The sequence below is a fragment of the Mus caroli genome, unplaced genomic scaffold (assembly GCF_978045245.1).
Source record: "Mus caroli unplaced genomic scaffold, Mus_caroli_1 scaffold_8, whole genome shotgun sequence".
Taxonomy (NCBI): Eukaryota; Metazoa; Chordata; class Mammalia; order Rodentia; family Muridae; genus Mus; species Mus caroli.
In genome coordinates this window covers 118,430,015-118,492,538 of record NW_028227263.1, presented here as the reverse complement: position 1 = coordinate 118,492,538, position 62,524 = coordinate 118,430,015, and the positions used below count along the sequence as shown (strand labels likewise).

At 43.3% G+C, this 62,524-nt stretch overlaps 2 protein-coding genes, 1 long non-coding RNA gene and 1 pseudogene across 5 annotated transcripts; 3 read left to right on the top strand and 1 right to left on the bottom strand.

The window, feature by feature from the left end:
* Positions 1-18,726: 18,726 nt before the first annotated feature.
* On the bottom strand, positions 18,727-43,756 carry LOC115031513 (uncharacterized). Of its 2 annotated transcripts, none has more exons than XR_003837154.2 (4): positions 43,140-43,756; positions 41,352-41,487; positions 21,376-21,613; positions 18,727-19,232 (listed from the first exon to the last, which is right to left on the bottom strand). It is a non-coding gene; the product is annotated as an uncharacterized LOC115031513 (long non-coding RNA). The 2 variants fall into 2 exon arrangements; XR_003837153.2 differs by having other exon boundaries at positions 18,727-19,175.
* Positions 18,842-30,516, top strand: LOC110298990 (cytochrome P450 2G1). Of its 2 annotated transcripts, none has more exons than XM_021168547.3 (9): positions 18,842-19,049; positions 19,677-19,839; positions 21,386-21,535; positions 24,172-24,332; positions 24,687-24,863; positions 27,028-27,169; positions 28,622-28,809; positions 28,929-29,070; positions 30,232-30,516. In XM_021168547.3, exons 1-9 carry the CDS (start codon positions 18,870-18,872, stop codon positions 30,411-30,413), a joined length of 1,485 nt encoding a protein of 494 aa, XP_021024206.1. In that variant the 5' UTR covers positions 18,842-18,869; the 3' UTR covers positions 30,414-30,516. The 2 variants fall into 2 exon arrangements, with proteins under 2 accessions (XP_021024206.1, XP_085698134.1); XM_085842008.1 differs by having other exon boundaries at positions 18,936-19,049; positions 19,724-19,839.
* A 2-nt stretch (positions 43,757-43,758) lies between the features above and the next one.
* On the top strand, positions 43,759-51,717 carry LOC110297420 (cytochrome P450 2A5). Its single transcript, XM_029479394.2, has 9 exons — positions 43,759-44,023; positions 44,252-44,414; positions 45,123-45,272; positions 45,531-45,691; positions 47,318-47,494; positions 48,813-48,954; positions 49,393-49,580; positions 50,183-50,324; positions 51,328-51,717. Exons 1-9 carry the CDS (start codon positions 43,787-43,789, stop codon positions 51,507-51,509), a joined length of 1,542 nt encoding a protein of 513 aa, XP_029335254.2. The 5' UTR covers positions 43,759-43,786; the 3' UTR covers positions 51,510-51,717.
* Positions 51,718-60,655: 8,938 nt separating this feature from the next.
* The window catches only part of LOC110293575 (lymphokine-activated killer T-cell-originated protein kinase pseudogene), a 20,566-nt pseudogene continuing 18,697 nt past the window's right edge, over positions 60,656-62,524 (top strand).

Below are 62,524 nucleotides of genomic sequence, written 5' to 3'. Positions count from 1 at the left end.
GTGTCACACCTACTACAACAAGTCCACACCTACTCCAATAGGGCTATACCATCTAATAGTGCCACTACCTGGGCCTAGTATATACAAACCTTATAAAATTGCAAAGCTTCTGTAAGACAAAGAATGTTGTCAATAGGACAAAACAGCAACCAACAGATTGGGAAAAGATCTTTACCAACCCTACATCCAATAGAGAGCTAATATCCAATATATACAGAGAACTCAAGAAGTTAGACTCCAGAGAATCAAATAACTATTTAAAAATGGGTTACAGAGCTAAACAAAGAATTCTAAACTGAGGAATATCAAATGGCAGAGAAGCACCTAAAGAAATATTCAACATCCTTAGTCATCAGGAAATACAAATCAAAACAACCCTGAGATTCCACCTCATACCAGTTAGATGGCTAAGATAAAAAACTCAGGTGACAGCAGATGCTGGAGAGGATGTGGAGGAAGAGGAACACTCCTCCATTGCTAGTAGGATTGCAAGCTGGTACAAACACTCTGGAAATCAGTTTGGCAGTTCCTCAGAAAATTGACATAGAGAACCCAGCTATACCACTCTTGGGCATATACCCAGAAAATGCTCCAACATGTAATAAGGACACATGCTCCACTATGTTCATAGCTGCCTTATTTATAATAATAGCCAGAAGCTGGAAGGAACCCAGATGTCCCTCAACAAAGGAATGGATACAGAAAATGAGATACATTTACACAATGGAGTACATCTCAGCTATTAAAAACAATGAATTATGAAATTCTTAGGCAAATGGATGGAACTAGAAAATATCCTGAGTTTAGGTAACCCAGTCACAAAAGAACACACATGGTATGCACTCACTGATAAGTGGATATAAGCCTAGAAGCTGGGAATACCTAAGATAACATTTATAGACCACATGAAGCTCAAGAGGAAGGAAGACCAAAGTGTGGATACTTCAGTCCTTCTTAGAAGGGGGAACAAAATACTCATGGGAGGAGATACAGAGACAAAGTATGGAGCAGAGACTGAAGGAAAGGCCATCCAGAGACTGCCCTACCTGGGGATCCATCCCATGTACAGTCACCAAACCTAGACACTATTGTGGATGCCAACAAGTGCTTGCTAACAGGAGCCTGATGTAGCTGTCTCCTGAGAGGCTCTGCCAGTGCCTGACAAATACAGAGGTGGATGCTCTCAGTCAACCATTGGAATGAGCATAGGGTCCCCAATGGAGGAGCTAGAGAAAGGACCCAAGGAGCTGAAGGGGTTGCAGCCCCATAGGAGGAACAACAATATGAACCAACCAGTACCCCCAGAGCTCCCAAGGGCTAAACTATCAGCCAAAGAGTACACATGGAGGTTTCCATGGCTCCAACTGCATATGTAGCAGAGGATGGCCTTGTTGATCATCAATGGAAAGAGAGGCCCTTGGTTCTGTGAAGGCTCAATGTCCCAGTGTATGGGAATGCCAGGACCAGGAAGTGGGAGTGGGTGGGTTGGTGAACAGGGAGAGTGGGCAGGAGATAAGGGGGTTTCGGAGGGGAAGCCAGGAAAGGGGGCATTTGAAATGTAAATAAAGAGAATATCTAATTTAAAAAAATAAGCACATGTCCACAGTGACACACCTATTCCAACAAGGCCACACCTACTCCAATAGGGCTACCCTGTCTAATAGTGCCACTCCCTGGGTCGAGCACAGACAAAACATCACAGTTCTTAAATGCTTTACCATCCTTTGGAGCCTACTACCCACCAGAGGTAGTGAAAAGAAAGGATGGTTGGGGAGGAAGGTTTGAAGGAAGGGTGGGAAGTGGACCTGTATAGAAAAGTTCTTTAGAGTAACTCCTGGAAATTGGCAGTTCAGCTCACAGGTTGACAGGTGGCAGCTCAATCCACTTGTAAACACTTCAGGGATTCACTAGCAATCTCGTTCAGTGGAGTCAGGTTAGCAACATCAGTGTTAGGACCTAACAGAGACAGCCAGGCCTCAGCCTCAGTTCAAGTCAGCAGGAAGGGTCAACAGGAACACCAGAAGTTCTTGGCTGTGCTTCTCTCAGGGAAGTAAAGATCAGTAAAGACAAGAGACCCATGAGGGTTGCACAGATAGCTGTACCAGCAAGCCAAGCTCCCTCCATCACTCCCTTAAGTCCTATTTATACCCTCCAAATATCATGTGTCTTCCATCTGCCTTGCCTTAGCACTGGTCTTAACTCAGCATGTACATCCCATCAGCCAAAATTCACTGAATCCCAACAAATGAAGTTCAACTATGCAATGTAAGGAGCACCAATACATGGGTGTTGTTAGCAAAGAACCCTTCATCATGTGTCCTTTTCACGTGTTTGCTTTAGCAGAACAACCTCTCTCCTGTGTCTGCTTCATTGAAATAAGCCTGCTTTTTAGCCTTTCACCTATAACCGCTTCAGGAAAACACTCCTTTACATGTTTGCCCCAGAAAAACACTATCCAACACAACTGACTTTCCAAAGAACCTTTAAGTTTCCACTTCACTGCCAATTGGCCTGAGTCCACAGAAGCAACAAGAAACTGCCAAAACCCCACCAGCAGTTCTTTAGTGGCATTTCTCTCTATGAAGTCATGACAAATAATGACCAGCAAAGAGTGATAAGGCAAAACAATACCACAAAGCATCATCAGCAAAGACCATCATCAGCAAGGCCTAACAATGACTAACAAAGAGTGGCAAGGTGAACCAATACCACAGAGTGTCATCCACTGTCTGTTGAATTATATTTATAGCCTTTCCAAACATTATATGTTCTCTCAAGTATCTGCTCTATCAAAGTATCACATGCCCTTTCCCAGGATGCTTCTCAGCAAAACATTCCCCCACCTGTCTGCTTCAGCATAAAAATCCTCTCATAAGACAGTTTCCAGTAAAACATCACATGACATTACTGAAACCAGAAATTTCTACTTCAGTAAGATAAGCCTATCACAAAAGCAGAAATACCACCCACCAGGTATGGTAGGCAGGAGTATAACAAGTTCAAGCCCCTCCTGAGTTATATGGTGAGTATGAGGTTGATCAGATCACCATAATCAGACTCTGAACTCAAACAGGACAGGAACCTGGAGACAAGAACTGATGCAGAGGCCATGGAGGGGTGTTGTTTACTGGGTTGTTTATCATGATTTACTCAGCCTGCTTCCTTTTTTTCGTTTACTTTTTTCTTTTTTTCCCCAAGGATTCTTTTTTGTTTGACTTGGGGAGAGGAGTTATTTGTTTGTGTAGGCTTATGTGTTTCAAAACCTACTTTAGTAAGAGTTTGCCCACTAACCAAAAGTAAGGGAGGAAGACGGCCACTAAGACAATGGGATGTGGACCTGTTTAAAAGTAGTTTTGGGGGGTGATTCAAATCTATGTTGTCAGCTGTCCAGTCCACCACAAAAACACCAAACAAGAATCAGCAGCAGTAGCTCGATCCAGAAGAAACTAAGAGGCTCCACCAATCAATGCAAGAGCATAGTCAACGAAGACCAGCATCAACAAAAATCATCAAAGACCAGCAGGGTAAACCATTGACAGTGTCATCCACTGCCTGTTGGCTTATACTTATACTCTTTCCAAACATCATGTGTCCTCCCAAGTGTCCACTCCAGCAAAACATCATATACTCTTTCACCAGACAGGTGAAAGGACATGGGTGAAAGGACATCATGTCTGTTCTTAGCAAAATATCTTCTCATAAGACAGCTTCCAGAAAAACATCACATGACACAACTGAGACTCCAAAGAAACCAGAAATTCCCATTTTGGCTTATTTGGTTGGTTTGGGGTTTTATTAATTAATGTATTTACTTTATATCATGGTCATAGTTTCCTCTCCCTCTTCTCCTCCCAGTCCCTCCCTCTCACCTCACCTCCTCACCATCCTCCTGTTCTCCCCTTTTCTTCAGAAAAGGCTCAGAAAAGCAGAAGGCCTCCCATGGATATCACCCTGTCTTGGCATATGTAGCTGCAGTATGACTAAGTGTATCTTCTCCTATTATGGCTAGGCAAGGCAGCCCAGTTAGGGAAAAGGGATCCAAAGGCAGGCAATAGAGTCAGAGACAGCCCCAGCTCCTGCTATTAGGAGTCCTAGAAGTCTGAGCTACACAACTGTTACATATGAGCTGAGGGCCTAGGGCCATGCATGCTTTCTGTTTCTGTGGGCCCCTATGGACCCAGGTTAGTTGATTTTGTAGGTTTTCTTGTGGTGTCCTTGACCCCTCTGGATTCTTCAATTCTTCATCCCCCTCCTCCATAGAACTCCCTAAACTATGCCTAATGTTTAACTGTGTGATTCTGCATCTGTTTCTACCACTTTTCTGGGTGAAGCCTCTCAGATGACAGTTATACTAGGTGCCTTTATGGAAGTATAGCATAATATCAATAGTGTCAGGAGTCTCTCTCTCTCTCTCTCTCTCTCTCTCTCTCTCTCTCTCTCTCTCTCTCTCTCTCCTTTCTTATAGCATGCAGAACCACTAGTCCAGGAATGGCCCCACCCACAATGGTCGGGCCCCTCCATCTTCAATCACTAATTAACACAGACTTTTCTATAGCCCTGTCTTATAGAGGCATTTTCTTAATTAAGGTTCCCTCTTCTCAGATGACTTAGTTTGTATCAAGCTGACATAAAACTGTCCATCACAGTTGGGGAGGACACAGCTCCTAAGGTAGAAGCTGTTACTCTTATTTTCCTAAATGGTCATGTTGTCACATTGCCTTCTAACTTTTTATGTTTGTGTCTATAAACCTGAGCTGCTCCCAGTGTTGATCAGAGAAGCTTCTTTGTGCAGTAAGTAGCAATCAGTGTAGAGACTCATAACTGATCAAAGGGCTGAGAATAAGAGACTGCGTGCTCAGACCTAAATGAGTCATCTTTATCAACCACCCCACCAAGGATCATGGAAGAGGAGTGTAGTAGTCTGAAAATGCTTGGCCTCTGGGAAGTAACACAGGGTGTATGGCCTTGTTGGAGTAGGAGTTGTTGGAGGAATGTGTCTCTGTGGGAAGCCGCAAACACCATTACAAGATGACGCCGGTTTCAATAAGCTGACGCTCATGAATATGGGTAAACAACCAATGTGCGCATGTGCCATAGAGTTTTTTGCCAAGTCACTGCCTGGCACGAGGCATGTAAATGAGGTACTGAAAGCATAACCAATCAGGTATAGACACGCCTCTCCTAGGCCTATATAAGCAGCACCAGTTCTGGGTCTGGGGTCTTTCGCCTACGCAGTCAATGCTCTTCCAATAAACGTGTTGCAGAAGGATCCTGCTGTGGCATCGTTCTTGCTGGCGAGTCAGGCGTCTCACATGTCTCTGTGCAAATGGGCTTTGAGATCCTATGCTTTATTCTGTGTCTTAGATATCCTCCTGCACCTCTGATACAGAATCATAGGAGGACTCATGAGAATGTCTCTAACATGTATAGACAGTCTTCATATACTCTGTTTGTAGCAAGAAGGCCCGAGGGACCAGAAACCTTTCTCTTCTTGTGTTTTCATGGATAAACTTGTGAGAGAACATCAAAGTACTGAGTTCAGTGGTCACTGCAAAAGACCTATGGACAGATATGTGAGCATATCAGAAGCTGTTTCCTAAGAAGTACCTGAGAAGGATGTGGCTGTAATTCCAGGAGGATGGATGAAACTCCCCCCCACCCCCAACAGCTACATCATTGCAGAGCTCCATCAATCATGGATGGTAACCTCATTGTTGTGTAACACTTTTCCTATGGAGATATCAAAAACTGTCTACTTATCTAGCTAGAGAATTGATGAAAAGCAAAAGTAGTGAGACCATCAAAGCCAAACTTGGTGAACCATTGAGTTTATTAGAGTCACATATAGGAGTACAGGTGAGAGGCAAAGGATATGACTCAAATGAAGCTACATCATTGAAAGCCCATCCTGGCATGGGTGATGACTTGTATAAACTAGAACCCTGGAGCTCTCTGCATGATCTGCAGGCATCTCCACAGATTGAAGATTCTTCTCTAGACATCTCAGTTGGTCTCTGTCTCCTCAACAGTCCTCAGTGTTTTTATAAACTTAGAGACAAAATGGCCTTGTACACCTGTTTAGTTTAAGGAACTTCCTGTGACTTTTGAGTTATTTACTTCCTGAGTCTTAATGACTTTCCTTTTAGAACTTTTGGAGTCCTAAGGAGTTTCTTTCCAGGCTATAACACTTTAATTCAGAGGAAATTGCTGTATTTCCTGGAAGATCTACTGTGAAGTTCATCCTTTAGTTCACCTCTCATTGGTGCTTTGCATTATTTTTCCTTTTGAGTTCATTAATTTCTAACCTGGTCTTAATTTCTTCCCATTTACTACGTTGAGGTTTGTTTGTTTGATTGATTGATTGATTGATTGACTGACTGGCTATTTTTACAGAGCTTTAAAGTACATTATTAAGTTGTTTATATGAGTTCTTGTTAGTTTTTATTATTTGAGTATTCTTTGATTTTTTTTAAAATGTAGAACTTAGATCTGTAAACTCTACTGTTGAGGCTACTTTCCTGATGTCCATAGATTTTCATAAGTTGTGTTACATTTTGATTCAATTCTAGAATTGTTTTAAATTCCTTTCATGATTTTGTCAGTGACTTTCATAGTTTCCTTTACAGTTAATTCTAACTTTAATCCATTATGGTTAGATAGAATACTGACAATAGTTACTTCACTTTTCCTATGTTTATCAAGAGATGCTTTGTTCCTCAATATGTAGTGCGTTTTAGAGGAAGCTCTATGGCTCCTAAAAAGAATGTTTCTTCTATTGGAAGTGTGTGGTTGGAATATTGTATAAAAGTCAACTAGATTCATTTGATCTATGAGGCTATCTAACCCCTCTCCCCTACTGGTTGAGCCCTTGACTATGTGCAAGGTCTGAGCTGAGAGATCGTGATCTGTCTCACTGTGTCTTTTTTTTTTTTTTCTTCCCCAATTCTACCTCTACTCTCTGTTTCTTTGGATTTTCTATTGGCTTCTTGTCCTGTTTGACATTCACTCCTGACTCCAGGAAAATCTCAGCTCAGAATTGTCACTCTGGTTTTGTTTCTTGTGCTTCTATCCTCTTGGTTTCTTTGGGTCTTCTTCTCTTTCTGTTAGGAACCAGTTAGTCATTTCATTTTCAGACTCCATTTAATCATAGGAAGAAACCAAATTCAAGGTCCTAGGCCCTGGGGAAGCTGGGGACTTCCCTATAGCTGAACAGTTTCTGTTGTAAATAGTTATCTAAGGGGCAACTTGTGTGGAAACAATTGTCTGAGTCCAGTCTTCTCAAGAACAACTTCTCCATCTTGCTGGTAGAGTTAAACAAGTTCATGTTCTTAGGCCTAGGAATGAACACCAATCTCACTTCTCCAAATATTTTCTTAATTGTCTGTTAATCAGTAAAGAATATAGCAAAAAATATAGAAATCGCTGTCACCTAAGCCGAGGTGCATACGTTACAAAAAAATATATAACCAATTGCCAGTTATACCCTAATGTGCACTTGACCTGCTCCCTTGTCCCCTTATCACTCTGAGCTCTGGACCTAATGTTTACAAGAATGAATTAAGGACCTTGAAGCCAGGTGCTCTGGATACAGCCCAGTCTCCCTTGCTTAACTCATAATGTCAAAATACAATTGGATAACACTGCAGTTCACCCAAGTTGATCCCTGTACAATCTCCCTTTGTGGAGGAGGTTCAGATTCCAAACTGGCAGCCTTCCTGAGTGCTCAGGAAATGCAACTTTCATTTTTAAGCCTCTGTATCTGAAGTGAGTTTCTCAGCTTCCACACAAACCCAACATTTCCTTATACAACCCAAGACCACCTGCTTAGGAATGGCATCACTCACGGTAGACTGGTCCCTGCAGTGTCAATTAACAATGAAAAAACAGACATGGCCCAGCTATACCACCCTTGGGAATATACCCAAAAGATGCCCCACCATGCCACAGGGGCACGTGTTACACTATGTTCATAGTGATCTTACTAGTGATAGCCAGAGCTAGAAACAACCCAGATGTCCCCCAACAGAAGAATGGATACAGAAAATGTGGTTCATTCACACAATGGAATTGTACTCAGCTATTAAGAACGAGGATATCATGAGTTTTACAGGCAAATGGATGGAACTAGAAAATATCATCCTGACTGAAGTAAATCAGCCCCAAAAGGACATGCATGATATGTACTCACTAATAAGTAGATATTAGCCAAAAAGGTACAGAATACCCAAGATACAATTCACAGAACTCAAGAAGATTAACAAGCTGAAGGGCCCAAGTGAGGATGCCTCAATCTCACTTGGGAGTGGGGAGAAGAAAGCAATCACAGTAGGGTAGGGAGGGAAGGAGAGACCTGAGTGGGAAAGGGGAGGGTGTTGGGGGGAGAGAGGAACATGATCAGGTATTTGGGTGTGTGTGTGGGGAACAGGACTGAAGCCCTGAGAACCAGCAGAAAGAGTAGGAACAGGCAACCTCTGGGAAATAGGAGGTAGGGAGATCCTCTAGAATGTATAAGATCTGGGAAGTGAGAGACTCTCAGGACTCAAAGGGGGGGACCTTAGATGAAATGTCCTACAGTGGGAAGAGGGAACTTGTAGAGTCTACCTCTAGTAGAAAGACAGGGCATCAAGTGAGGGATGGGGCTGCCATCCCACAGTAAAAAACTGTGACCCTGAACTGTTCCTGTCTGAAAGAACTGCAGGGACAAAAATGCAGAAGAGCCTGAGGAAAAGGAGGTCCAGTGACAGGCTCAAATTGGGATCCAGCTTAAGGGGAGGTCCCAAGGCCTGACATTATTACTGATGCTATGGTGTGCTGACAAAAAGGAGACTATCATTACTGCCCTCTGAAAGATCCAACAAGCAGCTGAAAGAGTCAGATGCAGATATTTACACCCAACCAATGGACAGAAGCTGGTGACCTTCGTGTTTGAATTAGTATCCCGAGCTTTTGCCCCTGCCGGCAAGAACACACTCAGGACAACCGGAATCTTCTGACAACCGGACTCTTCTGCGGCAAAGCTTTATTGCTTACTTCTCAGGAAGACCCGTCCCCAGAAAATGGAGTCGCTTATATAGCCCTCAGCCATGACGTTTCAGCACCTGATGTGGCATGACAGCTCCTGATTTGTTGCTCGCCCATCACCCCACTATTACGCCCCGAGAATGGGCAGTGACTAGGAGTGAGTTCACTCTCACACTTGCGCACAAGGCTTGTTTACTAGTTAGGCACAGCAGAGGCCAGCACCATCTTATAATGGCGATTGCTTGCCGCATGCACGGCTCTCCACAAATTAGGAAAAAGCTGGAAGAAGCTGAGGAGGGCTACCCTATAGGAGGACCAGCCCTCTCAACTAACCTGGACCCCCCAAGATCTCTCAGACACTGAGCCACCAACCAGGCAGCATACACCAGCTGATATGAGACCCCCAACATACATATACGGCAGAGGACTGCCAGGTCTGGACTCAGTCAGAGAAGATGCAAATAACCCTCTAGAGTGGGGAGGTCTGATGAGATAGGGGTGGAGGTGGGGACATCCTTTTGAAGACAAGGGTTGGGGAGAGGATATATGAGATGTGGAACAGTCAGAGTGGACTGGGAGGTGGATAAAGTCTGAACTGTGTAAAAAGATTAAAGAATAAATAGAAAAAGAAAAGGAAACAGACATGCCTCCAGATCCATGTAACCAAGGCAGTCCCCCAAACTCCCAGACTTCTACAGAAAACTCTGGACTGTTTCAAGTTGATAGTTGAAGCTAACTAGGGAACAGGGGTGCTAAAGTCATCATCACTTCTCTTTAATTTTCTTCTAGTTGTGAGTTCAATTCTGCCTTCTACTCCTGTATATCAATCAAGAGGAGAGCTATATGAAGGATGACTTCTCTAGGTCCATTCTTGTCTATTTGGGTAGACTAGACACAGCTAGCACCATGCACATCCACTCACACTTCATCACCACAACCATAGTAGAATTAAGAGACTATACCTGTGGTGGTGGGGGGGGGGTCGCATGTGCATGTGTGTATGTTGGGGATGATCATTAAAAAGAGGCAAAACAAAAGTAAGAATCAAGAAAGAGAAACTAGAGCTGGGTGTCTACCTTATGAAAAACATCTTAGGGCCTGAAATGAGAGTTCTGTTTTATTTTTCTTTCTGAGATTATACAACCTTAATTAATATTATGTATTCGAAATCCATTCATTTTCCTGTGATTTTGTGATTTCATTTTTCTTTCAGAGCAGAACAGGATTTGATTTCAGGTAAATAGTGGATTGTCATTATCCATTCACGTGTTGATAAACTTGTACATTGGTTTCATTTCCTTACTACAGTGTATAATAGGACTTTGTGTATCTGTGAGCTATATAAATAATGACATATCGGCTTGTTAATGTTTTAAAGCTTAGACCTTAGCTGAGCTGCCTCTCAGCCACTCTTACCAGAGTAACCCTGGCTCTACATCCTGCTACATGACCAGGTTTATCTCTCTGCTCCACTCTGGCTTGTCTACCTCTGTGCCCTCTGGCAAATCTCCTCCTCTGATTTCTTCTCCCACAGACCCTCTCTCTGCCCAAAAGATCTTCCTGCCAAGCTATTGGCCATCAGCTTTATATTGTAGTCATATGGGCCAGCTATTTCACCCCGGGGCATCTGCCCAGCAAACAGATACAATCAGATACAATTCTAGATTACCTTAGACAGGTGAGGAAGAATGAAGATTTACAAAATATGAGACGGGTGATGGGCCAGAGAAATAACAATACCAAAATCCAGCTAGCATTTATTTTAGCTCTCTGCCAATGGCTATACAGAGACATGTCTTCACACAAGGTACCCCAACAATAGTGACTAGAGCAGCAATGAGCATGGAAGTGTAAGTATCTTTATGGTAAGCTTTGGGGTTCACTGAGCAGATACCCAGGGGTAAAATAGCTGGGCCATATGGCAGTTTGTAGGTTTTGTTGTTGTTGTTTATTTTGTTTCGTTTGGTTTTTGAGAAACCTCCAAAAGGATTTCTATGATGCATTCATGTATATATGTAAACGAATGTACACACATGTGTGTAGTATAGAGTGAAGAAGGGAGATGAAGAAAGGGTAATATTAGGAGATGAAGAAGGACAGAATACAGCTAAAGGACATTTGAGTCCTTAAAGAGGATGTAAAGCTGATTGCTTTTCTGATTTCTTTAGAAAGAAAGATCTCCTACAGCAGATCCAAGACAAAGAAATGACATATTCAGTGTGCCTAGAATTCCCACCCCTTCTCCTGGACACAGGACACCTCAGCTTAGCCAGCTAAACCTTCCTCATTCTCTCTGCTGAGTTCTCTTTATGTAGCCCTAGGCCAGCCCTAAATCCTGCTTTAGCTGATGAGATTACCAGTATGGGAGCCATGTCTGACTCCAGCTCCATTCTCAGAACTTGCAGATAAATAAAGGAGACTCCATTTCCAAATGTGAGAACCCAGACATCTGAGAAGAGTGTCAGATCCATGTGACAGTGCCAATTAAACAAAGAAAGAGAACAATAGCCTGCAACTTTAGGGACAGGTGTGGGACGCCTGACTCGCCAGCAAGTAAGACGCCACAGCAGGATCCTTCTGCACACGTTTATTGGGCTGTGCATTGACTGTGTAGGCGAAAGACCCCGAGCCCTGGGCCTCTCACTCTTATATACTATCAGTTCCCATCCACTCACAGCAGGCCACATCACCTCACCAGGTACGCAGCTTCAGCTAATCAGGGCAGCAGGGGCATATCTCCACCAAAATGGCTTCATCAGTAACCTGGTACACCTGCGCAGCTCTCACGATGTTTGTGGCTTATATTCAGATGTATGAGGAAGTCAGGTGCAAGTCATAAGACTTAGCTACAGTCCCTGGCGCCTTTGGGACTGCCACCACACCCGCTCCCCACATCTACCCCTTTTTTCTTTTTTGGCAGAGAGAATGTCTGTCTTAGATTGCCCCCTGCAGCAATGTCCCTTACCCGTCCTTGGGAGACAAACAGCATTGGTTTGATCCCTGTCTTAGGTTGGTGACATGCCCAGGGAGTCTTATCACTGACTACCTCTCTATCATGCCAAGCCACACCTGGGGAGATTGTGTTTTGCTTGCAGCCGGTGCATCAAAAGGCCAGGATGTTGATTAATATATGGCCAGATCTTGATTGCTGCAAGCAAGCCTCATGGGTGAAGGTAGAGGTCTGATCCCCAGTGTGCAAGCATAGGGGCCCTACACAAAACCATCCCTTGGGCTCATCACCCAGAGAGGTCTTGGCCAGCTCCCGTGTCGTTTTTCCTGGGGGAAGGGAACTAGGACACTGAACCTTCATGCAATCAGACATGCCTTCCACAGGATGCCAACAGCAAGCTATCCTCTGTGCAGTGCTTAGCCTCACACCCCACGGCACAATGCAGCATAATTTCTTTTAGAGTGGCAAACCGAATCTGAGGAGATTGTCCCGCCTCCACTGCAGCAAAAGCCTACGCTACCATGGCAAAAGTGCGGGCCTGCACACACTGCACCTGACACATGTGCCAAACACACAACACACACACTATTATTACAAGCATACATCCCAGGGCTCCCATCCCCGCTCATCAGCCCTGAAGCAAGGGATAGACAGTTTGTAAACAAAGTGACTTGAAAAGGCAAAGGTACAAAGCAAGGCATCCTAGTCACAACAACCAAATGATATAACGAATATCACTACTACAATTAACATTCTTCTTCTAAACAATAAACACAAAAGGAGATCACATACAAACAGGCATAGCCAGAAAAGAAACATTCCTTCCTCCAGCAAATTGAAATACAGAAGTTTCAAACACATTAGAACCATTCCAATAAAATTTGCATTACCCCAGGCCCCTCCCGCCACCTGGCTTAAGGGGGAAAGATCAGTGCAACTACCATTCACCCCACATAACAACCATACATATAAGGGGCACTGCCCAAGGTGGAAGGGAATCAGGAACACTCCTACAAAAAGGAAAGGGGGGCCCATCTAGGTTGGGAGGGTATCGTGCCCTTGCCCTTGGATATACTGGCAGGCCACACCCCTCGAATCCAGGTAGCATTAGTTTTAGTAGATACAGCTGAACACAATCACTCATCTGTGAAATATTTTGAATCATCTGAAAACACAACAATCCCTTTAGCTGAAGCAACATAGAAAAAAGGCAATTGTAGCGAAGCATTAGATGTAAAGAATTGAGCAAACACTTGAATGTGTCAATGACATGGGTTTTAGGAACACAGCCCCAACGTAGCTCTTCAGTTCTCACTAGCAGGAGCATTCCCAGCCACAGGAACATCCACGTCCTCATAGCTCTGCTTGCCCTGAATTACTCTGGTCAGCCACTCTGGGACCTGCAGCTGTTGTCGATGATCCTAAGGAAACACAAACAGACACTCTCTCCCAAACCAATTGAGAGCGCTCCTCTCTCACCTGATTCAGCGCCTCATTACCTCTCTGGAGTTCTGTGCCACATCTTTCTCTATCTTCTATGCAATTTCTCACTAACTTCCAGACTAGCAAAACCCCTTTTGGTAAAACCCTCTGTTCCTCTGCAAACCTCAATTCCCCATGGTGCTTGGTGCAACTTGTCCCAAAACCGTGAACCTTAACTTGTTCCAAAACCAAGAACCTTATCATTACTTTGTGCCTGCTTCCTGGCAACTTTATATTTGCCTCTAAAACAACAAAACAAAAACAAACACGAATTGACAGACATATGGACAATTTGGTGCACCAAAAACAGATAATAGACAGGCAGGGAATAGAACTTGGTGTCTCAAAGGGACCCAGGTATCCTAACCAGAGCTAAGAATATCTCCATAGGAGCCAGAGAGGAAACAGGATGTCTCCCGTTTTCCTTCTGTCCCTAGGAGAGCTCTGAAATGGCTTATTTTCATTTTTCTCTTCTTATATTTCTTATTTTACTTATATTTCTGCGCATGACTTCTTTTTCATTTCTCTCTGTTTCTGATATGCTTCCCTGGTGCTCCTGCAAAAGTTGCTACCCTTATCAAGGCAAGCGACAATTACCGGACCTACTGCGTAAGAAAGCATACCTCTCAGAGACTCACATTAATTTCTTTTTACTTACCGGTACCACTGTTCCCCAGCTGAAGAGTTCTGAATCCACGCAGTTGAATCCTTCTCAACACTCTGTGTTGCGGGAACACTTCATTAACCACTCCTTCCCCGTGATGCAGTTCTGAATCCTCCCTGTAACAGGGGGTCTTCGCTCATGCCTGAAGATGTTACTTCCCAGGTTTCAGCACCATTTGTGGGACGCCTGACTCGCCAGCAAGTAAGACGCCACAGCAGGATCCTTCTGCACACGTTTATTGGGCTGCACATTGACTGTGTAGGCGAAAGACCCCGAGCCCTGGGCCTCTCACTCTTATATACTATCAGTTCCCATCCACTCACAGCAGGCCACATCACTTCACCAGGTACGTAGCTTCAGCTAATCAGGGCAGCAGGGGCATATCTCCACCAAAATGGCTTCACCAGTAACCTGGTACACCTGCGCAGCTCTCACGATGTTTGTGGCTTATATTCAGATGTATGAGGAAGTCAGGTGCAAGTCATAAGACTTAGCTACAGTCCCTGGCGCCTTTGGGACTGCTGCCACACCCGCTCCCCACAGACAGGAAAGAAAATTTTGCAGATATTTGGCACAAAAAGAACTGGAAACTGTTTATTTATATTCTTAAGGACAGTGACTGCTAGGCAGTATCTCTAATGGTGACTCTTATCCATAAGGCAGTTCAGAGGGGCTCTCTGCAATTTAGACATTATATCATGAAGTTAGGATAAATCAACCTAATCTAATCTTACATCATTATTTGTATCTAGAATAGATGAGAATTTGTATGAAATCCTATAAAAATTAGTTTACTTCTTTTATAGTACTTTATTGAATACTTACACATGAATATGTGTTTCTAACAAATCTATGCCCATTGCCCACCCTCCAATTCCTCTCCTATACCCCTGCCACTTTTCCTTCCAGTTTCTCTCTCTTTCTCTATCTCTCACTCTCACTCTCGCTCTTGCACATGCACATGCACACACACACACACACACACACACACACTCACACTAAGTCTATTTGGTATTGCCCAAATGTACATGGGTGTGGGACCATTACTGGAGCTAGGGCAGCCTCTCAGGGTCTGCACCTCTGCAGAAAACTGACTCTCTTCCAGTAGCCATCAATTACCAATAGCTCTTCAGGTAAGGATGTGGGACACCACACACATACACACACACACACACACACACACGCATACACACACACGCATACACACATCCATGCTGGCATTAGGGCTGGCTTGATTTTGTACAAGCTTTCTGCCTGAAGTCCTAGCCATTGTGAGTTTATGAGAACAACTATGTCATGTCTAGAAAACACTCTTTCACTCCACACATCTACTCTGCTTGGCTCTTCCCCCTCTTCTGTGGTGATTCCTGAGTCTTGAGTATATATATATATATATATATATATATATATATATATATATATATGTGTGTGTGTGTGTGTGTGTGTGATATAGTTGTCCCATTTAAATCTGAGCATTCCACAGTCTCTTATTAACTTCATATTGATTGGTTGTGGACCTCTGTATTAACTATCTACTACAAAAAAAAAAAAAAAAAGTTTATTTGATGAGGGTCAAGAGAGGCACTAGTCTATGAGTATAAAGGTAAAAACTTAATGGATCACTTATTACAATTACTATGTCCATTTAGCAGAAAGACAGCATCAGGTTCTCTTCTATGACCTATATCTTAGCTAATAATAGGGGTTTGACCCAGTTAATGGTGCCACGCACAAGTTTCATCCTGTGAAGCAGGCTTTAAATCTTATCAAAAGTGGTTGGTTACTCCCTTAACATTTGCCCCACTATTGTACCAGTGAACATATCTTGCCAGGAGTTTACAGTTGGAGAAAACTATTAATTACCTTTCTCCCTAATAGCATGCATAGAACCTTCCAAATCTATGAAAAATAATCAATAGGACTGAAACTTCTAGGCAGTACCAACTTAGTACCTGTATGTCCTGTAACTCATAGATACAGTGCTGTAGGGAGTAGAAGAAGCCCTGAGTAAATTTGTATTGTTGATGTGAGCACATGACATACACCAAAGCCTCAGATGCATGGAAAATTGGCAAAGCCTTTCTCTATATGGCACAGGCCTGAAATTGGTTAAAATTTTCTTCCCTTGGTCAAAGTATGAGTATTTATGGAAAACTGATCAGTATGTACAAAAGCTGGTAACAACAGCTTCCTACTCCTGGTCGCTTATAGCTGAGACAGCTCATTCACACAGAGACCTTCCACAGAGACTAGCTAAACCCTCCCCTGTGCTGTACATAAGAAACACACTAAGGTTCTGAGTTGCAGCCATAGTAGGTGCAGCTCCATCATAGCATGCACACCCCACCTGACTCCAGCTTTCTGTGTGTTTGTATGTATGCCTGTCCTTTCTTCATTGCCTTGCCTCCCCTAATCAGGATTCAAGACCTGAGACATATGGCTCAAGATACAATGTCTTCAGTTACAGGGTCTTACAGTTACTCTTAGGAGGGAAACTCATGCAATGGCAATGAACTGTAATGTTTGTGAGAGTCTATAACACCATTGGCAAGAACTCCAAAGAGGTAATTCACACCTGGCATTCTTTATGCTTTGTCTTGATAGCCTATGGTGTCTGGGGAGGTACTGCCCCTCTAATATAGGGTACTCCATTTAGATCTCCTTCTGTCCATGTATATGTGTATATCTTAGGAAGTGTCTAGACTAGTAGATTTCAGCATGTTTTCAACCATCTGTAACTTACTTTCAACGCAATCCTAAATTTTCAACCTTTTGATTTCTTTAGTTTCTCCCTCTCTTCCTCTTTCCTTCCTTTCTTCCTTTCCTTCTTTCTTTCTTCACCACAAAGTAAAAGATGAACAGAATAATTCACTCCAGTAGTTTGAGACAGGAAAAATAACTGTATTCCTATTTGACAGAGGGTGAAATTGAAGCTTCCGAATAGATGGCTTCCCAGTGAATAAAAATAGCTAAAACTCAAACCCAGATAGTCCCTAAATGTTTGAACTCAATAACTTCCACAGACTGGACTCAGTCAGTCCCTCAATCAGCGAGAGAATCAGGGTTTCAGTAATCAGGCAAGCAAGGAGTCGGCGCAGATGACAGACAGACACAGAGAGAGTGCTGTATCTGAATGTAATTTCTCAAAGCGAGCATCAGATTTTTAATACAGAAGAAAATAGGGAAGTTAGGTGACACATCAGCCAAGGTACAATGAGGTTGCTGGATGCTTAATGAGTCTTACACAAAACAGAGGAACGCATACATAAAGACTGGCAGGAACTAGGCAATAAACTGAGACAAAGTCAGCTCTATCTAAGGTCAGCTATAGTCTTAGAGGCCAGGTGTGAGGTCTTTACAGTCCCAGGGCATGGCTTTCATGCCCAAGCCATAGTTCTAATTAGGGAGTTCCACTCTAGCTAACCTTCTCATGAATAATGCAAAACTCTAGTTCCTCCTCAAACCACAGCTCGATCTACTTTGATCGAGCTGTGGTTTTTTACTTTACTTACCATTGTAAATTCCTGTATATGGGAGTGACTCAGCTTTTAATCTAAGTGATTGTGTGAGGGACTTTCTACTAATAAGTAATGTAGTCTACCATACATAACTATAATAAGAATTCTAAACTTACTTTGCTAAGCTTGCCCTAAGATTTCTAACTCTATTTAGTAGATAGTAATGCCTGATTTCTTTCACTATCTCTCTTACAATACTAGAGGTAATTCTAAATGTTACTGAATAGGTAACATTCTTACTGAATTCCAAGCCCAGGGTCAGTTCAAGGACTACCTAGGACATTGGTGAAGGCCAGGAAGCAAAGTTCAATTTTGCTTAGGTATTTGGCAAGTCATTGCTTGGAAGCACCTATAATAAAACAATACTGAAAGAAAGCACACAGATCCATTCACTGACTAACGAAAGGACAAGTTTGGAGCATTCGTTTTACAGGATGCCAAGGGTCCAGGAGACTAAGTTTCCATGAAACTTTTCGCCTCGGGACTGCATCCAAGCTTTCGGGCCTGTCACAAAGTTACTACTGGAGTGGGTGTGACAAATCACCAATGTTTGGTGGTTTCTCAATGATCTAATGAGCAGTACCAAGGAATTGAAGTTGAAATCGAAATTCAACAGAACCAGGGGACTTCAGGCAATTACCAGTCCAGAGTCCACCTGGGTTCTCTGATGCTTTATTCCAAGAGAGCTAAGGGTTCAAAGCTGGAACAGAGTAAAAATGATAAATACACAAAGTAATCCTCATCACTTTTATCAAAGATGTTCAGAAAGAGAAGTCTCAGGGCTGAGTGGGTGCATAATGTCCTTGGACTTGCTAAACTCAAGAATGAAACATCTTGCCCCTGGCATTCTTTGGGCAGGTGGAGGCATTCCTCCTAAGGCAAAAAACAAAAGTCTAAGAGAGGAAAGTTCACACAGCAGGATAATATCGGAAAGTCTATACTTTATGAAGATAACCTATAAACAGATGCCACAAAGACTATGAAGCTGAGGGACAGGTGGGAAAGTTGAACTTATGAAGAAAGAAGATAGGATTTTCCTGCATGAAATCAATATACCTCTGTGCAGGTGAGATATTACATAACTCCACACCTACCAAGCAATTTGTTTATTGATGGCATAATACTGGTGGGATAATTTGACTCCCACAGGATTCACATTTCAATATAAGCTGATCTCCTAGAAGCTATTTAGGCGAGCTCTGGATCCCAAGGCACAAGCCCTCAACTTAGCACAATGATGCTGGGAGGAGCCTTCAGCATCTTTATGGCACTTTGCTTGTCTTGCCTGCTCATCCTGATTGCTTGGAAGCGGACCAGTAAGGGAGGAAAGCTGCCCCCCGGCCCCACACCAATACCATTTTTGGGAAACTTCTTACAAGTCCGCATTGATGCCACATTTCAGTCCTTCCAGAAGGTTAGTGTGCCCATTTCTTCTTATAGTGATGAAGGTCACAGATGGCACAGCTGAGGTCACCATTTCTTCTTATAGTGATGAAGGTCACAGATGGCACAGCTGAGGTCACACAGAAACTCATCACTTCTAAACGCAGATTCAGAAACAAACTTTAGGAAACACAGGATTCTGAAATTACAGGATCTTAAAAGCAAGGGGGGAAAAAAATCTTAGAAACCCTGAGTACTCTAGGCAGAATCCCCTTTTTCTCAGGGCTTTAGCTCATGATCTAAGGATTAGGGGAACCTCATCTCTTTAAACACAACTTTCATATTCAAATTGTCTTAGAATTTTAAGATGCCAGAAACCTAGCATTTCCAAGAGTGTGGTTGTAGATCTCAGAGTTCAGCTAGTCCAACCCCATTATTTTATAAACAAAACTAAGATGTACAAAATTAGGAATATTTGCTGTCTGAGGTCACAGGAATCATCCTGTGGTTTTTTTTCCCCCAGTAGCCCTTTCAAGCTCAAAACCTTCCTCTAGTCTACCTTTTCATTCTCCTAGAATCTCTGCCCTCTACAATGCCCTGACACAGCTTTGCCATGCTCCAATTTACTCCTTCCTTCAGTATCTTTCTTCACTCTCAGCTCCAGAAAAAATATGGCTCTGTGTTCACTGTGTACTTCGGTTCAAGGCCAGTGGTTGTCCTATGTGGACATGAGGCAGTGAAGGAGGCCCTGGTGGACCAGGCAGATGACTTCAGTGGCCGTGGTGAAATGCCTACACTAGAGAAGAACTTCCAAGGTTATGGTAAGTAGCATCAATAACAACAGAAATGATTGCCATGGACTCAGTGTGTTCAAGGGTCTCTGATAAATGACTCAGGAGACTCTCCTACACTGACTCCCTTGAGAAGGCTGTGACTGCTCTGCTAATTTTGGAAGAACTGATGATGAGAAAGGTTAGATAATGTCACACAGTATGTTTGAGGGCACCTTTGTTTTTAAACTCCAGAAATTGGGCTCTATACTGCCTGTTGTACTATTTTTATCCTTACTTTTAATGAATTGCTATGTGATATCATTTGTGTACCCTCCTAAAACCTTCATAACCAAGCTTAGTTCTTATCTTCCTAGATGTATATGCATATCTGCCACAAGAATATGTTCCTATCTGCCCATATCCATATGCATATGCGTATATAACACAAATAATTCTTATCTAGTGTTATCCATGAATTCACTCATACTTGCCTTCAAATGAAGGAAGACTGACTCACCTCCCTCTTTTCATCTATCTATCATCTATCTATCTATCTATCTATCTATCTATCTATCTATCGGTCTGTCTGTCTGTCTGTCTTTATATCAATACACACTTTCTCAATTCTACTCATTTGTCCATAAATCCACCAAAATATATTCATTTTCCTTTATATGCAAACATCCTATTATTCATATCTTCAATGTTCTATTTATCCATGAATTCACCCATTGTTCCATTCATACAATGAACTTTATATCATTCACACACCTATTAATCTTTCTATCCAGTCACTCTTCTATCCACCCATCTATTTATTAATCCACCTTTTCGTCTGGCCACTATCTGTTCATCTTAATCCTTCTATCCACTAACACTTTACTCAGACATTGACTCTTTCAACCTCATAGACAGACAGACAGACAGACAGACAGACATTTACCCACCCATTCACCACACTATACATCATTCCAGTCTAGAGCACTGGTTGCTCATCTTGGTGACCTAAGTCTAATTGCCTGCACTCAGGCTCACGACCATCTATAGCTCCAGTTTCTGGGAATCTGATGCCCTCCTCTAGCCTCCACCATTCCACTCTTCATTTCACTTATCAATATATTCTAAAGTGATCTTATTAAATTTCCAAGCAGTTCCTCAACCCATCTATCAGATGATTTCTATTATAGTCTTCATGCAAGGTTACTCTTTTTTGTATAAGTGCATTGATGTGAGCTTCTGTGTCCACACATATACGTGTTTGTTTTTTCTTTTTTAAAAATCCATCCAATACCCAGAAAATAGTTAATATTTCCATTGAAGGGATAGTCTATATGGCATTCATCCTTACGTCATACACTCTAGGCATTAAACATGAAAGTAAGCCAATTACAGCTTGCTATCCTGTAAGAAAACTTTCTTGCTGTCCCTGACTTTTCCTAGCCTTATTCCCTATTTCTTCAGTCTTGAATATTTTGGAAAGAATCTTGATTTCCCATTGAATATTGAAGGTTGAGCTTTCATAATCTTGTCTACCACAGACTTGAGCACAGAAAGGGGAGCGGGGACAGGAGCCTGATCACTGACCTCCTGGCAGGTTTAGCTCTGTCCAATGGAGAACGATGGAAGATTCTTCGGCGTTTTTCCCTGACTGTCCTTCGAAACTTTGGGATGGGGAAGCGGAGCATTGAGGAGCGGATCCAGGAGGAGGCTGGCTACCTACTGGAGGAGCTCCATAAGGTCAAGGGTATGGAGATTACATTGGGTGACTGGGTGTTTACAGAGAGCTCATTTATGGGGAGGCTTGTCTTGGTGGGAGAAAGACCTGGAATAGGAAAGAATGAGAGCCATTAAGAGTTTGTAGAGATTTCCAGTAAGATTCCATGTTAAAAATAAACTGAAAGATTCTGAGAGATAGCTTGGCCAGAAATGTTCATCAGCAGATCTCAGAAACCATACATAATTCTAGTGTGGTGGGTGAGTTTGTGTCTTTTCCTATATGAAGGATAAAATTTTGCTATGTTATACATGCTTTATTACAATGAAGAAAACAACACAGAACTCCCCGTCTTTACCATTTTTAAGAGTAGGTAGGGGGCTGGTGAGATGGCTCAGTGGGTAAGAGCACCCGACTGCTCTTCCGAAGGTCCAGAGTTCAAATCCCAGCAACCACATGGTGGCTCACAACCATCCATAACGACGAGATCTGACGCCCTCTTCTGGAGTGTCTGAAGACAGCTACAGTGTACTTCCATATAATAAATAAATAAATCTTTAAAAAAAAAAAAAGAGTAGGTAGGATTTGTTGGGCTGGAGAGGTGGCTCAGCAATTAAGAGCACTGGCTATTCATCCAGGAGATCAAGAGTTTGATTCCTAGCACCCACATGAGACTCACAACCGTCTGTTATTCCAGTTGAAGGGGATCCAATGCCCTGGTCTGGCCTCTGCAGGTACCAGGCATGCATACAGTACAAAGACATACGAGAGAGAGAGAGAGAGAGAGAGAGAGAGAGAGAGAGAGAGAGAGAGTAAGACAGAGAGACAGGGCAGGCTTGGGGGGGAGGGTCACTATGCAACCAGGCTGGCTTTGAACTTGTTTCAGTTAAAAATACTCTCTCTCTCTCTCTCTCTCTCTCTCTCTCTCACACACACACACACACACACACACACACATTTTCTTCAGGAAACAAATCTCATAAATATTTTATTACATTAATTTTTTTTGCAAAATTACAATATATTTAATCATATTCTTTCCCATCCCAACTCTTCTCAGATCATCCCCATCCCCCTACCCACCCAGCCTCATCACTTCCTCTCAAAATAAAATAAAACAGCAAAAATCAAAACACTTCTACCAGTAAAGTTATTTGCAATTGAGACCTGCTGTAAAGGGAAAGCAAGTTTTCTCCAAGATAGTGTCAATGGATATATCAACCACATTCCAGAGACACCCTGATACCCAGGAGTAGTGATGAACACAAGAGACTCTGGGTTTGTTGTGGTTTATCTGTGATTTTTGTTTTATTACAGTTTTTAAAGGTGTCTACTTCCCAGGGTAAAATAAGCTATGGAGCCAATAAAAGTCAAAAGAGAAAAGACAAAGGTTGAGAAATACAGAAACAAGTAGATAAGAGACATAGACACATACCTCTTTAAACCCTTGTCTGGACTCTGTAGACAAATAAGGAATCCACTCATGGCTTTGAACTGCCTTGTACCTCCAGAAGCAATCTGCTATGGTGTACATCAAGAATGTATATGCATGGTTCTGGAGAAATTGACTCCATTTACTTGATAAGCATCCAATTTTATAGATAATACATCTGAGACCTAGTGAAATATTTTCTTTTTCATATATATTTATGCTTGATGTGTGTGTGTGTGTGTATGTTCACGTGTATGGGTGCACCTGTATGCACATGTACTTGCACATGTGTTTGGAGGCCAGAGGTTGACATCAGATGTATTCCTTAATCTTTCTCACTTCTTTTTACTGATTTATTCGTAGATTATCGCTGTACCCAGAGCTCATCAATACCACAAATCTAGCTAGCCAGTTTTCCTCAGAGGACTTCTGACTCCATCTCTCAAGTGCTAAATCAGAAACAGGTTGCTACACTTTTTAAAAAGGTCCACCTTCTTATTTGGGTGCTCAAGATTCTAACTCCAATCGAAAAGGTTATGAAGCAAATGAGTTGTTGTTTTCCCCAGCCCCTGGAAGAATTTTTCAATAAGCTAAATGGATTTTTTTTAGTAGACCTCGACTGAATTCAGGGTTTCTTTTTAAAATTATGTTACTACTATTTTATGAGTACAGATGTTTCGCATGCACATATGCCTGTGCACCATATGCATGCCTGATGTGCCAGAAGCCAGAAGATTCTTCAAATTGGAGTTACAGATGGTTCTGAGCTGCTGTGTGGGTGCTGGGGATTACAACCTGGGTCCTTTGCAAGGGCAGTCAGTGCTCTTAACCACAGAGCAGCCTCTTCAGCTCCTCGGATGTGTGTTTGTTTGTTTGTTTGTTTGTTTTGTTTTGTTTTCCCAAATGTGTCCTCTGTTACTTTCCATCGACCACATACTTAGGTAACAGTGACAAAAATATCATGTTGAACTTCTCTACTATTCCTTGAGTGCTTATTCCAGACTGGAAGCCATGCCAGGCATTTTACATGCAATTATCATATTGAATGCTCACAGATCAACTGGGAGATTTCCAAACCAGGTTGCAGTTTGGGAAACCTAGACTCAGATATGATAATGAGGCACTCATACATATGGATAGGCAGCAGACTCAGAGCTCTGTGCCAGCACTGTGTAACTGCCTGCCCTACCTCACTTGTTAAGACTGTCTCCAACAAAGTCCATTTCCACCCTAGGAGCTCCCATAGATCCCACCTTATACCTGAGCCGCACTGTGTCCAACGTCATCTGTTCCGTGGTCTTCGGAAAACGCTTCGACTATCAGGACCAGCGTTTCCAGAGCCTCATGAAGATGATCAATGAGAGCTTTGTGGAGATGAGCAAGCCCTGGGCACAGGTGCTTACTAGTCACTAGGCAACTCCCTGTACACCCTTCATTCTCAAAGCAAGCACATTCCTGTACTTTACCTAACCCTCCTCCCTTCATCCCTTGGAGGCACTTAAATTTGTCCAAGTATTCAAGAAGCAAAAAGTAACACCCAAAGGTCAGGCCCAACAGTAGATGATTTAGTGAGATAGGGTGACTTTGTGTAGCTCAAGCTGGCCTTGAACTGCTGATCCCTCCTCCTCAGGCTTCATTGTGCTGGAATTAAGAGTGTGTCCTAGCTCCAGCTCAATGACATTAGAACTTTGCCCATCTGGTCCCTGATGCCCATGACTGACACATGCCCCTTTTACCTCTGCCCTGCAGTTATATGATATGTACTGGAAGGTCATGCAGTATTTTCCAGGAAGACACAACTACCTCTACAACTTGATAGAAGACCTTAAGGACTTCATTGCATCCAGGGTCAAGATCAATGAAGCATCCTTTGACCCCTCAAACCCTAGAGACTTCATAGATTGCTTTCTCATCAAGATGCACCAGGTACCTCTTCCCCTTACACCGGTCTTTCTGTCTTCTGAAACCTTCATTCTTGCCATGTCAAAACCCATCTACAACTGTGGGGGTGGGGGTGACAAGGTGGGGGTGGGGGTGGGGGTGACTGTTTCATGTAGTTTATTTTGATCTCTTAGAAAAAATATAAAAACTATAGAAATGTAAGCCTCTTGCACCTTTAAAATAAACTCCCTTAAAATTAATAAAATCAGATTTATTTTAGCACATGCTATATATTTGTCAGGATTCTCTAGAGCAGTGGTTTTCACCCTTCCTAATGTTTTGACCCTTTAATAGAGGTCTTCATGTTCTGGTGACCCCCAGCCATAGATTGGGAATTTCATTGCTTACTTCTTGTCTTAGTCAGGGTTTCTATTCCTGCACAAACATCATGACCAAGAAGCAAGTTGGGGAGGAAAGGGTTTATTCAGCTTACACTTCCATACTGCTGTTCATCACCAAAGGAAGTCAGGACTGGAACTCAAGCAGGTCAGAAAGCAGGAGCTGATGCAGAAGCCATGGAGGGATGTTCTTTACTGGCTTGCCTCCCCTGGCTTGCTCAGCCTACTCTCTTATAGAACCCAAGACTACCAGCCCAGGGATGGTCCCACCCACAAGGGGCCTTTCCCCCTTGATCACTAATTGAGAAAATGCCTTACAGTTGGATCTCATGGAGGCATTTCCTCAACTGAAGCTCCTTTCTCTGTGATAACTCCAGCTGTGTCAAGTTGACACAAAAATAGCCAGTACACTTCTTAAGTGTAATTTTGTTACTGTGATAAGTTGTGACTTAAATATTTGATTTGTGACACCTGTTTGGGTTGTGACCCACAGGTTAAGAACTACTGCTCTAAAAGAACAGAATCTTCTCCCCCCCCCCTCTGTGTGTGTGTGTGTGTGTGTGTGTGTGTGTGTGTGTGTGTGTGTGTGTGTGTGTGTTTGGGATTTATTAGAATGACTTACAGGCTATGGGTCATCTAGTCTACCAATGGAAGGTCCAAAAGTTCAATAATTGTTCAGTCTGTGAGGTTGGATGTCTCAGCTGGTCCTCAGACTATGCAAGAATTCAGAAGTCAGCTCAAACACCAGTGAAGGAAATAGACTTGTCAGCAAGAATGAAGCTGAGCAGGCAAAGAGAGAGCCAGCTTCCTTCTTCTGTGCCCTTTAGATAGGCTGCTAGTAGGCGTGGCCCAGATTATAGTGGATCTTCTCACATCAAAGACCCAGATTAGAAGTAGGTCTTCCTACTTCAAAGGACTAAATTAAGAAAAACACTCCCACACAGATGTACCCAGCCATTTGGGTTTCACTTAGTTCCAGGTGTAGCCAAGTTGACAACCAAGAAAAGCCATCACATGCTGATTGTATATTAGTGGGCTTCCTTATAAGCAGACAGCACATGCAGGTCAAAACCAACTCCCTTTGACTTTGTGATCATAGTCTACTTTCAAGTAAATGTTTCCTAGCCTTCATCTGTGATAGTCAACATGCAGTAATTGTCTCTGTGCCTGGCTGGTTTCAAGTACTCTAAATCCCCCAGTTCTATCCATTTTGCTTCAAGGAACGATTTCCTTGTTCTTCATGACACGATTCATACACCATGCTATTCTAAAATACACTTTGAATCTACAAAGTTTAGCATAAAGATACTTCAAATCTTACAGCTTTAAGACCACCTATCTAACAGGCCTATGATTGAAACCAGAATGTGCCTTCCGAGACTCGAAATTGAGAAACTCAGAAGCTCAATCTTTAAATTTGAGTTTACACTTCAAAATCACGAGTTTAGTGTCTTTGAGATGTAGCAACACATATAATCAGCATGCCTGTGTGTTGACCATTCGAACTCTAGAAAAAAAATCATTAGAATACCCAAGTAGAACTCTCAACTTTGGCAGTTGAAAGCTGTGTGCTCTAATAATGTTCAAACTTTCATTTTAGATTCTGCTTCCATTCCCCATGCTCTTCTTGCCCACCACAAGCACACCAGCCTCCTCTAGCCGTTATGCTCACCTTGGCTTATGTTGTTTCTTCTGAACTTACTGAACCCACATTTTTACTCCTTTCACAAATGCACCCCCTTTACACAGAGGAAAAAGGAAGATAAGGGGGTCAACGGCATGATTCTGTTAACAACCTCCTTCACTTTCAGGATAAAAGTGACCCGCACACAGAATTCAACCTCAAGAACTTGGTTCTCACCACCCTCAACCTCTTCTTTGCTGGCACAGAAACTGTGAGTTCCACGTTACGGTATGGATTCTTGCTGCTGATGAAGTACCCTGAGGTGGAGGGTAAGTTTCACTCTGAGCTTTCTTGGAGAGATGGCAATCTTGAAATGGTACAGTCTCACAGCTTTAGCCTCTCTTCCCTCAGTGACCTCAGAACATGGAACCTTCACCTCTCTGATTAGTCCCTGCATTTGTTCTCTATGATTGTTGAGAGTTAGTAGCCTGTATTTATCATATGACCCTCCTCCTAGTCAGGACTTCTCAAAGTGGCTTCCACTAATCTGATATCAGGGTTCTCTCTCTCTCTCTCTCTCTCTCTCTCTCTCTCTCTCTCTCTCTCTCTCTCTCTCTCTCTCTCTCTCTCTCTCTCTCCCTCCCTCTTTCTCTCCATTTCCAGTTCCCAGAGCTACCTGTCTTGAGTTCCTGGGCTCAAAACTATTTCCTGCATCTGCAAATCGAGAGCAGACCTCATCCCTGCTCTTTGCTTCTGTTACCACGGCTCCTCTTCTAACTCTCACCAACCCCCTTTCCTATGATTGAGACACATGACTACTCATGGCAAATATGCATAATTCAGCTACTCTCCTCATTTCCCAGAAATCTAGTGATAACTGGCAGGTCCCCTTCGACCTTAGGTTATCCTTATGTACATAGCATTGATGCCATGAATTTGAAGGTAGATCTTTTCCCTTCCCATGTCTCTTTGAAATGGAATCTCTGCATAGTTCATGCTGACCTTGGTCCCAGGAGTCTGGCATTACATGTGTGCTATCACACCCAGGTGAGTCTATTTAAGGGCTATTGCTCAGCTGACTATAATGTTAGTATCAAACAGACTTCATTCCTGATCAACTATAATTTGATCTGCTTAGAGAACTACAGTAATCAAAAGTTATTGCTTGCTTAAGAACACTCTCTAATTTGGCCTTTATCCTAATCAAGTTCAAAACAAGCCTTTTGTGAACAAAAGCAGCATCTTCTTATACAGTTCAGATGGAACCAGGATGTTGTCCTGATCATTATTCACCCACCCATGGTATTTTTAAGTAAAGAACAAATTCCCATATGGCATTTAAGGATCTAGGTTCTGTAACTCCTGCTGTCTGATGATCGTTCAAGTACAGTGATGGGTGTTATTAAATATAACAAAGCAATCCAAACACAGATTCTCCTATAAGGTTCACTGTTTTTGTTGGCTTTAGAAACAGAATCCTCATCTCAAGATCCTTGAGGTCATAACATCTGCAAAATGCAGAACATAGCTTGCTCTAACTTCTCAACACATACATTCCCTGGTCAGACATGTGGCTTATACCTGGCATACAGCACATAGGAGGCAGAGCATTTGAAACCTGCACAAACTAGATAGTGAATCCCAGTCCAACATGTACTACCTAGAGAAGCCCTGTTGACAAAGAAACAAGTACATGCTCCCCCTAATCAAAGTAAAACCAAAGACCAAAAAAAGACAGATTTTCTGTCCCCTTTTCTGGTATAATTTCTGCCATCTTACAGCCAAGATCCACGAGGAGATTAACCAGGTGATCGGAACACACCGTACCCCAAGAGTGGATGACCGGGCCAAGATGCCCTACACTGATGCTGTCATCCATGAGATACAGAGATTGACAGACATTGTGCCCCTGGGTATCCCCCATAATGTCACACGGGACACTCATTTCCGAGGCTACCTTCTACCCAAGGTAAGATTGTACCCCAGTGTTGTCCTGTCACCCATTCCTGGCTTCTCTCTTTTCCTGTTTGTGTATCCCCACCCCTATTGCCCAACACAGAACTCTAATAGCCTCTGTCTGTCTCCCAGGGTACAGATGTGTATCCCCTGTTTGGCTCGGTCCTCAAAGATCCCAAATACTTCCGCTACCCAGATGCTTTTTATCCTCAACACTTCCTGGATGAACAGGGGCGCTTCAAGAAGAATGATGCCTTTGTGGTCTTTTCCTCTGGTAAGTGATTATGCCTAAATTTGCCCCAAATAAGTACTAGAACAGTCTTTCCAAGGTCTATGTTATAGACTTATAAAAATCCTAAAATTTCAGATCAGGGAATATTAGAATCATTCACTTTAATTGATTAGGTTAAAAAAAAGAGCAAAAGATTGTTGTCTATGACTAATATCAGTACTCAAACAGCAGTGGTAATAAGATTTAGGAGAAAGGCTAGCCTGGGCTAACAGTGAGATCCTGACTTTAAAACAATTGGAAATAATGAAAAAATAAAATAAAATAAAATGTTAGAGCAACAAAACCAAACATTTAGTAAACCTAGCCATAGGATGTTAAGAATCAAATTAAAAGTATTTCATGTTTTGCCAGCCATATGACCCTTGTCTGAGCCACTTGTGTCTGCCATGTCCTATGTACTGTGGACAGCCATGGCCACTGGTAACACTTAAGGGAATGGTCCTTATGTGTGAAAATGTAAATCCTCTTATTCAAGGACACTGGGACTCATTTAACTCACATGAGAGATTCTTTTTCTCTGAATATGTCCAAACATTCTAAAAGATGAAAGGCATTCATGCCATGCGAATACAAAGCAACACCATAGAGTCACCTCACAAAAGTAAGGTAGCCTGCGAGAGGTTGTGGCATCATGGGCAGCCTGGAGCCTGGGTAAATTGTTGCACCGCTTAACCGTGAGATAGAGGTTAATCCCCTTCCCACTGTTGAAACAGCTCATGGCAATCAGGAAGGTATCTTTGATGTCTAAGGCCTTTGAAATGCCTTTGAGGAATTGAAATGAACAGAGATTTTTTTGGGTTTGTTTGTTTGTTTGTTTATTTTCCTGATCTGGGGATGGAATTCACATACTCAGAGCAAATGTTCTCACTGAAACACATACCTCAATCTCTCACTGGTTTGAGTCACACCCAGCCCTCATGGATCCTTTGGGACCTGTCTATCTGATTCTAACTCAGATAGACTAGCTGCCACCTGCCCAGTCCCTCTAAGTGACAGGTAGCAGTGGGACCCCAGTAAGTCTTAATAATAACCCCACGTAGTGGATACAGCCGTGGGCTAAGATGCTGAGGAGTCAGTCAAGGCTGCGTGGGGTGGTTATGGTAGGGACATGGTGCACAACTCCTCCATCGATTGTTTCTACAGGAAAGCGCATCTGCGTTGGGGAGGCCCTGGCCCGCATGGAACTCTTCCTTTATTTCACGTCCATTCTTCAGAGGTTCTCCTTACGTTCTCTGGTGCCTCCTGCTGATATTGACATCACTCACAGAATCTCAGGCTTTGGCAACATCCCCCCAGCTTATGAGCTCTGCTTCATGGCCCGCTGAGTGCCCACTGGGAGACCAGCCAAGAGTCATCTGAGAGCCGAGCTCTGCTGGAGTTCACACACACACCATCTCCCTTCAATCCTCCCTACTCCTTGAAGAGAAGTCACTCTCTTTGTTGTTCTGAGACCATGGGTCAAGAGAGGTGTCTGGATGTATAAACTAGGGTTCTAGTCACAGTCTGGGAGAAAGCCTGAGGGTTTCATTAAATTTCCTGAAGTTTTCAACCTCAGTCTCAGTGAGCACCAAATTTACAGATGCTGTCAGCTTACATAATCTTTTGTCTTTGCCCTGATATTGACCAGAATATACCTTGCAATTCTTTCCTGTTTGCTTTTATTTCTCCTCCCCAATAAAAAACTCAAAACTATTGACCACAGTAAGCTTACTGAGTATCATGTTGACAGTTCTGTTGTTGCCAGAAATAGTCAAGGGCTGAGACCCCCAAACTGAGAGCCAGGAAGCAGTATGCACAACAGGCCCAGGGGACAATCAATCCAAAAACTGATCCTTGAATTCAGTTAAACAGAGTCCTTCTACACGGCCTACATCACAACCCAGAGTGGCATAGACTTAGGGTGGCTGTATTAAACTTGCATAATTTATCATATCATAAACATAATTTATCATAGGCAGATTTTATTTTTTTAGTGCAGAAGGGAGGGTGAGGGTTGTTATAGAGGAGACACAGGAGCTCCCATGGGGTGCTGACCTGGTCTTCTCTTTCTGTACCTTCCAAAAGTGTCTTCTACCTCAAGGTGAAGTGTAAGATAGAGGTCGAAATGGGCTTTCTGACTACTTGTTACTAATAGCAATTCCCTGTCTCACACAGGGATCCCTTGCTGGTTTGGCATCAGCCATCTTAGTTGGCTCAGTGCTTGTCCTCACTGTCATCTCTCCTGCTAAACTTGCTCTCCTGATGGTACATCCTGCATCCTGTTTGAGATATAACTCCTCTATTTCCAGATTGTGTGATTCTCTCTATATAGTTCTATCAGCTTGTTCAGTATTGATGAAATTCTCCCTCACATTGCACTAGCTCCGTCTGTATTTATCAAATGTACAGGGTGTGTCTGTCATTAAGTGACAGATATAAAATGCACAATGCTGTGTATGCCTCATTGTGTCTGGGAATTTTTAAATTGGCTCTGATTATGTTGTGAGCTATAAAGGAAGACTAGAGTACACATAAGACCTGAAGACTAGGTTATCGGAGAGTAAACCATCATGAGAGAATTTTAAAGATGCTTGAAACATAGCAGAAATTAACAATTTTTGATATATATGAAACTAGATAGGCCTTATATGAGCAAGAAAAGATTGGTGAGGTGTAAGATACATACAGAGCACTTGCTGCTGAAATACAAGCTGAAAAACAAACACTTTAAATTATTTTTATTTATCTCCAGTAATTTTATGCACACATAGAATGTACTTTAATGATACAGACGTCCATTCCTCCTCATTACTCCCGCTCACTCTCTGTGGGGTACTCCATCTTCCCAATACCCTTCTAAATCCCCCCTTTCTTGTGCACCTTTTTTAAAAAGTAACCCACTAGTAGTGGATTAAGTAGGGTTACCTGCATGCACATGATTTTAGAGTTACTTACTGGATAATGTAAAGTGCCCACACCCCTGAAGAAAAATGGATTCTCCTCTCCCAGTAGCCACTCACTACCCATAGGCCTTCAGCTAGGAGTGCAGCTGCATATGCCCCTCCCCCTCATGGGCCCTGGGATGTTGGCAGGCTCTGTCTTGTGAGGATAAACATAAAAGCAGAGAGTTTGTGAGTGCAGTGGCAGTACCATGTCCGGAAGAAAGCATTACACAGCATCTCTCACCCCCATCCCCACCATCTGGCTCCCCTCACCAAGAGGTTCCATGAGCCTTTGGGGATGGAGGGATGGATATAAATGTCCCACCAGGCACCAGGTTTCAACACCCAACAGTCATTTATTCTCAACACTTTGAGAAATTTCAAATCTTGGCATTAACTTCTCACCATGGCAAAGAAATTTGTCTGATATTGATGGCAGTACTGAACTATGGATATAAACACAAGTCCTCAGAAGGAAATCTGATTCCACTTCCATTTAGCAGAGCAACAGTACTACCTCCTTCCCTGGGGTCCATAACCTTCTGAACCTTGGGGTTTTAACCAGGTATACAGTACTGGCTATGAATATGCTCCTGTGAAGTAGGCCTCAAATTGAATTAAAAATGGAACTTACTACCATAACACACATGCCACTGTTACCAGTGGGTTCAACCTACCTGGCAGATCATTATTGTAGCACACAGAGTCCACAGCAGGGTGAGACACTGGTGACTTCTCTACCCCAGCAGCTGACACAGCTCCTTCAGGCATCGTGAAAACTACCCAGTAGGGAAGAAACACCCAACTAACTTGGTTCCAAATTGATTTTTCTGTGCATCACAACTAGAGCGTGAGGTGTCTTTAGCACAGAGCCTCACCATCTAGTGCTGCTGGACAACCAAGAACAGATATGTTGTTTGGACATTTCTGGAGCCTCCCTGGACAACAAATGGGGGTGTTCTACGACCAAGACTTCATTTACCAACCGATGGCTTAGGGAAACACCATCAACCACCCATGCAGGGTACCTTTATTCAAACTCTCTTTTTTCTTTTAACTTGTATTACATTTTAAGTTATAAGGTAATAGTTTCTATGTGGCTTGTTCATAAAGCCTTAATTTTTGTCTTCCTTTCCCCCACCCTCCCCCTCCCCTGGGTCTTCACCCTACCCTGTTTAAGCCTGTCCACTTCTAGTGTCCACTCCTAGTTCTTTCCCATCATGTGTGTTTTATTATTCCCTTCAAGACCAATTTTTTTAACCCCCACCTCTCACGGATCTTTTCTTGATTCCTGGCATCTTCCTGACAGTCACTCCAACTGAACCACATGAATCTGAAATTTTAAACTGGCTCCTATATAAGAGAAAATATATAATGCTTGAGTCATTCCACTAAATATGATATATTTTAGCTCCATCTATTTTCCTAAATTTTTGATATTTTTATTTTTCTTTAGCACTGAACAGAATCCCATTGTGCATATGCACCATATTTTCAGATTCCATCCACCAGTTGATGGAACTCTAGACTGGTTTCCACTTCCTAGCTATTATAAATAAAACATCAACAAACATGGATGTTCAGGTTTCTCTCTTGTGGTATTTGAAGTCCTTTAGGTCTATGCCCAGAACAAACATAGCTAGGTCAGTCCTGGGCTGTTTTTAGTTTGTTTGTTTGTTTGAGAAGTCTACATTGATTTCTGGAACAAACTGTCACTTGTATAAGCATTGTGTAATGAGTTTCAACACGTGGGTTTTAGACACAGATTGGTGATTTTGCACAAACTGTTGCAAACTGTATAATTGCCCATGTATTTGTTTGGAATGGCCTTCCCTTGTAGTTTTGAATGGAACTCCCAATCCTTGGCCTCAGTCTTCCCAGGGTTAGGATTACAGCTAAATGCTACAGTGCCAAGTGCCTTTTTGACGTCTTTGCCCTCTTTTTTATTAATGCTCTTGATTATTTTGGTTTATAGATAAGGATGTTAGTCCTTATTGGTATCTTTTTGTAAAGGGTGGGACACTGACACGGTTCACATGTAGTCCAGGTTGGCTTCACAGTCTTTATGTCCTTCCTTCTATCTCCATCTCCATAGTGCTGGGATTACAAGCATGCACCATGACAGCTGGGTTTCTGTCTTAAAACTCTCTCTCTCTCTCTCTCTCTCTCTCTCTCTCTCTCTCTCTGTGCGTGTGTGTGTGTGTGTGTGTGTGTGTGTGTGTGTGTTTACTGGAAATTAAGTCATTATGCATCACAGATGAGTACTCTACTAATGAACTACACCCCCAGCTAAATTCAGATTCTCTCTCTCTCTCTCTCTCTCTCTCTCTCTCTCCACATCTTACATCTTTCTGTTCACCTTTTCACCTTCTTGGCCTTAGCAGAAAAAGATGTAAAGATAGGTAGAGACACAACTCCTAACTAATCCCTGAATTACAGGGAGTGCCAGTTATGTGTTGTGCTTTTTCCCAGAACATAAAGCCCAGCTCTCTAGCTTGCCTTTGAGCAAGGCTGGCTCAGAGTAGAAACTATGGTTGAGGACTGACTCATTGAAACTACCAATTAGGAATTGTTGAAGTCTCAAATCAGATGGAAACCTAATTTATATCAGTGATGCCAAAAGCAGGGCCAGATTCCCAGAGAAAGTCTGACACCATCTGTTCTTATTTAATGATTAGAATGAAGTGGATTTATCAACCAATTTTCCTTAAGACTGTTCTTGCTCCTTTAGTATTTTCAGCTCGATGCTATACACAGTAGTAGAGGGACCTCGTGTTGCAAACAGAGAGAACCAGACGCTAACTCTGACTGTGTAGTTTTCTGAGTTGATGAGCTCAATTTCCTCACTTATAAACTAGAGATAATCCACCCCTTGAAAAGATGTCAAAATTAAACGAGGGACTTGAGAGACAGGTTAGTGGTTAAGAGCACTGGTTACTCTTCCAAGGGATCCAGATTCCATTCCCATCATATGTGTAGTAGCCTACAACCATCTGTAACTCCAGTTTCAGGGATTCTAGCCTCAAAGGTGTCAGCCATACACATAGTACCCAGTTGTACATGCAGAAGGACCACTTCACATAAAATTAAAAGACACTGTGTGTACCACCTTAAACATCGCTTAACTATTCTGAGAAATCATTATACATGTACATGAATCATAACAGGATAACCCCTAAGACTGTCTGCTTATGTAGCTAGTTGGACGTTCCAACAGTTAAAGCCCATCATCGAAAGCATTGTGGAGCTGGTCTCCACCAGTTGTCATTTCTTTTGAAGATAGGTCACATTTCTTCATAACTTCATATACCTTCTAAGCTTGGATTTTCAACTTGTAAAAACTCTAGAGATTCTGTTATGTTCTATTGAAGACTAATGTTTCACCATTTTTTGTTTAGATAGCAATTAGCATAGCTAAAACAAAACCCTTAGCACGGAAACTCAACCTCAGTGCTTTTAGCCTTAGCTATAAGCTTTTCAGTTCATAAGTACCTAAACAGTCAGAATTGGGGCAAAATTTATACATAGGATTTGGTCACATCTCATTTTCTCTGATTCTTTCTTTTTAGAGTTTCAACTCCCACTACCAACCAGCGCTGTAATCAATCACAATGCACTCTGTTACCTGGATCTAGAAATTTGAGAAAAATACAAAGTTTCTGTCTGGGTTTCTGCCATCCCAGAAGGTGCAGTTCATGGCCTGCCCTCAGAACAAAACCAACAAAAAGCAAAAGTAGGGAAATCCCTTCTCCCAACTCTTGCATTATCTGCTTTTTCTGTTCACTAGAAAATTCAGCCAACTAATGAAGATTTTAAAGTACTTTTTCATAGTGTGTAGTTATTGTTCACTTGATTCATTAGGAATGTACTCAACCACTGACAGATATGGAAATACCCTTAGAGTATTTGCAAAATCTTCATTCTTATAAAAAATTATGTTCAAAAGATAAACATCACACATACATGGGGAGACGTAGAAAGCTGACCTCCTGGGGGGGGCGGGGACAGGATGACAGAGGCTGGGAAAAGAGAGGTATTTTCAACAGATCAGAATATTAGTTAAGCAGAAGAAATAAATAGGTCTACTATACAGCACGAAAGCCATGGTTAATAACAAGTTATCATATTCTAGATTATTACTAAAAGACTCTGTGTCACAAAATCCTATGTGACACAATACATACTCTAATTACCCTGATTTAGCCTTTCTACAATATATAACATATCAAAACATTGTGTTGTATCCCTTAAATATATCCAGTTGTTATTTGTCAATTTTAAAAAGGTCCTAAATGGGGAGAGATAGTAGAAAGCATGTGACACTGAAGAATAAGAGGACCATGGGAGTGAGTGGGGTATAGGGGAGGGGGAGTAACAAAAGAGGCGCAGCCAAAACAAAGTATATATGCAAGTGCTACAATACAACCTTTATGATATGTGACAATTATACTGATTTTGAGCCTTAACATTAAAAATGCAGCAAATATCACTTTAAAAACACAAGACATGGGACTGGACATATGGCTCAGCAGTTAAGAGCGCTGGCTGCTCTTTTAGAGGTCCTCAGTTCAATTCCCATGGTGGCTCACAACCATCTATAATGTGATCTGGTGCTCTCTTTTGGCATGCAGATATACATGCAGATAGAGCACTCATATACCTTTACACACGCACGCGCGCACACACACACACACACACACACACACACACGACATCAAGAATCTTGGCACCATGGGTGCTTTCCAGTCCTACCACAAGGAGTGGGTGTGCAACAGTAGAGTCTCAATTCCTGGGAAAGGTGCTGACCATAGTGACAAAGATGAACAGCCTCAAGTAGTGATATATGCATATATATATATATATATATATATATGTACATATATATTTATATATAGTGATTAATTTAAAATGGGGACATGAATTTGAAAGTAAGCACTGGGGGTGTATGGGTGTGTTTGGATGAAGGAAAGAACGTAATGTAATTATATTATAATCTGAAAAATAAAAGAAGAAATGGGGTAGGGGGAGACCTGAGAGCTAAAGGGGTCATAAAAATTAAAGCAGAAAAAAAAAATTAAAGCAGAAGCAAAGACTGCCAAAGCAGGTGGGGAGTTACTTCCAGCTGATGGAGAATCATGGAAAACCAGTTAGGCAGTCCTCAGATAAAAGGTGTTAAGGTTTAACAGCCAGCTCAAAAAAAGGGAGAAAACAAAGAAAGAACAAAGCAAATGAGCAGCATTCTGAACTCACAGAACCAACTAAGGACACAACCTCCTTCCTTTTGACGGTGAAGGAGAAATGTACACGCTTTGGACTTGGTTTCCTTTAACAACAATGAGGTCCTTTTTTAATAATAATTTCCAGTGTCTTCCCCAGTATGCTACAATTCCTTACAGGAAGCTGAGAAAATGCCAGAAACAATTGCACAAAATAAGACCTATCTCTAGGCACGGATGGCCTTCTTACTAACAAACTGTTAATCATCTGCCATGTACAGTCATGCATATGTGTAGATTATACTCTTAAACGAAACTGGGATTGTTAAGTGAATAAATAAAAATCTGTTCTTCCAGGCTACTTCTGTCCATGCATCCATCAAACCTGTCTCTGTATGCATTCCAGAGCATGCCTGCTGTTTTCCTGGTGGGGAATCAGGGCCCTGCTGTTTTCCTGGTGGGAAACACTCCTCCCACGCAGAGGAAACAACCAGACAGAACAGAGCTTGAATTTTTATTCCTGTTCTGGTTTCCCTTTCACACCATTTCAGCCAACGTTCCCCAAACCCTTCTCTAATCCTTGTCACAACTATGAAATCTAAGACGCAAACCTTTTCCTTCCCTGACTGCAACCTTTTGTTCTCTGGACTCACTCACCACCTGGCTACCTGGGGTGTGGGAGGTGGTGTACTCTGGTTGATGAGTGGCTCATGAACCAAAGAACACAAAGGTGGTAGAGGTCAAATATCTCTCTTATCAGCTATTGTTTGCTTGTTCTGATCGGATTCTGGAGGATTTTGTTTGGGGTTTATGACTATGGGGTATGAGTTTAAGAATCATAGGGACAATTTTAGGGACAATTTTCTGATGCTTCATAAAAAATAAAAACAAACAACAACAAAAGGAAATCTCAGACAGCAGACAGACCAGGTTGCCACGAGCATAGGACTTAAAGACACAGAGGCCAGTTCTCATTAGTGTAGACCCCAAAGTAAGTCGCCTCTGCCTTAGGTTACTTCAGATTTTCACGGGGAAATGTTTTGATATTTGATAGAGGTGGTGGTTGCATAACACTGTGAATGCACAAAACACCATTGAACTTTTCTGTACAAATGTTTAGTTCATCTGTTATTTCATCTCAATTTAAAACAAAAGGAGCAACGCTGAGGAGGAGCCAGCCCAGTAGGTATGGTGCTGTACAAGCATGGAGATCCCTGCACCTACATCAAAAGCCAGACATGGTGGCACACACTTGTAATCTGTGTTATTCTACTCATCTCAGGACTGGCGTAGCAAGGCATGGATTCAGGAGGATCCCCAAGCCTCATTAGCCATACAGGCTAGCCAAATCAGTGAGTTCTGGCTTCAGTGAGAGCCCATGTCCTAAAAAAGTAACATGGCAATCATAATAAAATAATAATAATATACAAAGGACAGTCTCACTTTTACAGGATTTTAGGTTCCAGGTACATTTGGGGGAAGCCATTGTCATGAGAGTTTGGGTTTGTGGGAAGAGAAGACAGGAAGTTAGCAGATGAGGTTTGAAGCAGTTGGGGAGGGGAGCAGCCGTCAGTGTCCCTTCTCTTCCGTTCATCTCACAGAAGACATGGCTTGTGTATGTCTACCTGTACTTCCTCTCTCCATCCACCTGGAGAACTCAGTCTACGAGAATCATTTCATGCAGAGATCTTCTGGGAAAGCCTTCCCACTCCTCAGTCCTAAGTGGTAAGTTATTTACAAGCAGTAAGGAAGAATAACAGGACAATCAAAAACTCACTTTTTTTTTTCTGGGTTTGCTCTTCTTCTAGGCCTGCGAAATCCCGACCAGTGCCTTGGCCTGGTTTGTCAGGATGCCCAAATAACCCCATCATTTCCTGCCTCAAATCTGATCCAGATCAGCTCCTTCAAATAAGTAAAGGACACCCCCATGTATCACCCAGAGAGCCAGCATGTAACCAAGTAAGAACTAGTTGTTCCTTCTATGCCTTCCTCCAGCCAGCCTCCATCCCCACCCTGGTAGACCTTTCCATTTTCATCTGTATACCGGAAGCAGACATGCCCTCGCTGCTCAGCCTTCGCTATCTTTATTATAATCTATTTATTTTTATTTCATGTGTGTTGGTGTTCTACCTGCATGCATGTCTCGTTGTGGGTGTCAGATCCTCTGGAACTAGAGTTACAGACTCTTGTGAGCTGCCCTGTGGGTACTGGGAATTGAACCTAGGTCCTCTGGAAGAGCAGCAGGGTGTTTGTTTATTGAAGAACAGAAATGAAACTGATCCAGGGCTGTGTTTAAATCCAAACACAGACATGTATGTACAAGCACCAAGTGTTCACCTTTAACACGGTATGGCTTCATGAGTCTGCAAATATAAGCCATGAAAGACACAAAAATACCCGCTTAGTCACCTACTTGTACATACATTCATTTACACAAGTGTCAATATGGAGTTAAGCACCACACTAAACACAACATACACATGGTAGACATGCCACAGTGGAGCATATCCTAAAGCTGTGTGTACTTAAGTTTACATGCAGAACCCGATGGGTATAGCTGCATGTGCATGCGTGCGCACACACACACACACACAAAGAGAGAGACAGAGACAAGACAGAGACAGAGACAGAGAGATGTGATGATATAGATAAACTGTACATTCACTGACTGACGCCTCCAGACAAATCTAACTAAGACTGGTGCAAATACAAATTAATCAATCAGCTTGGGCATTTTGTGCTGGTTTGAATGAGAAATGTCCTCCGTAGTCTCAAGCAGTAGAGCACTTAGCCTCTGCTTGGTGTTACTGTTTTGTGCAGCTTTCTGTGGTATGGCCTCGCTGGGGTTAGTATGTCACTGAGGCTTGGATTTGAGACTAAAAGACCACACACCACTTCCAGTTTGTTCTCTCTGCTTTGTGTTTGGGGTTCAAAAGGTGAGCTCTCAGCTTCCTGCTACTGCCCCCATGGCTGCTGCTAGTGCCATGCCTCTCCATTACAACAAGCTATCACCCCACAGGAACAATAAGTCCAAGTAAACTCTTCCGTATGTTGTCTTCGTCATGGTGTTTTAGCGTAGTTAAAGAAAAGTTAATAATACAGAGAAAAAGTAAATAATGACAAGTTGCAACATGAACAGCAACAGAGACCCATAAGAATGACACGCAAATAAAAATGTGCAAACGAAGATAAGCGAGGCAGAGGCACCTGCCATAACCTACTAATCAAAATGGTAACAACACGAAGACATTCACAAGCATGGAGGATTCAGGGTCAACAGTGGCTCACGGGGAAAGAGAAAGCAAATATGAATGGATAGTCTACCATAAAGAAGGAGAGACAGCAAGGCAAAGTCCTGAGCAGGCTTCACCTCCATCCAGAGCAACCTCATCATCTAACACTCATCCATGTTTGCTCAGAGCACCAAGCCTCCAGGATCAACTTCCTTTTCACAGCTCTGGGATGTGGCAGGGGGAGGGGCACGCATGCTTGGCTTTGGTAAAGAAGCATTGAGGGAGGCTTCTCAGACGCCGTCTTCTTTAGGGTGGTTCTGGAGGCATTCAAAATGAGACAGGCCTTGCTTCCCCACCATAACTAAATGTTAGGACCCTATTACCTAAGACACTGCCAACTTTGGCTGAAGGACACAGAAAGATCAATCTTGAACTGACCAGGAAATTGTTTTCTTACTGGTCCTGGAAATATCAGTGGCCTTACCCAGTACTGGACACTCTGTTACAATAAAATCCAAAGACCTCCAAAGACAGATTGAAGTTTAGAGGAACATCAATCCATGTTTCTTTTTTTCTTATTGAGTAATAGGGTGTGGTAATAACAAATGAATAAAATAGCTATTTATTGACTTTATGCATTTATTCAACCATTACTATCAGGAGGAAGATGTGCTCAGTCCTTGGGCCCATAAAGTTCAGTTTGTAAATGAAGTCGGCTCTTCAAGGACACACAACAGACAAGATCTCAGGGAGACTGGTTGAATTGCCCAGGGGTTGGTATCTGCCCCCCATTAGGGTTCCGTTCTATGCTGTGGTCCTGCTCTTAATCACTAAGCCAGAAAGGGAGACTAGAGCCATCAAAGAGAGATTTCCCAAAGCCCCTGCTCACTCACGCACTCTGGAAGCCTGCCTGAGATGCTTGCTGCTGTTCTCACATGTCTCTGCCAGGTGACTGCAGGCACTGATTCCTGGTTCATGTGCCTGTGTCTCTCCCACGTGACCTCAGTTTCTGCTCTGTCATCCATGCGTCTGAAAAAAGTCAACAAGAACAAATAAACTTGATCTCTTCCAAGCTCTCCCAGCTCAGTTCCCATTCTGGCCCCTGTGCAGATTATGAGAACCTGCCTAACCACTCAGGGTCTTTCTGGGTGCCCCCTTCACCCCTTTACCATGAAACAGATTCTCTAAATTACTCCCTCCCTCCTATTCATGTGGAAACAAGGGGAGAGGAGAGGTCCATGCCCAGCATTAGTGCAGGTGCAGGCTGGTACTAAGGAGAGATTGATACCAGCCAAGCCTAGGCTAATCCTATTCCCCCCACCTCTTCCTCCTCCAAAATCAACAAACAACCTTTCTCTCTGCTTTCTTCTCTGCCCTTGGTTTCCTCCCCAACCAGTCTCAGAGTCCAACAGCCTAAAACGAGATGAGCCAGTCATGAGCTCCAACCTCACCCATCTCCACCTGTCTAAAGCTGGGGCACCACCATGGGATGGACTCATCCATCAAAGCATGCCAGTGTCCACCTGAGGCCCCTCCTAAGGTCTCAAGGAGGCCAGTCTCAGCAAGTACCTAGTGTTTATGTCAGAACCTGCTGGAACCAAATCCAGACCCATGTGTTGCCACATTTAGGCCTTTATTCAGGCAATTCCAGTGACCACCTGCCTCCCCCCTCAAAGTCCCTCTTAGCGTAAGAAGCAAGAGGGATAATATCCTTTTGATGTCAAGCTCGTGCTAACTTCTTTCTCACTTTAGTGCTTGCCCAGGAGCCATCGCAATGCTAACCCCATCTTCCTCCCTCCTGGGAGCCCATCCTGCAGCTGAGCTTAGTCCCCAGGTGTCTCCCAGGATGATCTGAGTTAAGAAATGAAGAGAAGAGACAATTAAATCCCAGCTCCTTTATGACCTCAGTCATCTCACTGAGGCTGGTGATGTGCCAACTCCATAATGACTAAGATTCCACAGATGGGATACGATAGTCTTCCTGGGCTACAGGTTCATCAAAAATGTCTGGTTTATTAAAGAAGAATTTCAATGTGGGGCAATAGTAGGGTCACTCTTCCCTTCTTCATGCCACCCTTAGCATCCCAGGGTTTTTTTCTGTTCCCCATGATGGATGCTCACCTAACTATCTCTATCTCAGCCTACTGATAACAACCAGGCATCAGTACACTTACCATACACACCCACACACATATGTCCTTTATTTCCCCCAATACTCTCTTCCCACTGGTGGGAAAGATGTCTAGACAGGGAAGGCTAAAAGTATGGGCAAGAGTAGACATTAATGCCTCTGGCTTTCAGGCTTTCAACGTATGTGTCTCCCACCCCATACTACCCCTGTGTTTTGTGATCAATGCATCCATAGGAAACCTTTGTAAATAACAGGAGCAATGAGCCAGTGACCCTGGTGGTCTTTCCAACAGATCTGGATAAGAATCCAGTGGGGCTTTTGTAAATTAGAACTTTTCTGCCATATTGGAGTTATCATCATTTCTCAAGACCTAGACAGACCCTTAGATGTTGTCTCTAGTACTGGGTCTAGCTCCAGTAAAATATGACTCTGGTCTTCCCCACCTTTCTCAGATCCTATATCCCATCCATCCATCCTAGACTCAGAGACTTCCCCGTGGGTTCTGAGCATTAAGAGATATCATGGAGCCAAAATCAAAGTACATCCACACCTGGGCACAGGTGCTGACTCCAAGATCCTCCTGCAGTTTCGGTGTGTTCCTCCCAGGCACTCCCCATCCACAGCCATTCTTGCCTCAAGATCCATAACCGGTAGCCCTGGAGTCTCCACTTCTCGCATCCTTAAATTCAGGATCCTCTTCATTGAAAGACTCTCAAGGGTTGGGTGTGGTAGTATAGGCCTATAATCCCAGCACCCAGGGCAGACACAGGTGGATCTCTGTGGTCTACGTATGGAGCTCTAGGCTAGCCAGGACTACATAGTAAAAGCCTATCTCAAACAAGAAAGAAAAATGGTCTTTCAACTTCATAGGTATTCATCCTATTTCAAACTAATGGATTATAGGGTTCTTCTCTCCTAAGGCCCTACTATCCCTATCATTTGGGCCCCTTCTCAGAGGAAGTGTCTACATGTTTGAAGGATCCAGTTCTGGCTTCTTTCTACTGTCCTCTGTAATGCATAGCTCTGGAGCACTTCCTCCTTAGCTACCACAGATTCAGTCTACTCCCTGTTAATCTGCCATGGGGCCCTCCTCCTCCTTCAGTGTTGGCAATGTCCCAAACTTGGTGCATAATAGTGGGTAGTCTGGAGGTGAAATAGTTGCATAATCAAGACCAAAGTCCGGCCTTCTGTCTCTGGATGTATAAAAACAAGCTAATTCAGCCATCACTGTCTGTCTATCACCCCACCGCCACCATGCTGGCCTCAGGACTCCTCCTGGTGGCTTCAGTGGCCTTCCTCAGCGTCCTGGTCTTGATGTCTGTCTGGAAGCAGAGAAAGCTCTCAGGAAAGCTGCCTCCCGGACCCACCCCACTGCCCTTCATTGGGAACTTCCTTCAGCTGAACACAGAGCAAATGTACAACTCTCTCATGAAGGTGCCACTGGGCATGGAGATGGGTCAAATGGGGCATATGGTAGGGTATTGACCAGGTGGGAGTGTGATTTTAGGCCAGGGGACTTATGAAGACATCCACGCCACTTCCTAGACCTGTGGGATCACATCTTGTCTGATAGCCATTAGAAGTCTAAGAGAAATGAATCCCAGACCAGGTATCAAAGTATGAACTGTCCCTCTAACTTCTTTCATCATCTACCTCCATCAGATCAGCCAACGTTATGGTCCTGTATTCACCATCTACCTGGGACCTCGCCGAATTGTGGTGCTGTGCGGACAGGAGGCAGTCAAGGAGGCTCTCGTGGACCAAGCTGAGGAATTCAGTGGGCGGGGCGAGCAGGCTACCTTCGACTGGCTTTTCAAAGGCTATGGTGAGAGGGACTTGGCACAGGGGATGAGGCAGAGGACTTTTGAGAGCATCATTCCAGCCCCCACTCGCCCCCACACACACTCTGACTTTTCCACCCCTCCAGGCTATCTTCTTCCCACGTCCCTGCCTCCCACTGTGTCTAGTCGCAGACTCATCTCTCTGCCAGTATTTCTTGAGACCCGTGCCTCCTTTTCCACCTTGAGATTCCTCTGTCGGAATCCTGCGCCTCTAACAGGATCCGAAGCTTCCCTGCACCCCACGCCATCATTTTTCGGCTTCTGTGATTGCTTTCTCTCTTTCTCTCCGCTGCTTTCTACTGCCAGACATCACAGAACATTTGTTCCCAGGGCCTGTCTTCCAGCAACAATGTCTCCTCTCTCCAGACTCTCTTTGGGTCTTTCTCTTTATTTCCGTCTCTTTTCTTGCTCAGTTATACATTCTTTCTCAACTATAGTCACCACCAGGTCTCTTCAGTCTCCCATCTCTCGCCTCTGTCTCTGCCCCTCTGTCTCCCTCTTCTTACTGTCCCATTACTCACTCTCTTTTATCTGTAGTTTTCTTGGTGCCTTCTTGTGTTTTGCATTTGCATTGCTAATGATCTGTGTGCATCTTTCTCCTTCTTGCCCTCCTGTTAGGGGAACAGCACAAGGGTTCAGTGGCCAGCCACACTCCTTTTCTCTGACTTCTGGCTTCTCACTCACCTTCCCAGGCGTAGCCTTCAGCAGCGGGGAGCGAGCCAAACAGCTAAGGCGTTTCTCCATCGCCACGCTGCGGGACTTCGGTGTGGGTAAGCGTGGCATCGAGGAGCGCATCCAAGAGGAGGCGGGCTTTCTCATCGATTCATTTCGGAAGACGAACGGTAAGCGGAGCACCGCAAATTCTCAGGACCTACCAAGGGATAGACAGCCAAAGCAGCACCATACCATTTCACAGGATAGAAACAAACAAGGATGAGCATGCTGGTACCCTCTGTGCGATCTAGTGTCTGGGGTTTTGGCTCAGCCAGTGCCCTTTTTTAATTCTCTGATTCAAAGTATCTGATGCTAACACCCAGGCGATGCTTTTTGCCTAGTTCCAATGTCTCCCTCTCCTTTCTTCTTCTTCTCCCCACCCGTAGGTGCTTTCATTGACCCCACCTTCTACCTTAGCCGAACAGTCTCCAATGTCATTAGCTCAATCGTCTTCGGGGACCGCTTTGACTATGAGGACAAAGAGTTCCTGTCACTGCTTCGAATGATGCTGGGAAGCTTCCAGTTCACCGCTACCTCCATGGGGCAGGTAACCTGTTTCAACCTTGTCCTACCATGCCCCCTACCTCTGCTGCCAGCTCACTCCCAAAGTGCTTCCAGCAAGTACCTTCAAACTGTCCCTACAGGTTGCTCAAGAACAAATGTCAATACACAGTCACTCTCAACAGCTGAGCCTGAATTCAAAACCCTTAATCTGTCTCTCTCCCCCTACCCCTCCCTCTCTCTCTCCATCCACCTCCCTCTCCCCCTCCCTCCTATTCCCTCCCCCTCCCCCTCCTCCCTCTCTCTCTCTCTCTCTCTCTCTCTCTCTCTCTCACACACACACACACACACACACACACAGAGCCACTCAGCTCTTTCAGCTGGGCACACATTATCATCACAATTCATTTTAATCTCTAACACAAGATCACCATGGGACAGGTCCGCTGAATACCCCTCCCCTCTTCAGTTCCTGGGCATCTAGTGCTGCAGAACCCAGCTCACACAGAGCATGTGCCATCTGCAAAGATATTCCGAGCTAGCCCACTGGAGTACGTAGATGAGTACCCCTAACTCAGCCATGGAACTACCCAAACATCTGGGGCTCTAAGCAAAATTTCTACACAGAGTGTCCACCAAACACCTAAGTAAGGGTCTTCCAACACAGCTCATTCACACACCTAAGTAGGGCCATCTGTGAAGCCATTTGAATGACAGAGCAGGTGAACACATGAATGTCAGCACTGCTTAAAATAGAAATTAAAAAAAAAATTGGACTAACGTATATTGTGTATTGAGCATATTCAGCCTCACACCCCTACCTTCCCTTTCTCACACCTCCTCCTGTTAGTTCTGTTTGTCCATAAGACCGTTTTAAATTCAAGTAATATACATGTACATATATATGCATACATATGTACACACGTGATTTGACATCAGAACCACAGATTGAAGGAACACATACACACAATCTCTAATGTTGATTTAGACTTGTTTGATGTAATGATCTCCCATTGTACCTGCTTTCCTGGAAATTCCATAACATTGTTTTTAATGGCTGAAAAAATAATTTGGTGATCATATATATATAAATATATATATATATACATACATATATATACACACACAAACACACACATATATACATATATATGTATGTATATGTGTGTGCATATATATATATATATATATATATATATGTCACTGTTTCGAATGATGCTGGGAAGTTTCCACATATTTTCTCTTTATTACCTTGTTTTTGGACACCTAGGTAGAGTGTAAAATTCAGCTAATGTGACTATCCAGGACTGGTTTAATACTGGAAAACCTGTTAACCTTCACCAGTCCAAATCCTGCTAGTATATGAACAGCTGCCTCCAGCTAAAGTCACCCAAATACTTAAGCATCTATAGATGTAACTTCAACCCAGCAACTAGATGTCATCCAACGCAGCCACACTCAAGAACCCCAAACCCACATATGCAACCAAATCCACCTCACTTAAAATATTGGATAATAGCCATCACACTTGAACTATGTTGCCACCTTGCACCACCTGGTTATCTAAACTCCAGGACAAGTGACAGAGAAGTCCCTTGCCTGAAGACAGATGCCACCTCTTGGATTTTATGCCGACAGCTTCCTTGGTTTTTCCTCCCTTTTCCACCCTCAGCTCTATGAGATGTTCTCTTCTGTGATGAAACACCTGCCAGGGCCCCAGCAACAGGCCTTTAAGGAGCTGCAGGGCCTGGAGGACTTCATAACCAAGAAAGTGGAACACAATCAGCGCACGCTAGATCCCAATTCCCCAAGGGACTTCATCGACTCCTTCCTCATCCGAATGCTGGAGGTAAGCCCAGAAGCTAGGGAGCATGGCAGGAGGTTCAAAGCCAAGCAAGCAAGATGAAATCACACTTGGGGGAGGGGGGAACAGTGGACCACTCAGATCAGTCCCTCATTATAAACCTCACATATTACCACTCAGCACCACTGTTCTGTCACAGACTGAGATCGCAGCCAGTGTATTAAAGGTTTAGTGATATCCACTTATTTAGTACTCACACTTCTTGGGCGAGGTTGGGCTATGACTCCCATCTTACAAATGAGGAGGCTGCAGCTCTGAGAATATAGGCAACTTGTCTTGCATCACAGCAGGAGGGCCATGTATCCTACCTCATTGTCTCAGGCTGATGCATGGGTGTAACATACCCCTTAACTTTGCCTGTCCTTGTCATTCACATCTGTAGAACAGGTGACCTAGCTTTCCTGTGGCCTTCTCTCACCTGTGCAGAACAGAAGTGAGGGTTACGGTGGTGTTTTGTGATAAGTCCTTGTGATGTAGCCCTAGTTGGCCTGAAACTTGCTGTGTAGGCCAGGCAAGTCTCAACCGTGTGGTGGTCCTCCCAGGTCTGCTTTCTGATGTCTTGGATTATCAGCATGTGGTACCCAGCTGAGATGGAACTTTATGCAGTCTGAGTGCAAAGGACTGAGGGATGAGATTCCTCTAGAAAATATTAAGGTTCATAATGAAGAGATGGGATCTTGTTGCCTAACACTCATTGTGTCTAAGGGCTGGAAAGATGGCTTAGTGGTTAAGAGTGCTGGCTGCTCTCCCAGAGTGAGGGGCGGGGGGGGGGGGAGGGGGGAAGGGACATTCAATCCCAGCATCTACATGGTAGCTCATAACCATGTAACTACAGTCCTAGTAAATCCGATGCCCTCTTCTGGCCTCCGTGGTTACTGAACACAAGTAGCACTCTGACAGGCATGCAGGTAGAATACTCGGTACACATAAAAGTAATTTTAAAAGAGCTCTGTTATCTATCTCAGAAAAACCATCTCTACTTTTCCCTGACTTCCTCCAACATGACGTCTGTACCATTGTTTCTCAGTCTCTCTCCAGCCTTACTTTCCTAAATATTTCTACCGTTTAAAAATTGACAACTCAGTTGGTCACTAGCAATCAAACACCAGCTAAGTGATGAATGACAGAAGGATATTTAGGGCACTGGGTCACTTCCAAAGGTCTGAAACCAGGAGAATAGCCAGGGTTCCCCTTCTCCACCTTAGGTCTGAGCCAAAGAAGAGTGAGCTCAAGTTGGAGAAAAACTAGAAGGGTACCAAGAGTGTAAGGAGTGGATTTGACCTGAATATTCCCCTCCCTGCAGGAGAAGAAGAACCCCAATACTGAGTTCTACATGAAGAACTTGGTGCTGACTACACTAAATCTCTTCTTTGCTGGCACAGAGACCGTCAGCACCACCCTGCGCTATGGCTTCCTGTTGCTCATGAAGCACCCAGATATTGAGGGTAAGGAAGGCTTCAAGGAACAGGAAAGCAGGGGTTAAGGGGAGAGTGACATGGATATAGATTCTAAGCTTGCATCTTGCATCTAAACCTGTCTGCCACAATATCCCCTACCTCTCTCAAAAAATTGGACTCTCAGATAACTAGCTACTCCCTGCTTTATCTAGACAAGCCTCAGCTGGTGGGTACCAGTGGGCTGGTGTGTTGCTCATCTGCACTTCAAAGGGGCTACTTCCTGCTCCCCAGTTCACCAGCTAAATCTCCTTTCCATATAATTCTGGTGTGATTCATACAGGTCCCAGGAAGCAGCTTCACCAATGCATGATTTGCATGTAGTGAAAATGATCTACAATGCCATATTAGGTTCCCTGGCCTCCATCCTGTCTTAGTTCCTCCACTATGAAGTTCTTGGATACCTAAACCCATCCCTGTTCTTCTCAGCCAAAGTCCACGAGGAGATTGATCGGGTGATTGGCAGGAACCGGCAGCCCAAGTATGAGGACCGAATGAAGATGCCCTATACGGAGGCTGTAATTCATGAGATCCAGAGATTTGCAGACATGATCCCCATGGGCCTGGCTCGAAGGGTCACCAAGGACACTAAGTTTCGAGATTTCCTCCTCCCCAAGGTGCTGAATCACCCAGCCTAGAGTGACCTCTACCTCTCTTCATGGGCCTCTAGGACCTTCTCCTCATTAGAGTGCACCCAGCCCCTCACTCAGTTCCTCGGTGACAGATTTTCTCTGCCACCACACCCCACTGCCCTCTTACATAGAACTCCTATATCTTGGCTTTTCTCTGAGACTTTCCCACCCAGGAATTTTAACTCCATGCCTATCAAGAAGTATAAGCTTAATTGATCGAGATCTTGACTGTGTTCGAGACAGGAGTCTCATGTCTGCCATATATCCTGTTTAGGGCTACATAAATTCAATACCCCTCTAGTCTTGACTTGAGAGACATGAATTGAACAGCTCTCAACCTCCCACCCCAGAAGACAGAGCCCATGTCACTCATTTATCCTGTCTAATAGAACATGAACCCTACATCCGCTATATTTACATCTCAAGATTAACCTCACATTCCTCAAAGCTCCTCCCTCAAAGCCCCCACAACCCACATATGTTATCTTCATCTTCACCTGGGATATCCTAGCTCACACTTCTAACCCCTGAAGGCCAGCAAGACACACATCTAAATCTACCTGATTGACTCTCTTTATCATCAACAGGGTACTGAAGTGTTTCCTATGCTGGGCTCTGTGCTGAAAGACCCCAAGTTCTTCTCCAACCCCAAAGACTTCAACCCAAAGCACTTCCTAGATGACAAGGGACAGTTTAAGAAGAGTGATGCCTTTGTGCCCTTTTCCATTGGTAAGAACCCATTGTCTAGTGCCAGACTACTGCTCACACTAACAGATAGCTTATTCATTGCTTCCATCTGATGAAACCATGTATCTCTCTCTGTCTTGGAATATTCTCTTGTATCTAACTCTGAGATGACTAGCTGCAGCTCCCATAATTCTCAATCACCATGTATCAGAACTCTGGAAAAGTGATGGTCAAATTTTAATGATAGGTGAGGGGAAATGCAAGCTCAAACTGAGTCAGAGGTCTTTCTCAGGTCATACAACCAACCAGTTCTTAGAAAGGATGTGGCCACATGGCAGCCATTCAATCTGGCTTCTCTCTCTTGGTCTCTCCTGAATTGCTATGCTTGGCCTCATACTAACTTTGGCAATATGTTCTAACCTTCTGTCTCCTTCTCATTCTCTGGCTTGTTCTATCTTTACCTGTGTCTAGCTTGTTTTCTTTCTACAACCTGCCTCTGTACAACTGTCGCAGTAAAACTGCCTCTTTTGTCCATTTTTCTTTGTCTGCACTGCTATCTTAAGTAACTTCCCTTTCAGCTCTTCTTGTGAGAGCCAAACATATCCCATTCTATCAGATCTTTCTCTGATTCATCACTTTGTCTGCCACTCAATTAGACATCACTTTCAAACATGAGTGCTTCCTTCTACAAACTAACTTTATCTTCATTGTTTGTAAAAGTGTGTTTGAGGGTTTGTCTGTATTCCTGCAAGAGAAATTAAAGGTGTGTGCTAAGGCTGAGCCACACAACTAGAAACAGGTTTTTCCAGTAAATAACACAATCTCAGGGTTCACAGTGTGATTGAATATCCTGCAACAAAAGGGAATACACATTTCTCACTGTTACAGCCTGGTGTTGATCAACACACCTCAAGTACAAGTACAACTGATGCTCAGGGATTAGAGCTTTCCTTAAAGATCTCAGCACTTCTTCCCATGGAGAATGCAGCCAGGGACTTGCTACTGGCAAAAACTGGCTTCACTTTCCCCTGTCTTGTCTCTTTAGGAAAACGGTATTGTTTCGGAGAAGGACTGGCTAGGATGGAACTCTTCCTCTTCCTCACAAACATCATGCAGAACTTCCACTTCAAATCCCCACAGGCACCCCAGGACATCGATGTGTCTCCTAGACTCGTGGGCTTTGCCACGATCCCACCAACCTACACTATGAGTTTCTTGTCCCGTTGAGCCTGGGCTGCATGAGGTTAAAGGGAATGATTGAGACCAGACAAGTCAGGGGTTGAAACTTAGAAAAGGTCAAAGGTACAGAAGAAACAGAGGACACAGAGTAGACTTGCAGAGGATATTTCAAAGGTAGCCAGAGAAGGGGGAAACTTATACTATGTTGTCAATAGGAATAATAAAATAATAAAAGTAGATATTATTTATGGCATAAGTAGTCTTTGTCAAGTTTATGCTAAATGGTCTTGGGATCTCACTTAACACTCATAAGTGCATGGGAAGGGGAAGAGAGTTTATGCTCATTTTATTAGTGAATCACATTCTTGATCTTATATGTCCCTAATCTAACTGTATTTGTAAGTGTACCAAAGTCTCACAGAATCCAAGAGCTCAGGAACATTTGGACAAAGATCTGTGTGCTTTGGCCTTGGGTAGATTTTCAAACATCACCACTTCTCAAATAAAACAGAAAAGCTCATGTCTATTGCCACACCATCCTGTGCAGAGGTATTTCCAGAGCTTTGGATGGACAGCGGGCCTGGATCCACCAATCACCCAGCTGCACTTTGATCTACTTACAGAGAATACTCAGGGCCAGCACATTGACATGAGTGAGTGCTGATTCATGGATGTACACGTAAGTGTATTGCAGGGTTTCCTCTGGCTATGCAGGAGTATATCTTCTGACATAAGTTGGCTTCCAAAGGCCAAGTGTTTGCTCATTGATCTGGGGTCAGAGCCAGTTAAAGAGTTTGAAAAGCATATACTCCAGTGCACTAGTGTAAATCTGGTGAGTGGATGCCTGTGTGATGCACAGTCTCAAGAGCAGAGGACATAGCAGCCAGCACCTTTTAGGCTTCTTACTTTCTTGATGCCAATATTAGGCATACTCAGCAGCAAGAGACAGGAATAAGGGTATCAAGATGACATCTTTGGGAACTATATTGCAAGCCCTCCGTGGTGGTAAATTTCAACCCTACAAGCTGCAGATTCTTCCTGGAAGAATTAAGAGAGGATGGAGAGCACAAAGGAGATGAGGGGTGGGGAGGTGATGGGGTGGGGTGGAACCAATGACTCAATTGGAAAAGTGCTTGTGGAGCAGTCATGAATTTGGATCCCCAACACCCCCCAAAAGTCTGTCGTAATGACACAAGCCTATCACCCTAATGCTGGGAGGTGAGTGAAAGTTGCCAGGTTCCTGAAGCTCACTGGGCAGCCCAATCCAGCCAAATGTTGAACTCTAGATTTAATTAGAGATTCTGTCTCAAAAAACAAAGTGGAGACAGGAAGATCAACAGAGTCAACATAGGGGCTATAAAACTAGACCCTTGGGCCTCTCAAAGACTGAGCCACTAACCAAAAAGCATATATAGAATGGACAGAGGCCCCAGGCACATATGTAGCAGATGTACATCTCACAGTCTTTATGTGGGTTCCCCAACAACTGAATCAGGGGCTATCCCTAAAGTTATTGCCTGTCTGTTGAATTTGTTTCCCTAACTGGGCTGCCTTGTCTCACCTCAGTGAGAGAGGATGTGCCTAACCCTACAGAGACTTGATGTGACAGGATGGGAAGATACCCGGGGAAACCCCACCCTCTCAGAGGAGGAGGGAATGAGATATGGGAGATAGGGGTTGTAAGAAGGGAACAGGATGTGGGCGATGATCAGGATGTAAAATTAATAAGTAAATTAATTAATGGGAAAAAGTGGAGAGAGACTGAAAAAGACATGCCGTGTTGGCCCGTGACCTCTACATACACATGTACATATGTGCCTGCATGCACATACAAACACACAAACACACACACACACACACACACACACACACACACACACACACGGATAGCTCAGTTTTAGCAATGAGAAATACCTTTGGATGAAAGGAGCATTGGCTAGAACACCTTTGAAAGTGAGTAAGGAGAAAATGAACAAATTCTTTAATGTTGGATAAAATTTTTAAAAAGAAACAAACAAACAAATAAAAAACAACTAAAGACATGACCTGGGTTGGCTGAATATGAGGCCATTTTCTAGCCAACAATGTTGCACTACATAGCAGGAGAGCTCACAGCCTTCCAAAGTGCATCCAGAACATTCTTTAGGCTAAGCTGTATGTCACAGTACAAAGTTTGCAATCACTTTATGAATTATTAGGTTAACCAGAGTAACTCTGGTAGACAAGATGAACTTCAGCCAGAAATCAGCAGCAAAGTAAAAAACCACAAAAGCCACAGGTATGTGTCATTTAAGAGACATGCCTAGCAAAATGGTTTCTTTCCTGAGCAAATAAAAGAGACATAGACATAGACGCTAAAGAGACTGTTCTGTGGTTAAAAGCATGGGCTACTTGTGCAGAGGACTTGAGTTGAGTCCCTAGGACTCAGGTTGGGCAGTTTAAAGTCACCTGTATCTCTAGCTCCAGGGGCTCCAATGCCTTCTTCTGGATTCCATGGGTACCTGCATATATATGCACATTCACACACACACACACACACACACACACACACACACACACACAAATACACATAACTTTAAAAATAAGTCTTTTTTTAAAACATAAATATTAATGAAGTACAATTGATGTTGTCATACATGTATAAATTATGCAATGGCTGAATCACAACAGCAAAACCAATGTAGACTTATACAACAGTGGTTGAAAGAAATGTCGTATGGTAAATCACAAATACTTAAATAATGGAACAAAAATAAAAATGTACAGACTTATAGGATGAGAGCAGCCATAGCAGAAGGTGTAGGCAAACTCATGGCATGGCATTTAAAGAAATGTCAAATTCATGAATGCTGTTTTAAAATCTTTCCCACTGGGTGGAAAGATTTGCCTAAATGACATTTTTGCTTTTTTATCTTAAAAATAACTTATTTTTTGAAATTATGATATTATTACATCATTTCCCCTTCCCTTTCTCCCCTCCAAACCCTTAGAGCCATAGCAGCAAAGGAGAAACCATATCCCAAGGAAATAATGAAAAGATGAAAAACTTACCAAAAAGTGGGAAAGGAGACTCAGGAAGACAATTCAGCGAAGTAGAAAGTCTCACCTCTAAACCTGGCTACCCAGCGAGGGGGGGGGGGGAACAGGAGCACAAAGTACCCCCAGGGAATGCATGCAGCCCTTCCAGTGAAGGCAGACAGGTGGCCACAACTGTAGGAGGGAAATGTGGTTCTCATGGGGAATGTGCCCTGAAAGTGATGTCTCTTGCATACAAGCCAGTTTTAGAGAATACAGGCATCATAGTCTTCATCTAGGATGTGTGTTCAGATCTATTGCTAAGGGACAAACTACTCTGGGGAGCTGGGGCAATTCACTCACAAGTCCTGGGGGCACATAGCTCCAGATGTCACAAAAGACAGTCATGGGAGTGAAAACTGGCCACGAACTTGCTAAGTGCAATCATTAGTTGTGGAGGTGGTGGGTCAGTGGCTTCCATTTCTGTGGTAAGTAGCAATGTTTGTCTCCTAAAATAAAGCATGATGAGTGCCTGGACATGGCCATTGATTGTTCAGGTCACGTGACTCCCAGCATTGAACTCAAACTCAGTAGTCTGTTTCTGTACTCCCATACGAGCTATTCTGGAATATACGGTGGTCTCTTTAGCTTTTGTTGTCAAGGCCTCTCTTTGGGAAGTAAAGAAAGGAGAGGTTCCCCCAACACCACTACCCCCCTGCACCCCCCATGTAGAGGGAGAGTCCCCCTCCTTATCTTTCCTTACTCACTGCAGCTAGAGCAAGGAGGGAGCTTTTCTTCTTGGTAGAAAAACAGTCAAGAAAGAAAGGAAGGTCTTATTACACAAACAGAAAGGAAGACTCAGGGGAGGGAAGGAGACTAGCAGGAATGGGAAGGGGTAAGAAGAGAAACAGGTTAATGAGGGATAAATATGGTCAAATGTAGGATATACTTGAAAGGTACAGTCTTTATAAAACCAGGAACTATGGGCACTTAATAGACACCCACTAAAAAAATAATAATAAGACCAAGGAGATATTGACAGTTGATAGCTGCTGAGTAAAGAAGGCGTTCCAATGGATTCAGTACCAATGCCTGTCAATCAGTCGGCTCTGAACAAAATATCCTCTGAAAGAAATCCCTAGACTGTCAAAAGGAGCCACAATTAGTTATGTTTGCCAAGGGTAACATAAGTAAATCCCTCTTTAATGGCCAACTAATGACTGGCCCAGCTTAAGACCCACCCCATTGGGAAGAGTCAACCCCTGAAACTATTAATGATACTTTGCTATAATTGCAGACAGGAACCTAGAATAACTGTTTCCTGAATGACTTCATCTAACAACTGATAGAAACAGATGCAGAGACCCATAGTCAAATATCAAGAGAGCTCAAAAGGCTTGTGGAAGAGTGGGTAATAGAACTAAACAAACCAGTGGGGTCAAGAACACCCAAGAAGACCTACAGAGTAAACTAACCTGAGCCCATAGAGGCTCACAGAGATGTAACCATCAAACAAAGAGCATGCAGGGGCTGGACCCACCTACACACACACACACACACACACACACACACACACACACACACATTTGTAGCAGATGTGCAGCTTGATCTTCATGTGGATTCCCTAACAATTGGATTGGGGGATGTCTCTGACTCTGTTGCCTGACATTGGATTCCTTTCCCCTTAGTTGGACTGCCTGGTTGGACCTCAGTGGGAGAGGATGCACTCAGTTCTACTGTGACTTGGTGTCCCAGTGCAAGGTCATACCCAAGGGGGTCTCTCCCTTTCTCTCAGTTGGGGAGGAGGGTTGTAAGGGGAGGGATTTGTAACAGTGGGATTGCAGGAGAGGAGGGAAGGATGTAAAATGGATGTAACCTGGATGTAAAATGAATAAATAAATGAAAAAAATTCATCCCTCTCCTGCACTCACTACACCACACACACACACACACACCCCAAGTGAAAAGCATCCATCAAGAACAGGAATAAGAAGTAGGGATGTAACCTTGGTTGGTAGGATCTACCAACCTTGCAAGCTTCCCTAAGGATCTGGGCAGTAATCCATAGAAAATCTGCAAGTTAGAAATCTTGGATAGCAGGGCTCTTTAAGCCATATCCGAAGCTGCCATTACTATTTTTAAAGGCCTGTCCCATTCTTCTGACAGTTGTGATCCTGAGTTACAATGTTCAGTTCAGCCAAAAGTCCTACTGAAACTTCATTCTAATCTTCCACCCCTCCCAGGGCTCCACAGAAGCCATGGAGATTCTCTATTCCACAGAGGTCTTTGCAGGCAAGGAGAGGGGATGGGGCAAAGGATGAGGTCCAGGCTCTTATGAGGGAAAGAGATATTGTGGCCAAAAGCCAAGCGGGCCACAAGCACTAGACCCCATGGTCATTTCAGGGATCCATTCCAGAGTCTTGGAACATAGAAGCTGAGTACTTAAGGTCTCTATGGAGGCGCCCTGATACCTTACTTTCTTGTGTTTCTGTGCTGAGATCTGCACATTTTTTGGTTTAGATCTGCCTTCTGCTCCCATTATATTCTTACTGAACAACCACTTGAAAGGACCAGTTCTCAGTACTGTCATAACAGCCATACAAGGTCCATTATAGCCACTAACACATCACCAGCGAGCACAAACCTGAACATGGAAAAACTGCCACAGAGACCTAGAAAGCAATGTTAAACACAAGAAAAAAAAGAGTATGGAGGTGTGTTTCAGAGAGGAAGGCAATAGTCTGAAAAATAGAAATCAGTGAAAAGGAAAAAAAAAGAAATACAACAGATTTCCCCAATAATAAAGTAAATACAATTAGATAAATTTTAAAAACACAATAAAAATAACATACATATTTTTTTTTTGGTCTGGAGAGACAGCTCAGTAGTTAAGAGCACTTGCTGCTCTTGCAGAGGACCATGGTTCGATTCCCAGCACTGACATAGTGGCTCATAGCCATCTGTAACTCCAGTTCCAGGGGATCTAATAACCTCTTCTAACCTCTGTGGATACAAGATACATATATGGTGGTCAGTCACCCATGCAGGCAAACCGCCCATACACATAAAAGATAAAAGATTCTTTTTTAAATCTACGATAAAGTCAAGATACTAATCAGTAATAAACATTTTTCTAAATCTATAATTTAGACAACCAATAATCTCAGGGGTCAACAGAAAAAAAGGGGTTGGGGTGAGCAGCTCCATTCTGGGCCCTTGAAAGCTTGATACTGCCAGTTATGTACATGGGGTAGAGGAGGGACAAACAAACTTGTTGATTTTTCCCTAATGGTCCACTTTACCCCAGTCCCCCATATCCTCAACCTCATCCTCCACCCCATCCCCTCTCCTTGCCTTCAAAGACCTCCCCTTGGTAGCTTGCCTTCTTGAATAATAGCGGCCTCTACTGCCCACATTTTAGCTTTGCAGTCTGTGAGTATGGCTTGCCTTCTTCCTTCCTGAGATCAGTTAAATTGTGGTGACCAGGTAAGAAGTATATCCAAGTGTACATAGTACGTGGGAGAGTGAGTAGCAATCCCAGCACTGAGATTGGTCCTGGAAGAGAGCTTTCAAGACCTCCTATGTGTTAGCCACCCTTCTGGAGGAATACCTCCGTGGGTATAAAAGAGACCCTGGATCTGCAAAATTCTCAGGCCCTATAGCATTCTTGAATGACATATACATAGCTCCAGAGGCCAACCCAACAGGTGACCTCAGGTTTAGAGCTCTCAAACTCAAGTTGATGAAAATCGTTCTCAGTTGATGAAATGTGCTTCTAGCCACAGAGAGTGAAACAACAGTTTCCTGTGTATTTTCCTGCTCAACCTGAGCCTCCTGCTACCTGCATCCTTCAACTTGTTGGTCTCTGGACCTATTGCTCTCTACAACTGCCTTCCTCAGAGTCTTTTCATCAGGGGCTATGGCAGGCCATGACTTGTGGCTATTTCTTAATCTCAAGTCCCCAAGTTAGGTTAGTGGTATGTGTATGTGTGTAGAGAGAGAGAGGGAGCGAGAAAGAGAAAGAGAGAGAGAGGAGGATTAGAGGAGGGTTAGACAGAGGTTGTAGGGAGGGACTGGGGAAGGAGGGGGAGAAAGAGAGAGGGAGGGAGGGGAGGAGAAAGAGAGAGACACCCAAGCAACAAACTAATTTCTGGTACAGAAACAAAAACAGCAGGAAAATCCATGACCTCAAAATGTTTTATTTCCTCCAGACCTTACCAATCCCATCAGAATGATATCCAATGAGAATGACTCAGAAGAATTTCCAGATAATTCAAGAGAAAGTCTGAGTATGCTCAAATGGTCCAGAGAAGATGTGAATGGGTTCCAAGAAAATAGCAAGAAACTCCAGAAAAAGCCAGTGAAAGGCAGGAAAACAGGACTCAGTCTGAATTGCTAAAGAAACTGAGCGGATGCTAGAGATGAAAACTCAGTTGCCTCAGTGGTTGTCCTACCAATGGAATGAGTCATGTGGAGGGCTGAAAGTCAGGGTTCAGAAAAAAATGTGAAGGACCGTTCCATTGAGGTCAGTGGAAATGTTAAGTGAAAAATGTAAATAGAACCTGGGAGAGCTTTGGAACTAAATGAAAAGAGATCTAGAAATTGTTGTCATGAGAGAAGTGTTTCATGCCGAAGCCATAGAAGGTATATTCAATAAAGTCATAGAAGAAAAGTTTCCACACTCAAAGAAGGCCATGCGCACTGAGCTACAAGAGGCAGACAGAACACCAGATAGACAGGGGCTTTCTGACCATCTACTCTAAACACAAAACCCTAGAACAGAGAACATTGAAAGCTGCCAGAGAAAAGGGCCAAGTTTTACATGGAAGCAGGCCAATCGGGATAACAGATTATTCAATAGAAATGTTTAAGGCCAAAAGGATTGGGCAAGATGTATTCCAAGGTCTGAAGGTCACAACTGCAACCCCCCTGGCCTACTCATATCCAATAGGCCCTCTATCATAATTGAAGGACAAATAAAAAATTTCCACAATCAAAACAGACTAAAGGGATTTGTGACCAAGTTAGCTCTACAGAGGTTAATAGAGGGAATACTTTAGACTGAAGAGAAGATTAAACACACCCAAGAGACCACAGAGGGAAAATAAACAAAATCACAAGGTTAATAAAGCCTGGTCTACAGAGTGAGTTCCAAGACAGCTAGGGCTACACAGAGAAACCCTGTCTCCAAAAACAAAAAACAAAACAAAACAAAAAAAACCAAATAAAATAAAGTTTTGTGAAAATGACCTCAACTAACAGGTCATTCATTCTTCAATGACAGGGTCCTAAGAAGGAGGAACAGGGAGGTGAGGAGGTAAAGAATGTTTTTTAAAAATGAACAAAAACAAACAAACAAACAAAAAAACAACAAAATGGGGTCAGGAGATCTTGCACAAGCCATGTCTTATGCCAAAGAATCTTATTAAGAAGACAGCATCTCGTCTTGTATGTGTCCTTCCTGAAAGCAAAAAAATGGGCCAGGGTCAACAAAAATGATCACAAAATGCAACAGTCATTGGGAGGTAATCAGGCTGTGTTGCACAAGGGAGACACATGTTATCCAAGGACATCAAAAACTGAGCACACAGCAGCCCTGGGATTGACACACACACAAACCCTTAGGGTGGAAAGAATTCGGTTGTCAGGATTCAAGGTCTCAGCTCCCCTCAAGGACCAGGCCCCCAGGCCATTATTGGCTCTGCCAAGCATGTTCCTTGTTTAAAGAAGGAACTGTGTTTCTTCTTCATACATCATGGTCTCAGGAAAGCCTCCTGTGGTCCTAGCCCTCCACAGGAAGCAAGACAAAAGCAACAGTCTTTCAATTTCAGTACACATCTTTCCATAATAACTCTCAATGTAATGGTCTCAGCCCCCCACCCCCCTCAACTCAAAGTAACAAAGAAGACTGCAATATGGTAAAGAACCTGTAACATTGCTCTCTGTAAGAAAAACATCCCTATCAAAGACAGGAGGCACCTTACATGGAGAGGCTGAGAAAGGTACTCCAAGCAAATGGAACTGGGAAGTAGGCAGGCATAGCTAATAGACAAAATAGGCTTCAAACAAAAGCTAATCAGAACTGCTCCATACCAACCAAGAAAACAAGAAAACATTGAAATTCTAAACATGTAAGTGAAAGTCAGGTATTTCCAACTTCAGATAGCATATATATGAGTATGGCCAGTGATATGAACACCAACATAGTAATGGTAGGTGACTTCCATACCCCAATCTCACTAATGAACAGAACAGCCAGAAAAAAAAAGTTAAATAGATATATCAGAGTTAAACAAAATCAAAGATCAGGCATCACAGACTATCCCACTCAGACACTACAGATTGCATATTCCTCTTAGCAGCTCATAGAACTGCTAGACCACATCTTAGGGCAGAAAGCAAGTCTCAAGAAACATAGGAAGGAGATGACTATATAACTATCTCACCACAATAAAATAGACACTCAGTAGTCATTTACTTTCAGCATTTTACCAGTTATGAGTCTCTGCTCAACCAGAGATGGGTCATTGGAATCTCAACCATAGATCGGTCATCAGCATCAGCCTCCCATAGACAAGGTTCAGGGAACATTACAGAATAGGGCTGGAAAAGATGATGGAGCCAAAGATGGGAAAGAAAGCTGTGAAATTCTGCGTTCCAGATCTGACATGGTCATTGTACCTGTGAACTCATGGTTACCTTCATAAAACCTGTACAAGATGAATCTCATCAACATTCTAGTATAACAGAGGAAGGAGCTCCCGAGGCCCAACCCCTAGCTATGGAACTATAGGCAGTTAATGGCTACTAAGAGAGAGTCAGCCACCTTTTTATGGGGGTGGGGGGTAAGGGTTACCCATGTCCTATTGATGATCATATATATTAGTTAGGGTTTCATTGCTATGAAGGGACATGACCAAGGCATTAAAAAAAAAAAAAGCATTTAATTCGGTCTGGCTTACTGTTTCAGAGGTTTAATCCATTATCATGATGGTGGGAAGCAAGGCAGAGTGTAGGCAGACATAGTACTGGAAGATCCAAGAGTTCTATATCTTGATCCAAAGGAAGCCAGGCCGAAACTCTCTTCTGAACTGCGTGGAGCCTATGCACAAGAGGCCTCAAAGCTCACCTAGACAGTGAGGCACTTCCTCCAACAAGGCCACACCTCCTCCAACAAGGTCATGCCACCTAGCAGTGCCATTCCCCCGACTAAGCATTCAAACACATGAATTTATGGAGGCGAAACCTATTCAAACCACCATATTCCACTCCCTAGCTAACATAGACTTGTAGCCATAATGTGGTGCAAACTGCATTTAGTCCAACTTCCAAATTCCCTATAGTATATCACAGTTTAAATAATATTTAAAAATCCAAAGTTCAAAATCTCTTCTGTAATTCATGAACTCTCTTAACTGTAATTCCCTATACAATCAAAATAAAAAAGCAGATCACATACTTCCAGCATCAGGGTAGGGAGCAAAGCGAGGAAACACTTGACCAAAAACCAGGTGGGCAAAGTCTGAATTGTGCATCTCTATGTCTGATGTACAACTCCTTTCAACTTTTGTTGACTGCCATACAGTTCTTTCTCTTAGCTGGTTTCACTCCCTCATAACAGCTTTCCTTGGCAGCTGTCTTAGGGCTTCCATTGCTGTAAAGAGACACTATGACCTTTATAAGGCAACTTTATGAAGGACACCATTTAATTGGGGCTGGCTTACAGGTTCAGAGGTTCAGCCCATTATCATCAAGGCAGGAAGCATGGCAGTGTCCATACAGGCATGATACTAGAGAAGGAGCTGAGAATTCTACATCCTGTTCCGAAGACAAATAGAAGATTGTCTCCAGGCAGCTAAGAGAAAGGCCTCAGAACCCACCCTCACAGTGACATTTCCTCCAACAAGGACTAATAGTGCCACTTCCTGGGCCAAGCATATTCAAACCCCCACAGCAGGTATGTCATGGCTCTGGCATCTCTAACATCTTGGAGTCTCCAAGGCAACTTCAATTTCACAACTTCTTGCTCCAATGTCTGGAATCTACAC

Coding starts and splice junctions, on each gene's coding strand:
- LOC110297420 (XM_029479394.2), top strand. CDS start 43,787: ATGTATAAAAACAAGCTAATTCAGCCATCACTGTCTGTCTATCACCCC. Junction 44,415..45,122: donor CTGGCTTTTCAAAGGCTATG/GTGAGAGGGACT, acceptor TCACCTTCCCAG/GCGTAGCCTTCAGCAGCGGG. Junction 48,955..49,392: donor GAAGCACCCAGATATTGAGG/GTAAGGAAGGCT, acceptor TGTTCTTCTCAG/CCAAAGTCCACGAGGAGATT.
- LOC110298990 (XM_021168547.3), top strand. CDS start 18,870: ATGATGCTGGGAGGAGCCTTCAGCATCTTTATGGCACTTTGCTTGTCT. Junction 19,840..21,385: donor GAAGAACTTCCAAGGTTATG/GTAAGTAGCATC, acceptor ACCTCCTGGCAG/GTTTAGCTCTGTCCAATGGA. Junction 24,333..24,686: donor TGAGCAAGCCCTGGGCACAG/GTGCTTACTAGT, acceptor TCTGCCCTGCAG/TTATATGATATGTACTGGAA.